Raw genomic sequence first — 68165 nt, 5'->3', positions numbered from 1 at the left:
TATCATTTTAGCAGGCTGACAGAGATGGATCACCCGGCAGGACCCCGCTACTGTCGGCACGGGAGCAAGGAAGGGGGGGCGGAGGCAGGGGGGGAGAGGGAGAAGGTGTTGGCCTGGTGGGCACGATGAGAGAGAGGATAAGGGAAGAAGAAAATGTAGGTGGAATAGAAGAGCACGAAATGAAGGGCAGAAGCGGGGAAATAAATCTGATACTAACATCAGCTGAACAACTTGAACAAATAACCCCCATTATACAGGGAAGGTGTGCGGAGGAATTGTGTGGGCCAGTAGCTCTCTGGGTGTGTAAGGGTGCGCTTGAGCTCATAAATGTGTGTGTACGGCTGATTTTATGTGTGTGTGTGTGTGTGTGTGTGTGTGTGTGTGCAGGGGGAAAGGGCAGGGGAGGGGGAAGGAGGTGTATTAGTGTAACCCAGTGTGAAGCCTGGCGAGGGCCTAACGAGCAGCATGGCTGTGGCTCCATAACTCAGGTCCTGTAAAGCTGTCAGTGGAATTAAGAGGCAGCCATTATAGGTGCCCATACGAGTGCCTCAATGCAAAATACCAGTCTTCTCCCTGGGGCCGGCAGCAGCAGATAATTTTAGCTACTTAGTGAATCATCTTCAAAGCCGGAGCTTTTTCAGCTCTGTGGTTACAGCTTCTCCTCTAAATACACATTCTTAAATTCTCTTCACAGCTTCATTTGTGCCTTTGGAGTTCGAGTTCTTCCCTGTGCCTCTTTCGTCACACACTCCCAGGTCTCCCAGCTAAGAATACCCCGAGATCTCCAGAGTCCCCAGAGGCTGAACCAAAAAACATGCCAAAGAAAAATAGTGATGGATCAATGAAAAATTATTATGAAGCTGTCCAAGCTGAATTATTGTGCTGTCTGTTGATAATCCCTTATTTGTCTCTTCCTGGCATCCAACAAAATCTGTCAGTCCGACGGAAAAAAGCGAGGGACGGTTGATGGAAGATGATGAAGTGAGTGGAAGGGGGGGATGTGGGGGCCCTCGCTTCCCGCCTCTTTTAGGGAAAGAACATACTTGAAGGGAATGCTGCACGCGCTCTCTCTCTCTTTTTCTCTCCCTCTCTCCCTGATATGAAAAATGAAAACTATAAGGGAGACAATAATAAAAATAGCAGAATGAGTGGACAGGCCGGAGCAGTCCATTACTCACAGCTGCTTTGGGCTGCGTGGTAAAAATGTGCTGCTTGCTGCAAAAGCATGCATCACCGCCGGCACAAAACAAATGGGCTGTCTCCAACGTATTTACCTCCAATTGTTCAAGCATTTGTGGGGAGAGCTACGGCCTGTCCAGACAACTCAGGCCTGTCCATCTGAGGGACAAGAGAGTGGGCTGCTGGGAGACATGATGAGAGAGGTGCCGGATGCCATGGATGACAACAACATGGGAGGAGAGCGATTGAGATGAAGGGAAAAAGAGAAAGCAAGGAAAGATCAGAGTGTCTGAAAATCTAAAAATGCTTGGTTTGTACTGGAAATGATAGAGTGGCTGATCATGGCTGAACTGATAGAAGATTAATTGAAAGCAATCCTCATAATTGGTTTTCATTTATCAACCACAAATGCCCAACATTTGGTTCTCGAATAAGATAATTTTCTGCTCTTGTTGGTCCGACAAAACAAACAATTTGAATACTCCATTGTGGACTTGGATGTACTTGATGACAAAGACAAAAACTGATTGAAATGAGGGAAGGATCATAGGCCAGAATTTGAACATCTTATATTTAAGCTGAGAATGAGACAGGAAGTAACCAAAACTGAACAAAATCCATAATTAAGTCGGGTACAATTTTCACTGTTTGTCATTTATCAACCAAAAATACCCAACATTTGCTGATTCCAGCTTCTCAGATTTAATAATTTACTGCTCTTTACTGATAAACGTCTTTGCAGATTGACTTTCTTGGACTGTTGGCCTGAAAAAACAACACACTTGTGGACTCGAATGTGCTTGATGACAAAGATCAGAAAAAACTGACAAGAAACAGAAATGAGGAGAGAGACTGTAAATCTGCAAGAATCTGAAAATGCTAGATTTAAGATGAGAATGAGAAATTAAGTAATCAGACTTTAATTCATCGATGTAGTCAATTGTCATTTATCAAGCAAAACTACCGATAATTCATTAGTTTCAGCCTCTCAAATGTGATATTTGCTGCTTGATATTGTTGAATCGTAGTTGTAGATTGACTGTCTTGGACTGCTGGTCAGACTGTTGGTCCTATTTCCTTTGCCTTTGGCTCTTAAGCTGGTGTAACGATGAATTCCCCCAGTGTGGGATTAATATAGTTTATTTGATCTGATCTTAGACAAAACAAGCAATTAGAAGACTCAAATTAAGTTAGTGACAAAAACAGAGGAAAAAGTACTGACATGAAGGAAAGGCAGGAGGCAAGGAGAGAAAATCTGAAAATTAAAGTAGGTTGAGCCTTAAATGCGGCTTTAAAAGTCCCAAACAGGTTTTAAAATTTGCCTTGTGGTGTGTTTTATTGTGAAAAGTTTGTTAAGGTTTAACAAAACTGTGAATGTATCTCTTGATGGCTTTGAATTATGGAAAGGAGATGATAGTGAATGAGCTTAAAGTGGTTCAACTTATCATTGTGACGTAAATGTTGATTGCACAATTATGACACCACCAACATTTAGACTGGGTCCCTATAAGCCCTGCCTTCGCTATTTAGTTCTGTGCCACTGGGTACGATTTTCCTAGAAAAATTAAGGCTCAATTTAGGGTCAACCCTTGCGCAAACAAAACAGGAAGAGGACAGTGCTTTTATGTTCCCTGGTAGCTATCAGCAGCTATCCCCAGTTACTAAAGAGCATTAATCACCACCAGTAGTGGAAATGGCAAACAATGGAACAGTGAAAGTAACTGTGGAAACTCTGCTCAGCTCCTCGGAAAGTGATCCAGTTGTCTTTGTGACAGCGACGGCAGCTACCACCTGGAAACACTAGATGGGGAAAAGTTGTCTGTTTCCACTTTAAGATAAAACTTTCTTCATACATTTGTCTCAATGGTGAGTTCAATGACCTGGAAAGTGTGTACAGACATGTGTTGAGGATCGTCATTCTCATGATTAGAGGTGTATTTGTCTTTCCTCTGAAACCACTGGTGATTTTGGAACGGGAGACGAGTAGAAAAGGGAGTGTTGTGTATAAACATAGCGGAGGAGACAGAAGGAGCGAGGGAGTGGAACTCACATAAACTACAAATTCAACTCATCTCACCCCCCCTCGTGCTATTGACTGGAGCTCGTGAGCATCCCTTGGAGGCTTTGACTAGAGACCTTCAATAGTGGGTAATAATTTAATTTGGCTGGATGTTTCAGGCACTTATCTTTCTATTCTTCATTTTGGATTTAAAGGGGCGATCAGAACAACACTGAACCTCTGTGGAGCTCGAGGCTTGGGCCTGGGCCGGCTCCACAGCGCAACTTTACAGCTCAACATCTCCCATATCCTGGTGTGATACAGCTGTGCGTAATGACGGAGCCCCACTCTTAAACGGCCCTCCTGATTAAGATGGCTCTCCACATCGCCCCTGTTTATCTCCAGTGCAGTCGTTAGCCGGGATGGGCCCGCTAATGATGAGTAGTTTACAATATGGCACTCTGGCATAATCGGTCCTCCTGTCATCATCTCGTGGCAGAGAGGAACCCGCCCAGCTCCAGCCTGTAGCTCTTTACCCGCCGTCCATCTGAAAGACAACAGATTTAGAGAGCATCGCAGTGATAAACAGGAACGAGTAAACACATTTTCAGTTACGACGATCCGTCCTTAAGTACGTCAAATGTCGCCTGATGATGAGCACATCAAATAATACCCTGGAGGCAAAGTGGTAATGAGTGAAAGGCACCTTTATCGTCTGCATCACATTACAGGAAATATTTGCGATTGAGATGTATGTAACAACTGCATTATTATTATTACTCCCACAGCATCAACGCTGACTGCTGTAGGTTTGATGTGTGTGTTTGCGAGACGAGGTGTAAAATGTACAAAATGCAATAAAACGAATAAAGCTAAGAGGAGTAATGAAAGGGGAGTTGGGGAGCGTGGGGGAGCAGATGAGAGGAAGAAGTGAGAGGCTGAAGAGAGGGAGAGAGAGAGAGAGAGAGAGAGCTGGTTATTTAATTTATGTGGGGAGTGGGAGAGAGTGGCAGTGATACATGGGTTTGTTAGTCAATTGATAAAGGAGAGGAAATTTCTAAAAAACATTCAGCAGCGAGAGATATGGCCACCATACATCACCTATTTGCAAACAACGGGGGCTAATATTTATCCCAGGGAGGGACAGGATGACCCCCTCTCTCTCTCTCTCTCACACACTCACACACACACATACACACACACACACACACACACACACAAACGCAACTCACAGCTCACCATGACCTAATTAAGCCAAGAGAATAGACCTTAATTGGAAAAAGAAAAACTGAATTCTAATGACAACAACAAAACATCTCATCCCTTTATTGTAAAAGAGTGAATGCCTTTATGCTCTTGTTGTTGTGTGTGTGAACATATTGCCTCACATGTGAGCTTTTAGTGCATTTTTAATGTAGTAATGGAAGTGTCTGAGAGAAGAGGCCCAGATAAGGGAAGTGAAGAAGAGTGTGGTGGGCCTCCATGGTTAGTTGAGTGTCCTTACCATCGCCTACATGTCAGGAAAAGACATAGAGTGTGTGTGTGTGTGTGTGTGTGTGTGTGTGTGCGCGCACATAGGCTAAAAACAGTACAACCCTACGCCAACACACACACACACGCACACACGCACGCATGCACGCGTCCCCTCCGTAATGTATTAGATGTTGAATCCTTCTGATACATTGCTGCAGGCGGAATCTTTCATCTTTCCCTCTTTCCTCATTCAGTCGACTACGTGTGGGGAGACTTTTAAATTGTCAAGGCTGAAATTTAATTATTTAATCCCCCGTGATCGATCATTAGTTAAAACGCCTGATCCACAACCCCCCCCCCCCCCCTCTTCATCGCCACCCCTTCCAAACCACCCATTAAGACACAGACAGCATTTCAAGGAGAGCTGCTGGTGGTGGTGGTGGTGGTGGGGGGGTCATGTTTCATTCACAAAAAAAACAAACAATAAATACACTTTCCAATTCCCCCCTAGCAGTTTCCATTTAATTCAACAAACAAACAAACAAATAAATAAATGTGTAAATAAATATGGCTGCTGTGTGGGATGGGAGAATGTGTGGACTTGTGTGTGTGTGTGTGTGTGTGTGTGTTGGGGATGTATTGGGGGCGTCTTTGTTGCGACTCATAGTCCAGATGGATGACTTGTACGGGGGAGTGTATTTATTTTGCGGCGAGGCGACATCAGGAGATTTGTTATTCCCTGGCGTTGCCGAGTTTTTCACATTGCTCCACATCCCTGGGACCATATTTCATCCCCGCACCCCCAATCCCCAAACAGATTTATTTACAGGCTCTCTTCCTGTACATATATACCCCCTTCCAACACATGCATACATACTGCTACAGACACATATACTCATGTATATACGCTATAAACAGCAGACGTGTTCAAGCACTGAGGGCCACAAACACACACACACAGTTTTATCTCTGTAATGCAGTGCTCTCTATTAGTTTCCAATAAGGATATTCAACAATATTGCCATTTTACCATTCTGTTTAGGTCCACAGTCTCTCCATGATGGGGCTATAATTGTTCTCATATATTCCACAAAGCAAGGACTCCTCCTCAACCTGGAAAGAGATAAAATTAGGAACTAAATAAGGGAGCAACTGGAAAAGATTTGCAATAAATCCCAGATGAAATATTATAAATATGCCAAGGAAACTGTGCCAGCTTAAATTTTATGGCTAAATTCTACATTCATACATTCAGCTACTTTACAAGAGTTTCCTTGAGTGTTTCACCTTCACCTAAACTGATCCCACCGTACAAGGTGAGCATGGCAGCACTGATTCTGATGTAGCCTGCCTTGGTTTAGGAGGAGGTTATGCTTTTGGTTTGTTGATTTGTTTGTTTGTCCGTTTGTCAGTAGGGGTGCCAAAAAACTAGCAGCCCACTGTTCATTAAACTGGGTGGAGAGGTGTAGCATGGGCCAAGGAAGAACCTATAGGGAAGCTGTGGCTCAGGAGGCAGAGTGGGTCGTCCACTAATCGGGAGATCAGTGGTTCCATTGAACCCCAAATTGCTCCCGATGGCTGCGCCATTGGTGTGTGAATGTCCAAAAGCTGAGTAGCAGGCGGCACCTTGTACTGTAGCCTCGGCCACCAGTGTGTAAATGTGTGGATGAATGTGAGTTGTAGTGTATGAGCGTTCTGAGTAGTCAGAACGCTAGAAAGGAGCAATAGAGGTCTATTTACCATCAATTTTGGAGTGGATACAAATCACAGGACGTATATACTAATTATTTTTCACTTTCCTCGTAGCAAAATAGGGCACTTGGCCCTGGCGGAGGTCTGCACTCTCCTCGTTTGTAATTATGGTTATTAGAGGGCATCTCGACCAATACAGCCAGACTGAAGTACCAAGGTTCATTGATGTTCCTGGGAACTCTCTAAATGCTCATCATTAGTGTGGATTCTGTCGTGTGCATCAGTGTTGTGAACATTAACGACAACTTCAGTAGCTTGTAGCTGCTGATAATCAATCTTAAAATATTTAAAGTGCGAGTACAAAGACAGTACTGTTGGGTCTCCATCCAAATGTGGCGCAAATTTTCAGCACATTTTCAGCAAATTTTCAGCAAATTTTCCTAGAATTGGCAAAAGAAAATGCAAATTTATGTCCTTTTCCATTCACTACTGTGATACAAATATTGGGAGATGGTCAATCGAGGTAAGCAGTAGGTTGCACTATGAGGTAATTAAAAGAGCACCAGTCAAACCTCAAACGAAGGGAAACAACGGATAATGCAGAGCACACTGAACATTGGAAATAAAGAGATCTGGATGACTGATATTTACAGTTTGTGCTCTTGGAGGAGTTCTGGTAACAGCCCTTTGTGCATACATAAGAGGGCTTGCAGTGGCTTATGCAATAACTGCACATCATCATTTATTTATTTGACAGTTTCCATTGTACTTTTTCTCATTTACCTTTTATCGGTACACCAACTTTTCCACCTCCCCCGAGTATATAAACTCTTTTCCATATTGTAAGATTTTTCTATTTTTGGTGTTTCCTCATTAGGTTTTTTTAAGTGCTAACTGAAAATGTGCATAATACAAGTGGATAGAGACACACCCACTGGAAGTTAGCAGAGATATTTCTTCACCCTTACCTTTGCTCTTGTGAAACAAGTAGCTGTCTGGGGGGGCGGACAGTTTTCCTGGAAAGACAGAGAGAAAAAAGAGAGAACGAGACAGAGAGAGAGGGAGAAAGAGATGGAAATGAAAGATTAAGAGAAATGACGAGAGAACAGGCAAAGAGGAAGGGTGCAAACAAAGAGTATAAGGCCCAATCGAAAACCATCCCTCACTCCCCCTCTCCGAGAAGGAAACCCGGAGCTCCAGTCTCTTAATAAAGGGGGGTGGATGTGGTGAAATGCCAGGCACTCTGCTTAGAAATGAATAACCTGGGGATATGTATGTGTGTGGGGGTGTGTGCGTGTATATGTGTGTGTGTGTGCCTGTGTAGAAAGGAGGAGGATGTTAGGGGTTCCTCGGCCCCGGGTCTCTCCCTATCTTTCTGAGTAATGATTCAGACTGCCAGTGTTGTGGTGTTGCCCCATCTATAACCATTTACACACAGGCGCACATACAAACAAACACACTCACACACATACGCGCACACACACACACGCACACACAAAAGATTAATCAGACAGGAAACAGGGCAGGTGGATGGACATGGCAGCAGGCTGGGTTCATCCATTCAGTCCTAAAACAGGCCGTAAACACACAGGCTGCAGTTTTAGGTGAAAGAAGACGCTGACCGACCAGCAGCCTCGCTGACAGCTTCAAAGACGCTGACCGACCAGCAGCCTCGCTGACAGCTTCACTAACACAACGCAGGAGAACACTGTGTTTTCACATACACACACACAGACAGTACGCGCACACACACACACACACACACACACACACACACACACAGTTTCTTTCACTGCTGCCCCACACGCTTCACCACAGATGAATATTACAGAGATTAAACAGATCCTGTAAGCATGCAACATTAATGACAGAGCAGACTGTGAAATATCTAGAGTACATATTTGAGTTTTAACACAGATCAAAGGTTGAGGGGCTTTAAGGCCTAGACCCTAATAGTCTACATTTCCATTATGTTAAAAGATGCTTAAAGGAATACTTCACCCACGAAATGATAATTTGCATATCAATAACTCATCCTGCCTGACCTTGAATTCATGAAAAAAACATCTCACTTTTCCCCACGGTGAACAAAGAATCCAGAAACAGTGAAATTTTTGATGAAAAGAAGTAAAGGTGTCCACGTTCAACAACAGCAAAACAAAATCAAAACAACTGTTTACAAACTCTAAAAAACTTGAGCACATGACTGGATAAATGAGACTTGGATTATACTGTGCAAGTTGAAATGAAGTTAAATGCGGCCCCCTTTTACTCCATTGGGAATTTTCTCAAGTTTTTGGATTCTTCGTTCACCATTCAGTGTTCTTCATTAATTCTACATAGAAAGAGGTGAGTACTTGATACAGTATTCCTTTAAATGACTTCAGCAAATATCTTGTTGATGTTGATCTTGATGTAAACAGTGAAACAGTCGTTCTAATAACTCCACCTGTGAAGAGATCCCCTCCTATTTCAGCCTGCCGATAAAAGTGATGGAGGAGCAACTCCACAGCCCACAAATTAGTGGATATGTTTTTTCAAAGACACACTCTTTTCAGTACAAAAAATACTTCATTTTTGTTTCCCCAGAGCATTTCTGCCAGTCACACAAAGAGGTAATTTCAACCCAATCACCAGAAAAAATGTTGGCATTGTACATCTGCAAATCACAGATAGGTTACATTTGTACGTTTCATATGTTGCGGCAACTTTACGTCTCAAATGTCAATTGTATGTTGTGACAATGCTGTGGTTAACATGTAGTTGGATTTAGGCACAAAATCAACCTGTGTAGGGTTCGGAAAACATTGTGTTTTGGCTTAAACTACCCGATTAGGTCGCTACAAACACAGCTGGAGATGTTCCAAACTGTCATTAAACACGAGTCTGGTCTCACTCCAAAATCAGGCAATTGGGCAGTGGCTTGCGACATCAGAAACCAACAAAAAAAGGCATCCTTCAACATTGGCATGATACGCGGCTGGTTGGATATAGATTAGATATAGTTTACCGGTGCTCAGCGGAATCAGGGGGAAACGCAGTGGGACAAGGACGAAAGTTAAGGCTGTGAAAGTCCAAATGGGGTGAGTGAGAGGGGTGGTGGATGGATCCAACAAACCTCGACTTTTACAGAGCGGTGTTTGAATCCCGTAAGATTCTAAAGCCAAACGCTGTTCTTTTTGCCTAAACCTAACCACGTGTTTGTTGAAGGAAAAAACATCAATTCACTGCGCGTNCAGGGGGAAACGCAGTGGGACAAGGACGAAAGTTAAGGCGGTGAAAGTCCAAATGGGGTGAGTGAGAGGGGTGGTGGTGGATCCAACAAACCTCGACTTTTACAGAGCGGTGTTTGCATCCCGTAAGATTCTAAAGCCAAACGCTGTTCTTTTTGCCTAAACCTAACCACGTGTTTGTTGAAGGAAAAAACATCAATTCACTGCGCGTTCATTTTGAAAGAGACTGTATGTAAACATTAAATTTTCTGTGAAAACCAAAGTGTATCTTGAAAGAAGAGAACTTGACACAGTGTCCTAGAACTTCAACAACCAACGCACCCAGGGTACCTTGCATGTCGCATGTGGATGTGGAAAGTCCATGACCAAACATCAATATGCGACGGGGTTGGAGTCAGAATGTGTTGGTCTCGAACGGCGGTGTGCTGCTTGTCAGCCATCTCCCCTAGGTGTCACGCCATCCACCTTCCCTCCTTCCTCCTGATAATTACATCATACATATGAAATGTACAAATGAAACCTATTGATGGTTGGCAAAAATGTGCAATGCCAGTGTTTTATTCTGGTGACTGAGCTGGTAATTCTACTAAAATGAGTGGAACCTTGTACTTGTTTTCTTTGAAGCCTCATATTATCTTCATTTGAACTTTTTTGTGCATTTTCTGCACAGAGTGAGGGCTGTATAGTTCGTCACCCATCACTTACACTGGTATCAGGGATCTCTTCATTGCCAGTGTGTACAGGAAATGCAATTACAGCAACTAATAACTCTCTCACTGTACATATCAGCACCTGAACCTATCCTTTAATGCTCTTGTGTTCACAGGCACAAGAAAAGAGTGGAAAGGCTGTGTGAGAAGGGACAGAGAATGTGTATTTAAATCTTATACATGGCAAAATTATTGACTTAACAAACTAAAATTAAACTGTTTGGGTACACATTATTTAACCTTAAAGACCACCCAACTCCTCCTTAAGTTACAGAAAAACTGCTCAGTTTTAAATGCACGTGTTTACAGACTCCAAATGGACAAACGTGCCAGTGTGAGGCTGCTTCTGAATAAAATTCAGCCTGTAAGTAAAACAGCCATTACATTACGTGATGTAAGTGAACACGAGTCCTTCGTAAACAGTGCTTGTCCTGTGGGTTTAGAGTAGGTCGGGGTGTGGTCCAGTGGTCAGGGAAATGGCCGGATGACCTTAGCTGTGCTGAGTCATGTCCCAGGTGAGAGATAGAGCTGCCTCCACTGGGCTCCGGGACGTGCACTTAACCTGCAGTAATTACTGGAAACAACACTGAGAACATGGCAACATGGAAGTCGTGGAAGAGGCTCCAAGATTTCAAATTACACTGAGCCTCTGGAGGCACAGTGCGGGGAAGCCTGCCAGGATTGTAATGTGGATACTCGAGCTTCTTAACATCCTCTGGATTTATCAGGCAGGAGCCCATCACTCTGAAACACACAACTCAAGTAACATATTGAGCAACTATTATTTATATCCTTTGACACAGAGACAATTACTATATAAAAACAGGGCGAGCATTAGTGGCAATTACACTTGTATGGAATGATGACCTCACAAAGTGAAGTACCACTAGTCAACATTGATTGGAGTAACAGTAAAAGGGAGGAGCAGAGGAGTAAACCAGTGAGCGAAAAGTGAGAAATCTGGTAGTAGAAGAAATAGGTTAAAGGAAAAAAAGAGGACAGAATGAGTGGATAAAAGAGGAAAAGGAGCAAAGAGAGAGAAAGAGAGAAGGACCCCGCGAATGAGACCCAAATGGCTGCTAAAAATCATTAATCTTGTGGGGATCTGTGTCAGCGAACGGCGGCGACACAAAGAGCTCTCGGAGCAGCAAGGAGAGCAGCTCAGTGACCCGAGCCCAATTGGCTGAGAAAGGCCCACCAGGCTTTAATAGACTTTTGCTGATCCGACACTTGTTTGCTAGGAGCCACAAAGAGGCGATTGCAGGGGCTGACAGGGGCCTGCAGGCCCAGGGGCTCCCCTCCTGGCCCATGATAAATGACCCAGGGTGGGCAGGGCCAGGGCCAGGGCCAGAGGAGAGGGGTGAGAGAGCCAGGAGGCAGGGAGGTCACCCAGCGAGGGAGGGTGGGTAGAGGAGGAGAAAGGAAGAATAAAAAGCGGGATACGGAAGAGTGGAGAGTAGAGATGTTTGATATAAGCGACGTCTTCTGATCCACGGTGAATGACAACAGGTCCGGAGATTATGACGTGCAGGGACGGAGGTGGGGCAGGAGCATCCCGATCGTCCTGAGTGGAGGAGAAAGAGAAAAAAAGGTGGGGTAAGGAGTGAGAGGAAGAAAAAATGCGGGCTCTTATCTCAGCACCCACCCACCTGCAGATCAATCATGCCCACACGTTCATACACTGGTGATTGCTAGCTAGCAGTGCTCACTGGTGAACAAGTCTTGAACAAACTCTCATCATAAACATTTACACACTTGACAGGAGAGGAAAAAGTCTTCTCAGATATTACACAGAGCCATTTGAAGCTTATTAAAACTCCGTCTTTGCTCTTAGCTTAATAACACAGTGTTCTCTTCTATACGTGACGTGTATTTTCCAGAATATTATATGAAGTGGAAGTTTAACATAAGCCAGAGATTTGGTCTGACAGCTCCATATGCAGATGATTAGAACAACAAAGGATGCTCCACAACACGGACATGTTAATGCCAGATTGAGTTTCAGAGAGCCCAGTGATTCTGTAAAGAAAAGACTGTTTTATAGGCAACATGGGGCGTATCTTAATCATTTTCTGCGAGAAACAGGTGCTCCTCATGAGCAGAAATTACTACAATTGTATATTCAGTGCATCATAAGAATTAAGTAACTTGCATGTTTCTGTAGAGTCGCAGTAGCCAGTTATTGGCTTAGAAAATACAGATGTAAATTGTGGTTATGACCAGAGAATATGGGCTTTAATTATGTTATGCCTGCACTCTGATATTTGGCTCTTGTGGTGTCGCCTACATTCTGTGGTCACACAGCCCCAGTTTATGATAAGACCCAATGTTATGCATAAGCCTCAGCAAAGAGCCAACTGGAGGGACGCCAGACTATTGTACATAGCATTGCAATTTACATTAATGAAATGACCACAGCAAACGGCAGATTTATTGTTCTTTTTCTGCTGGGATTAAGCCAGTACAGTGCGTACTGACATTTATTTGTTGTTATATTTACAGCACGTCAATCAGAGACATCTAATCTCAGAAAAGGCCTACAATTATGCCTTGGCCTCACCATCATATTTTTTATATCCTCTCTGCCTCTCTGTCATTTAAAAAAGAAAGAAACTGAAGTTCTGGAGTTGGAGCTGTCTGCATGGGGTTGGTGCCAAAATAAAGAAGACTGCATGTCACTGATGATACACATCAAACTATTAGCAATGAGTAAATGCGCCACCAGAGGCGCCCTGTCACAAGAAATAAGCTCTAATTTCCCCTGCAAACACAACTACCTCCTCAGCGGGTAAATGGTGAGAGTGTGACTGCTGTGATAACACCGCTGAAGAATTATGACTGTCAAAAGTCAGAGGGGCCTGTGCACGAGGCAGACAGCTTGCAGAGTGATTTTCCTCAAAGATAAACAATTGATGTTCACTGTTAAATCGATGCCTTTTTCATATTAATGAGATTGCCAGATTTTTGCACTTATCTCACCTCTTGCTGTTTTCCTGAAAGACTCCTCGGTCAATTATCCCTGATGGGGATGTTAGCCTTCCTCAGTGGCTGGCCTCTGCCTGTTTACACAGACGACACTTCTTAATAATACATGTTTTCACAGAGATAATCGATCAGTCTGGAGTAAACAAGAATGCCTGAGTGACTGTAAACGGAAGATATTAGATTAATGATGCGAAAACAAAAGCTATGACGGCTACCTCAAGCTCGTCTCCTAAGTCATTTCCTTGCATGCATTATTATTATTTTATGCCAAAACACAGATAATTCATTAATGGAAACACCTGTTTACACACTGTGACTCAGAGCGGGGAGATGGATCATACAGTTGAAGTGATAAAAAATGCGTTTTAGTAAGATGCAGCTATAAAATTTCAGCACATTATTGAAGACGCATCTGCGCAAGGACATTTTTAAATTAAGGCAAATTGACACCGGGACTTTTTCGACAGATTCCCGCAGTTTAATTCTGTAAAACATCATAAATCATATGGCATATTATAGTGAGAGACAATGCGTAAAGTTGAATTTTTTTTAAGTAGTAAAAACTCACTCATAATGCATTTGAAAATGAGTATCTGCTGTATAAATAAAGGCGGTTACGGGTAAAAGTTTTGGGCGCTGGAGCCGCGGCTGCACGAGCTCTGCGCGTCTCTTTCCTTCCCTCCTGCGTCAAAGCTCATCAAAGCAGCACTTCCGAAAGCACCGTCTCTCCATCTCCATCTCCATCCCTCACCCTCCCTGTCACGGGCCTTCCAACTCGGCTACCTCCCGTTTTGTTCTGCAGCATTTCCAGGAATAGTCGTGGGGGACCATTAGAGTTAATCATTACGCACGCCAAACAGCCAAAAGACGAGCAAAATAAAACCAACTGTTTCCCTCAGAGTGAGACACGGAGTCTGATTCTGACTGTTAAAAAAAAAAAGTATTCCTCATAGTCACTGCATCCTCCCATGCAGACGAAGTTTGAGCTCACGCAGATCCAAGCGCTCTTGGCAACGCATCCCGGCCTCCGGACAGCAGGTGCACATGCATGGTTAGGTCCTGGAGCAGAGTACAAATCCATATTTGTGAGGGGGAATCGTGTCTCTTCCTGTAGACAACACCATGGGCCTCCTGTGTGAAACCAGCGGGCCTGTTGCAGGTGTGAGATGTGAGCTGTGGGGAAGCTCTGCAGCCACTGCAGCCTCCATGCGTCAACTGTTAAATGTATCATTTTAAAGGTGATTTTATTTCTGTTATTCATTCCTAAAATCCGTAGGATGGGACTCTCATTAGGGGCGAATAAGCAAGCATCAACACTTTTTTTTCGCTGTCCATAAGCACACGGATCACTTAATAGATCATTAACCACCGATATGCTGCTGACATGGACGCTTTTTTACATCTCGTCTCTCCATTACAGCCCGTTATTACCGAAGGGGGAGAGCCGCCGGCAGGCCTGCCTGGATCTATTAGACGGTGGACTCGGGCTATATTAGAGAGCATTACGACCTAATGGGGCTGCCGTCGGGTCGGCCTCGCTGGGAAGGGGTTTTAAAACAGCTCGGCTTGGCACGGCACGGCACGACTCGCTCAGGGCGCTTTTGAAGTTGGAGAACTGAGAAGCTCGCCTGCAGTTGAAGGGAATAAAAAGAGGATGACTGTAACTTGAACGCTGTCTGCACATTTATGATTGTGCACTTAAAAAAGGGGCTTTAATTTGTATTTGAGTGCATCAGTATGGGGTGATGTCCAGGCGCTCTGAGGCTGGAAAAGGAAAAGCAGAGTGTGTAAACAAACTTGAGATGTTAGGAAGGTTGAGGATAAATCACCATCCTCTCTAGATAAAAATCACGAGGAAGAAATACAATCACACTTTGTAATTATTATATCTGGTGCAAAATAATGATGTAGGCGCGTAAAATCTTATAAGGATAATAAAAATAACAGTAATAATTAATCAGAAAAACAATGAAAATAAAAGACAATGAGAAATAAGTGCGTTTTTAATTAATGCTTCATGAAAAAATGTGTTAATAAAAGTGTTTAATTTCATATATTTTAGGCCTTTTTTTGTTTACCTTCATTACAGTATGCAGCAATTTAGGTCAGACTTTTATCCAAGCTTAAACATCCTTAAAATACCCAAACCTGAATTGCGTTAAAAATAAAATGTAAACTAAACCAAATTAGGACTTAGTAGGTTGTGATTTATGACTGGATTCAGAGTTCATCACTGCTGCACAACTCAAACTGATTAAGAATTTAAACCAAACAAATAAGCCCTTCATTATCGGATCTCATCTTTGGCAGCCTCCTCTTACATCCAGCCTGATCAATACGCGCTGGTCGCGGCTGTACTCAACCGTGGATATGAGGTGGAAACGAAATGATAATCCGATCGATGCCTCAAATTGACTCATTTACAAGCAGTTTCTTTTTGCAGGGAAGCGAGACATTTGCTAACACTACTTCTATTTTCCTTTTTAAGGGGGGGTGAGGGCAATTAAAAAACAGATCAAATCAATTTTACGCGCACACATCCTGGAGGATCTGACCCTGATTTTGGCCAAACTACCTGTTAGAGAGTGTCACAGGATTGAAGACAAGACAATGAGTGTTCATGAGACTCAAATGACAGAGATTAATTGTTGTCAGTCATAACTTCAGGATGTGACCTTTAAAAGGAGCAATTAGCGCGGAGATGATAAAAGAAATCCAAGCGCAAAATAAAAGCAAATCGGTGCAAGCAGCATCTCTGCAGCTCCATCGGTTCACGCGTTGCCCACGCAGGGGCAGCCTTGAGCCTGTTTTCTGGTGAATCCCCCTGTTGTGATGCTGCACGGTGTAAAACAAACTGTCCGAGCCAAGAGGAGCCTGGTGTGGGAATCCGGGAGTAATAACAGGCTCTGGAGTCAAAGTCAACTTTACTTTATACCAGAGAAAACACACTTAACCCGTAATGATTAAAACACAGGGTCATAAAACACACACAGGGGTGCTGTGGTCGCATCATATCTTACATTACTTTACAAATCTGTGAAGTTCAGTGCAGCAAGGTCACAACTGAGGATCACACACACCAAGAATTAGATATTATGATTCAGCACTGTGGGCTTTACTAGAGGAGTCTAAACCTCCAAATCTGACACGATGGAGTCATCTGTCCTTGTTTGCAGGAAAGGTCAAGATTCAACTTTTCAACACTGTTATAAATTGGTGATCACCCCGACCTTTCTGTGCAGGAGAATGCAGCCTTGCTGGTGGTTGGTTACTTTGTGAAACTGCATGCAAACACTGTGTATATTAGGTGTGAAAAGTGATCTGCTAAGCCACATAAGGCCATTTAAAATCAAGTTGTGTGAAGCTTTCTTTCTGCAAATAACAGTGTGGCGAATTAAGGGAGCAATGTGCACTGTGTTTGTTCAGTTACACTGATTTTTCTGGATACATGATACAACTGTTGGTAGAAATGTGCCTATTCTGTGTAATCTGGGATTTTTATCGTGCAACATTTTGTTAAATTGAAGTTTTTCTTGGGGAGTTTGTGCCATTAAAGTGTCATGACAGCACTGCAGCATATAAATCCCTCACATGACTCCCACTGAGCTCCCAAACTGTCCTGAGAGAGGACATGGAGCGGTGCGTTACACCGGAGTCGTGTCCACGAAGTGAAGGCATTTCTCTCTCCTCCACTTTTCCTCCCACCTTCTGCTTTTAGGGAAGTCGGTCAGCTGACTGTCTGTAGCTGTCAAGACTGTATTGTGCGCCCTCCTCTCCTCTGTTTCCCTCCTCCTTCTCTTCCTCTATTTCAGCGCAGAGTCCCGCTCCCATTGGAGAGCTGCGCGCTACGGATCCAGCCTTTCGGCTCGACGTCACGGTGCGCTATAAGGATAAAGCGCTGGCTGGCTCCAAGCGCAGTCTGCTGGATACCACAGAGTGGGAGAGAGGAAGAGAGGCGAGCCTTTAAATCTCTGCGGTGCAGAGCTGGGAAAGCTGCTTCTCAGCGAAAAATCAGACCGCCCTATTTACTCTGCTTATTTGCTCCTATTATTTTCCTGGTGAAAACAAAAGGACTTACAACCAAGAAGTCGCAACGAGGACTGGTGCCCGTGTCAGCGATCAGACGTGGTATTTCCTTTTATTATTGTTATTTATGTTTTTTTTTGTGTGTGTGAATACACTTCTACTGAATGGACTGAGGTTTTTTGCACTGAGAAGCGTTGCTTTCTACCTCCCGCCTGGTCTCTCTGCCAGATTATCCCAGCAGAAGTAGGCTACATGACGCAAACCGAGCGCAGAGCATTAGTGTGAAAGTTTTCCTCCACTACTTTTTTTCATTTTCCTTTTTTTTCTCCACCGATCACTCGGTGGTTCATGCTACAGCAAGTCTGTGCACAGCGGTGGAGGAGCCAAAAGAACTATTGCATGAAACAAGAAAGGAGAGAAGAGACGCTGATTAATAAGTCAGTTTTTGCAACGCTCGCAAGTACCTTTGCATATCTGCACAAGAGTCGCGACAGCAGCATGAGTGCAGAGCTGAGCATGGGCCCGGAGCTGCCCAGCAGCCCTCTGGCTCTGGAATATGTCAACGATTTTGACCTGATGAAGTTTGACGTGAAGAAGGAAGGCCTGGCCGGGCTGGAGCGCAACGGGGTGCGCCAGTGTAACCGTCTCCAACCTCAAGGCTCTGTGTCGTCCACCCCCATCAGTACGCCCTGCAGCTCGGTGCCCTCCTCACCCAGCTTCAGCCCCACAGAGCAGAAAAGCCACCTAGAGGAGCTGTACTGGATGCCGAACAGCGGGTACCACCAGCAGATAGACCCGCAGACGCTAAGCCTGACCCCAGAGGACGCAGTGGAGGCCCTGATCGGAGCCACAGCTCACGGCCACCCTCCGCCTCCGCACGTCCAGCAGCAGCTGCAGCAGCAAGGCGCTTTCGAGGGCTACAGGGGGCCGCACCACCATCACAGCCACCACGGCCACGGCCAGCAGCACCATCACCCATACGCTGGGGGCATCCCGCACCACGCCGATGAACTGTCCGGGCACCCGGGCGGACACAACCACCCACACAGCCAGCACCACCACCACCACAGCCAGGACCCCGACAGCCCGTCCCCGGTGTCCCCAGACTCCCACCAGTCGCTCCATCACCACCGCCACCACCATCACCACCATCCGCACGGCCATCTGAGCCAGTCGGGGGGGCACCACGGCTCCGGGGGCGGACTCAACGTGGAGGACCGCTTCTCCGACGACCAGCTGGTGTCCATGTCGGTGAGGGAGCTCAACAGACACCTACGGGGCTTCACCAAGGACGAGGTCATCCGCCTCAAGCAGAAGCGGAGGACCCTGAAGAACCGGGGCTACGCTCAGTCCTGCCGGTTCAAGCGGGTGCAGCAGAAGCACGTGCTGGAGAACGAGAAGACGCAGCTGATCAACCAGGTGGAGCAGCTGAAGGCGGAGATCAGCCGGCTGGCGAGGGAGAGGGACGCCTACAAACTCAAGTGTGAGAAACTGACGGGGTCAGGGGCCAATAACGGGTTCCGCGAGGCTGGCTCGACCAGTGACAACCCTTCATCACCAGAGTTTTTCATGTGAGTTGTCATAGCCTTTTCTTGTGAACCCCCTCCACAACAAACTCTCCCCTCCACCCCCACCTTTCCTTTCTCCACAAATGACTGACTGGCTGATGAGCAAACAATAATAATCCACACCTCCCATACTGTTTATGATTATACTAATAACGGTAACAATTATATTCATATTAGAAGAATAATCCATCAAATAGTATTCTCATATATAACCATCTCTCCATCCACGTGTCAACTGAGATACAAAGAGCAACGTAGAGTGTCTGATCAGTCGCAGCATCTTTGTAGATTAGTTGCTTGTAGTGAAGAGACTTTTTTCTTTTCTTCTTCAAAGAAGAGGATCGGCTGATGAACTTTTTTCTTTCCTTCCTTTGAGGCTACAGCTTTGAAATAATCTGTAAGTAGTGTGGGGAGGCGTCGGGGCCCGTTGTCTTGTAATTTTGTTCTCCAAAAATGATGACATTGTTATGAAACAACACGAGCAGGCCTGGCCTCGCAGCCTGCAACACACACACACACACACACACACACACACACACACACACACACACACGCGAGACTCACATTCGACAAGTGGGCCCGTAATCTGAGGGAAAAAAAGTCTCCAAAAGCAAGACTCCACTTTATGCAAATTTAACTTCTGTCTACTAACCCGTCACGGGAGGGGGACATTTTATGCAACATCTCATTGATTTATTGCCTGCTTGGTTATATTCGAATATATATTGAAACAAAAAATCTGCATTAAATATTAATCCTGCATGCTGGACATGTACGGTGATAATTTCTATTTTGTACTTTCATCTTCTCGTGTATATTAAGAGCATGTTGTTGATCTGCGCTTCTCCATAGTTTTTTTTGGGGGGGGGGTTAGAGAAATGCAGCGGGGACAGAACAGCAGGACTGCCGGTGCAGTATCATATGGTGTTGGTTTCTTTGGGCTTGTAAATATTATGCAACCGCAAAACTGCACAACAAGATTGAGGAGGCTGGTTTGAACTTCTTTCTTTCTTTGTGTTGTGTTTTTATTTCATTTTGTATGATTTTTTTTTTTATGATTTTCCATCATGTTGGGGGTGTTGATCGAAAGAGGAGTGCATTTTTTCTGTTGCATTTAAATACAACAAAACTTTTTGTGTGTGTGTCAAGTGCACTTTTTTGGATGATGATTTGTTTTTTTTGCAAGTTTTCATTTTGACGTTTGTGCAGACCTCCCTCCAGGAAGACATACTATGATACTATATTGTGAGATTATTCGACAACAGGCCTACGTGCAGAGTTTGAAGAGGGATATTTGGACACATGTCGTGTGAGGCTGAGGAGGCGAACATGTGGCCACGATATTATTGGAGCCAGATTGCACAGAATAGGCGCATTAAGGCGAGGTTACAAGTTTTCTACATGCTGTTTTAGCACACACAATGTGGGTTAATGCTCTCTGTCATTTTAATTCAACGTGGCTTGTGTGCCACTAATTCAGAGACGTGCTGTTCTGCCTCTTATTAACTCTTTAACCAGCCACATCAAACCCAAACAAATGCTCTCATTCCGATTGGCGGCCACCTGTAGCATATTATCACTGGGCCTAATATTAATGATTCATATTTGTAACAATATTTCTTGTCAGGGGGTTTTATGTGGAGTTAATATTTAGATAGCGCGAGCTTTTTAATACAAAGTTTGACTATTAATGTCCTATGTTTTCCTGATTTTTTTTTCTGCCGGTCAGTAAAAAAGGGGATTCAGGTTGTGCAGATTCTCAAAATGAAAACAAATGTTTATGTCATGTAATACGTTTTTATTTTGTGTCTGTTTTTATTATTATTTGATGATTCTGGTTCTGCTGGCCAGATGCATAGTTAAAGTTTTTATTTTAATGATTTAAATTAACAAACTTGTCAGATCATATCGAATAAGCATGGTGCTTGCATTTGAAACTATTGTTGGAAAGTCATGCATTTAACAATCTTTGGTTTGTTACTGATTCAACTGTGTTGAAATCGAACTGAAACTGCAGCAGCGGGTTGTTGTTTTTTTCACCTATTCCATGTACTTTGCGATGATGGGGTCATGGGGATCAATTTTCAATCCTGTTTATATAAATAATAGTTAAAACACTTAAATTTGAACTGTTCCATTCAGGCTGGTTTCTGTTTTGTCTTATTTTTTGGTTGTTTTTGGAAGAAATTGTTTCCTATTTTGCTTATTAAAGTCATTGAAATGGCAATTATTTCCTCTCAGACTTTTTTTCCTGCCCGCTATATAGGAAAGATCTGTGATATAACAAAGTGAGTCATACAAACAGCATATTAGTAATTAATAATCCCACACACTGCAGTGATAGTAGCGCCAGAGCACTTTGTGCCAAAAAAGAAAATAAAGCCACAGCTATAGGAAATATTTATTCTCCAAAAAACTTATTTGCACCGACCTCTAAAAAGCGTGCATGCCATGTGTCCTTGGCCTTTTATTTTATTTTTCAGACTTAAGAATAATGTGGAAACTTTTGGACCAAAGCCCACCGGCTCACTGTGATTAGATCACCGGCTCTGGATGTGTGTGTGTGGCGCTGCAGGGAGATTCCTATACATGCTGCTGGCCTCTGCTGCCATGCTGACTTCTGCAGAAACCCCGCCGTCACCAGAGCGCACGGTAAAAGGAGATCTTTGACCTTGCAACATACCGGGGAGGAGATAAAAACCACACATTTAAATTAAGTGGTAAAATTATTTTGGATTTTTTGGGGGCTGCGTGTCTTTGAATGCACCACAAGGCTCAACCCGGCTTGTTGTTACACAATTTGAGTCTTTAAAAAAAGTCGCGTGATGCGCAGAGCCAGCTTCAAAATAATCCCTTGCGCGCGCCTGCGGGTGTGATATTTTTATGCTTCACATTAATGTAATTTATGATTGCCATGTGTCAACACGCTTGCAGGCGACCGTATTCTCCTGTTTTAATCATTGCTGCATGCAAAGAATGCGCGCAAAATGTAAAGTTCAGGGGTGTCTATTAGATTTGCTTTACATATGGCACATTTTTCCAAACGCAAAAATACCAACATTCTTCCATCTGCATGTCCGGGGTAGTATGACAGTATAGGAGCAGAGAAGTAGAAGAAGCAGAGAGGAGTAAGTGTTGATCTGGTCCCGGTCTAGAGTTTCTGGTGTCAGAACATTATCTGCCCCGTGTCTGCACATTCTCAAGGACAAAACCGCTAGGCAGAGAATCAACCAATGAGACCCAAGGAAGGCGAGTCTAGTTTACATTCTCCTTCCCTCCCTCTCTCCCTCTCTCTCTCTGCCTCTCTCTGGACAGCCACTGCAGCCTGGGGGCATGAGTGCAGCTGGGGTGAACCGGGAAAAAGAGGCCTATATTTACAGTTATGATAATAACCCCCCAAAAATAACAAAAACAACTGCCTTTAGTCGTCTATAGGGGATTGTTTTCACCTTTCCTCCTCAGATTTTATATAAAGCTGCAGTGTGAGCGATTCAACCAGGCTTTGTGTGTTATGTACATTATCATATGGTGTTGTTATGACTTCAGACCTTCACACACGTCAGCTGGATGCACAGGACCCAAAGAGCGAGAGCCTTGAAGAGATCACGAGAAACAACCAAACAATCATGTTTAAAAAGCCGTCTGATTGTGAGCTATGTCACAAGAGAGGCTCAAATCTTAGTCACGCGTCCTTTATGATAAATCTGTAAAAGCAATAAATGAATATCGAACCACTTGGTGAAAAAGTGAATCCAATAATGTATTGACAATCTGATTCATGAATCAATGCACAGGAGGTAATTCATGAAGTGGAATTTGTGTGATATATTGTTGCATTACTGCCTCATCTCTGACCTTTATGAATCATGTGTGCAGAGGTGACAACTATTTTTAAAAGACTCTAACCTGCAGGAGGGATTTTACAAATTTTGTGCAGGTGTTTTTGTTGTGGACCGCTGATGTGTGGAGCTGCGTAGAGGAATGGATAGTGGGGAATTGTAAAAAAGAAAGGGACACAAAGTAAGGGGGGGGAAAGTAGAGGAAAGCATCAGCCTCGGCTCAGCGGAAGAGCCAAGGACACAGTGACCAGGCGTACTGTAATGATTTTAGTCTCCGATCACACATTCACGCCCCCCCACAGAGATCCTATCTGCATTCAGCCTGCTCTGCCAGCCTCCAGCTCCAGCTCCTTGCATCAGCAGCAGCAGCAGCAGTGAAGAGCGCAGGCACGGCAGCCCCCAAAACCTGGCCTGCTTCTGCTCATCGCACTGGACCTTTCTAAGCTCCAGTCACGGCGCCAGCAGGTCAACGGCTTATAGGAACTCTCCAAGCATTAGTTTCAGCCCTGCTGCAGGTATTTCAAAGCCTCTGATGTGCACGTTTCTTACATGCTCTATACACTCAGACCTGAAACACCATGAACTCATTTGCATCTTGCATAATTTGTGAAAGAACGTGAGATGATTTTTCTTTTCTTAGTCTACTGTATTTACTCCATTCACAGGGACGTACGTGATTATTTTAATTACCACCAGCTTCTATATGGTTTGAACTCCGTCTGCGTTATCATGTTGATTTAATTACATTCAGATAAAATTCCACACACTTACATATTCACACACACAAGCAGTCCAGCACACTGCCACACCAGCGGTCCATTGACTTTCATTGGAAGTGACTTCCCTGCTACTCTAAATCACAATGATTTCCCAGGGAATTAAAGCAGGCTTTCCCCAAGGGACGCACACACACTAAAGAACATTAACCAGTTACTGAGAGGGTTTTTCAGAGTGTGTGTGTGTGTGTGTGTGTGTGTGTGTATGTGTGTGTGTGTGTGTGTGTGTGCTAGTGTTCGCCTACCAATGTAAACACAATAGGAATAGGGGATGAAAGAATTATGTTTCTCTAATTAGTCTTTGTCTATTTGTGTTTTACTTCTCAGTGTTGTCAGACTCTTGGCGTTGAAAGCGTATGCTAATGTTTTCCAACTATTCACCATATCTCAGAGGTGTGTGTGCATGTGTTTCACTCTGCCTGTTGGAATCTCACAGTTGTCAGCGCGCTGGACTCGAGTCAATGGCAATCAATCTTCACCATCTTCTCCTCCTCGTCTCTCCCTCATCTCGCGCTCCATCCGTCCCCTCATCTTCCCTCCTTCAATCCTCAGCCGAGCCCGGCCCCTGTCTGGAGTTCAGATCAAGATGGCATCACCGCGTCTGTTATTCATCTTCAGCCAACACAAACACTCAGATTCACACTCCTAAATAATTACACAAGCAATCGGATTTCTTCTTTGACTAACAACACACAGATTGAAACAAACAGGTGAACATGAGTCTATTTTCTTGCAGTACAGTGTGTGGCCATTACACACACACACACACACACACACACACACACACACACACACACACACACACTGACCTGAACTTGAATTTAAAGTTTGCCGTAAAATATAATTTCAGTGTAACAAACGCTTGCCAGTAACTCTTTTTAAAACTGGACATTCATGTAATTCTGAAATTACATCACCGTTAATGATAACATCTCAAAAGGCTCTATTTCCACATGGTTGCAGACGAGAAGTAGCCGCTGCTTTCCGCTGACCTCGTCCACCGCAGCCTCTCTTTGTGATGAATTTGTACCTTCATGGTCACAACCAGTCAATGGTCTGTATGATGGATACCTATGGCCATGGCCGCAGTGAGTCGATGAAAGTGACCCATGTGTACATCTCTGCTTCCGGGATGTGAAACCCAATTCCGGGTGGGATTGATCCATGTCTGGCCGCTGCGAGGATAAGGCCAGAGGGAGAAGATAAGAGCAGACACTGAGCGGTCAATGATACGTTTGAACCATCAACCTCTACTGCAAACAGGACGTTATAATGACCCCCCCCCCCAGACGTTTAAAGGTATACAGACCATATTTCATGAGGACATGTGAAAGGCGTTTGTTGCCATTTAAGCACTGCTGACTTCCACTGAAAATCAGTGGTGAAGGAAGTATTCAGATTCTTTACTTAAGTAAAAGTAGCAATACTGCAGTATAAAAGTACTTAATCAGTTAGTTAGTTCAATTAGTTAGTTCAAGTAAAAGTACTCATAATACTGTGAGTGCTATACTATAGTATGTTATATTATTATGATTTCTGATCAAGCAGCAACCTTCAAGCGGGATTTATAGGCTACTTGTGCGGCAAACCCTACGCACATCGTGAGCATTTATACTTGTGTGGTGGTGTCTCTGTGTCGCTCTGCAGTTACACCTCCAAACACTAGTCAGCGGTGGAGGTCTCTGTGAAGTGCTGTAAAGTTTAGTTGATTCAAAACACACATTAAACACACATTAAACATGGCTTAACAGAGACAATTCCAAACACAAATACACCATTCAGCTTCACTATAACTCGCAGCATTCACAGACAAAGTACTCGTCTTTATCTGGACACATTTTCCGAATACAACATGCTAATGTTATTAGCACAAGCCTATGGCATTTTACATTGTAGCAGCTAGTGATCTTTTCTTCTTCTCATATAAATCCAGGGACAACAGCAACATTTAACAAAGGTAACGGTACATAAATTGGCTCCATTGCAACTCACAAGGTTCACTGACAAAACAACTGTCTTATACTAAACACGTTCTCCAAACAAATACAACATGCTAAAGTTATTAGAACAAGCTGATGGCATTTTACATTGTATAAATTTGCCTAGCAATGAGCAGAGATTTCCTAAACTCATATGAAGCCATCTCAAAGTATAAATTACACACTACTAAAATGTTATTTTTGTGGAGGCTTTTCTGTCTTCACAATTTATTGTTTCTTATCTGTGAAATTAAAGTAAATAAAAGCTTTGTTTCCACTGAGGGAAATGGTTTCAGAGTACAAAAATAGACAGGAGGTCTGTGTTGCTTCAGAGTGTAGTTACATTTCTGGGGAGGTGCACGTCAGGCTACGATGTTGGCTCCATGTCGATGCAGAGCCTACGCTGTAGGTACGGCGTCAGTTCAATGCAGAAGTATAAATTCCGCCTAATGGCCACTTGAAGCTAGCTTTAAAAGCAAGCCAGTCCTCAGAGACAGCCGTGTCAAAATACCCAACTTTAGAGCAGAAATACACGTTTACAGCCTGGTACAAAAAGAGAATTTTAGTCTCTATAGCTAATTTCATTATTCATGTCATCTATAGCCTACAGGGGGTGAATTTTCATATAACTCACCTGTTTAAATGTTATTAAGACTTCAAATTATGTATACAGCATTTTTACACCAGGGGCGTGACGAATAAATGACACAAAGATGCGAAATACTCCCCTGCAAGTATTTTTAATCAAAACTATTTATATCGGATGCTAATCTGCAACAGTTGCAACGCAGCTGTTCAATAAAAGGTTTTGATGCGAACACAGTCACTGGCAGAGATGGGAATTTGAGACAACTACCTGGATCTTATTGACCCAGAACAGTATCTGGCAGTTTGAAATGCTAGCAAAATGTTACACAGTGTTTATGCCTAGGGCTTTTATTGTGAAAGGTAAGATCAGAAGGATTGCCATCTTGGTTCAGACAACAAAGTTTCTCTGTTGTTGTTTTATAATCACTGTAAGTATGGGTGCTGCATGATTGGTTGATGGCTTTATAGGTGGTGCAAAAGCTCCAAAAAAGCCTTGACCTTGTTCCAAAAAAAAAAAAAAAAAGAGGAAAAATTTGACGTTGCTTTTTTGCCATGTACTATTCCTATTCTGTGAGAAAGCACTCACGACTGAAACAACAGTCTGAAAAAATATACTGACAAGTAAATAAATCGCATAGAAAAAACTGTCACGTGAGTAAAAGCTTAAGGGCGTGGCTGCTTTGAGTGACAGGCGGTCTGCGGACAGTCTCCTCAGGGTCTCAGTCAGATCTTTGAGTTTTTGACTGTTGCAATTTGAAAAACGTCACCGTGGATGTTTCAAATATTCCCTGAACACATTGTTTCTGACATTTCATATTAAACAAATAATTGGAAAGAAAACCTCAATCAAACTAACAAATCCAATGATCTCGGTAACATCTATAAACATTACTTTCTATCCACCGACACAGTACAGATGCAAATACCACCAGCCAATTAACTCCACCGAGCACCTGTCTACTGTCCTGCACGAGCACTGTTGGCGTGCTGTATCATCTCCACCCTGTGTACTGTGCTCTGGCCTGTTGTCGCCCTAAGATGTGAAGTAAATAATTGAATGGATCCATTAATAAATAAAGTGCAGGGGGGGAGAGAGGAAGAGGATGGAGGGAGAGGAGAGATGGGAGAGACAGGTCACTCATCTTTACAATCACCGCGCAGGGAGCTGCATGACTGCAAACGTGCTGCCACTTCTCTCCCACTCTCCATAGGAGGTGTCTGGACATAATAAGCATTAGCTGTAGTGAACTCTGACTCTGAGCTCAGAGCAGGATGTGGCATTTCAACACATTTCCTCTCTGATCCACCGGGACAAGGCTACTTCCTGTAAAACAGGTGGAGGGAGGTAACACGGCGCTACCACCACAGAGGCAGGCCAAGTGTACCTTCGACCCAGCCAAACTGTTTTCCAGTAGGCCTTGGTAGATTCCAACTGGTGGGTGTTATTCCTATATGCTGTAGCCTGCTATGTAATATAAAAACCTGCCAAGGGAGCCCTTACTGGAAAAGTGAATATGAAGTTGTGGTTTTGAACCATATAGAATTTTAAGAGGCTTCATTATCAGCTACTGAAAAGTTGCAGTAGCTACAGTAGAAAATGTGTTTCCTGTTACAGTAGGTGCCTTTTTTGGCCACAGATGACTTTATTCTAACTTTATCTTCCTCCTCCAGCTCACAGACATCACACCAGACTTTTGTATTTATCCCTGCCTATATTTGTCTGTTGTTTGGGAAACAAATCAGAGGATGCAGCTCTGGAGTCAAACACCAAAATGAAGAGTTTGAATCCAAGACACAAAAAAAGCTGCCCTCAAATCACATTACTGCTCTCACATGCCCAGAAATTATATATTTTTTTCCCTCTTTACTAATTCTACACTAATGCTCGCTGACTGCTCTCTGCTCTCCCTCTCACTCATTCACCCCATTCTCGCATTTTCTCTCTTGCTTTCCCCTTGTTTTCTCTTTCTCCGGGCCTTCTTTTTTATTTTACAGCCTGATCTCTATTTAGATTTCCTCGTTTGGAGTTGCCACAACGCTCCCCGCTGCCAACATCTGTAAGTGGTTTGGAGGCAAGAGACACTATGGAAAAACATCAAAAAATAAAAAGAGCAGAACGGCGCTCTACTACCAGGGTTAGATAGAACAGAGGCTGTGAAAAGGATACAAACTGCTCTGGGATCAGAGGCAGGCGGCAGCCCGGGCTCCGTCTGACTGAAAGCATACGGTTGGCGGTGGAAGGAGATAAGTGCGTGAGTCGGGGGAGAGACATACAGTGCGTACATTCTGTGCAGCACTCTGCACGGTGCAAAGCATAAACGCAATACCTGCACATACTGTACTAGATGGGTGGGGGCGGCGTGTGGAGTTCTTGGGACCCCACAGTTTGGGGTTTACTGAGGATTGACCTCAATCACGTGTCAGGTTTTAGGCAGATTGGACTTAAGCTGCAGCACTTTTAAAGAGATTATGTTATTGTAAGAGATTAGGGGAAGTAGATACATTGAAGGGAGCTAATGAGGGGTTTCTCCCCTCCCCAGCTGCCAGCCTAATTCAGTGCTCACTGTCCTGTTGATAATACACACTACAATAGTATTACTGTGGCATTAGAGGCTTTACAGTGTTGTGGCAGTGAGAGCCCCTCTGTTGATAGTGTGGTAGAGGTTCAGATGGTTGTTTATTGCATTTACTGTACCATTTTGTGTGAGCATGTGGCTGCTCTTTACACAGAGGGGAGAGAGAACGGAGAGTTTGTGTGTACAGTAGGGTCTCATTAGGTAATGAGGATGATTACGCTGCATTAGGTGGTGGAGAAGAGAGGCAACAGCCACAGGGTGGGAGGGGAGAAGGGAACATGTGTCTGTGATTTGCGGCATAAGCACATACCATTTAATTGACACAAGCTCCCTCCGCCTCCTGATTGGTGCAGAGCTGTCCTCTGCACGTCTGCTTGGCCCTCTCCGTCCTTGACTCGGAGGGCAGAGAGACAGATGTGGTGTGAAAGGGGCGGAGTAGGGGAATACAGAGAGTGCGGAAAGGTACTGGACTGAAAGTCGGCTGCAGTTGGAGGCAGAGAGTGGAATATTGGACGCGTGTAAAAGTGTTTTGTAGGTCAGTCCGCCGCAGCCATGTAAAGCAGAGGAAGAAGATGGAAAGGTTTTGTCTGGGAGTCCCCATGACAGATTGTTAAGTAATGTTATTTGAGTCTTCTAAAGGAGTAGTGGAGAAACTACCAGAGTGTTGCCCAACATAGAGGAGCAGTTGGCTGAATGTGTGAAGACAGGCTTCCCCTTGCATGGAGCTGCCCTCTCTATTCCCCTTCTATAAGTAGGCAGGTATTTTTACCCAGGATAAAGTGCTGACCCAGTCTCAGGTAATTACACCCCTGTTGGGCTTTGGCACAGACATGTCAGGGCGGTGCTGAGTGCACCTTACACCCTAGCTACGGGTAAACCACACTTATCTCACTATTTACAAGCGAGTATAGAGCCTCGCTCCACATGAGACAGAGGGAGGAGGGCATACCTTGGCAAAGCCAGGAAACCTTCCTCCTGGCAGAGGCCCACTGACATCCCATCCCCCATCAAAGAGCATAAAAAAGACACAAATGAAATGAAACCGTATTCCATATTTATGCAGAGGGTGTAATCAAAGTAAGGAAAAAAGCAACATGAATACAACCAAACTGAAGGATTCTGGCGATGCTGTGCCTGTGTGTGGTACATTTTCTGGCATGAATTCAATCCAATAATCCCTAAGAGGGTTAGGCATGTTCTAATCACTCTAACATAATAATGTTGAATGATCATGAATGATGCATATCTTTCTTGGAAGCGGTTCTTCAAAGAAAACAATGGCTCCATTAACGTGTCTGGATGTGTCGATGCCTAAAAATGACTTGACAAGTGTGACACTGACTTCGCTTAAAGAAAGAGTGGTTAATAACATAATAATATAATACCATCATATGATCCTGTCTAAACATACAGTACATGAAGGTATTTACGGGCTGGAGCCTGGCCCAACGCCAACAGGACCTGAGGGCAGTTGCACCGAGTTTGGTTTCATCTTCCGGCTCAACATAAAATATAAATAATACCACTGAGCACGTAATATCACTAATAAATAAAGGTTTTAATAACAAACCTACAATGATAGACTAAATGCAATACACATGGATTGTGTCCTTGTCTTCTCACACACTAGGAGTAACAGCAAATCAACAGGTTGCAACTTGCTCGCTAAGTTTGACGGATAATTGAAGAGAATATTACAAAAATCAAATGGGTAAGGCAGAAGTTTTCCAACGGTTGTCAGGAAAATCTGGTTTGGAGAGCACTTTCGCACTTTCTTTCTGTCTCCATGATTTTGTCACGACAAGGCAAATTGACTTCTGTAAAATACTGTGTTCAGGGATTTTTAGCAGTCGGGCCAGGCTGAGGCTCTGGCCTGAATTAGGCCGGGTCACACTATGGCCAAAAATCCAAGCCAATGCATGCTTTTACTAGCTTTAAAAGGATGGATGGTTCAAATTATGATCACTTTGAATCACTCTGTTTAACAATGATTACTCTCTGTGTAAAGAGTTGACCAAAGCCATAACAATAAAAACATAACCCACTACCACAAGGCAAAGTAATTACATTGGTGTTCCATTTATCATAACCATAGCCTGTATTTAATGTTGCTGTCAGGATGATATTAGCCCCGTTTCAGCCTCAGTGCCATGTATCGTCTTCCACTACATGCCTTTAAGAAAAAAGTCTGCACTAAAGCCACTGAACATGTGTTTTTCTTAGACTTTGTCTGTGAGCAGAGCAGGAAATCTTTAGACCCAGTTGTCTTTACAAGAGACTTTCTCCAGCATCTATATATCTTCTCTCCCATTAAATGCATGTTCTATGGAAACTATGTGCTGTGTGTTGCTAGGCAAAGCCGAGGCGAAGGGAAATGGCTGTGGTCAGACCATAGTCCTTGAAAGAGAGGAGGAGAGGAAAGTAAGAAGACAGAGGAGGAGGAAAGAAAAAACAGTAAAGTGAAACACTTTCTGAGTTGAAATCATTTACCTATGCACACACGTGTGCTCGCACACACACGCACAAAGACACGCGCACGCACAAACACGCGCTAGGACTGTTCCAGCTGAGGTGCCGTGTGTTATAATGCGCTGGTGGGAATGTGCCACTGCACGTTAATTCTCCCTTCACGCTTGCGTTGAGGAACACAGAGCCTCTAATTGATGCTAAACAAACTGCTGACCCAGACTCAGGATGAAGGTCTGTCACTGATGCACACGCAGAAACACACACTGGTACACAAACCATAAAGTGAACTGTTTGCCCCAAATTCACAAAACGTGAACTTCAGCTGAACAAATCCAAGGTTTCCTAAATTGTCACACACTTTTTTTTTTTGTGTGTTCTATAAGAGGCTTATAGGTGCAGAGCTTGAAAGTCATCCACCACATGCACAAGAATGAGACGCCTAGGTGGCAATGTCCTTGGCTTTTTGGAGGTACATTTGGGAGTGTGTGTGTGTGTGTGTGTGTGTGTGTGTGTTAGGAGAACCTTTGGGAGGGTGGGGGGCCTGAGAAGGTAAACTCCTACTCATCCTTGTCACACACAAACACAGGCACACATACACACATGCAGGCCCCTAAAGGAAGCTCCAGGGAGGCACAACGACGCCTTTGTGCGGGGCAGATTTCCCATGTCTCCTTGCTCCAGCACACAGATAGATCATCTCAGTATAGCCTGCTGTATGAAGGGCAAGTGCATGCACGCCGTGCAGAGAGAGAGGGAAAAAAAAAAGAGGGAGGGAGAGAGTCAAAGAGTGGGGAAGAAGTTATAACCCAAACCACTTCTTTCCTTTCTCTTTTCACACTTTCCCCTTGTCTCATGTCTCCCATGTCTTTCCCTCTTTCTCTCCCTCCATACACTCCCCCTTTCCTCTCCCTCTCTCCGCAGAGGAATCCAGTCTCTCCGTTGGGATTGGAGCTCTTTGAAGGTGATCCAGAACTGTACTGCTTGCTGCCTCTGCTCTCCTCCCTCTCCTCCCCTACCTCCACTCTCCCCCTCTACCCTCCACCCTCCGCTCCCACCCCTCAGCCCTCAGGGGGCCTGGATCCCGCTCAACCGAGAGCAGCCGTGCTCCAAATCCAGGCCTGGGCTTAGCACGCCTGCCGCAGGCCTCGCTGGTTGTCCCACTGCACCACAGAGAGACAGAGAGGTGGGAGGCCTGGGAAGAGAGAAGCAAGGGGGGAAATGACAGAGGAAGAAACAAGGGAGGTGTGGGGTGAGAAGTGTGTTTGGTCACATTCACATTTGGCATCTGGGAGATTCGGAGGGAGATGCTGTAAACTCCACCGAGCGAAACTTTCTCCTAAACCCATCTCTCCCCTTCCTCAGCGATCGTCTCTCCCCTTTCCCCTCTCTCCTTCACATAACTGTTTATTTTCCCTTTCATTTCATCCTCACACTCCCTCCCTTTTTCCATCCCACTTCCCCTCTCTTCCCTTCCCCTCTTCCCTCCATCCCAAGGGCAAGCTCCTCGCAGACTCGTCAGACTGGTTTCTTTGGCACACCTCGAACACACAAACACACACTCGGATGCCAACATACACTCAGACACATACCCCTTCACTTTAAAAAGAGGGTCCTTCACTCAATGCCTCAGAGTCGAGCAGGAAAAGACAGAGAATGACAAACAGACAGACGAGGGAGAAAGAAAAAAGAGAAAGGCGCAGATAAAGGGGAGTGAACTGGAGAGATGTGCATTCCTTTGGCTTGCCTGGCTCGGGAGCACAGGAGACGTGTTGCTGGCTGTTCGGTTTATTATCCCCAAGCCATATGGGTTGGCAAGCTTTTGGGGCGTGGTGGGATACATTTGTGTGTGTGTGTGTTTGTGTGTCAGGGTAAGGCAGAGAGTGCGATTATACTAACATTATGTCTTTTATCACCTACAGTACGCTTCTGTGTGTGTGTGTGTTCCAGGCCACAATAACCTGAGAAACCACACTTCCAGATTACGGCTTTCAATAAAAGATAAAGAGCTTCCAGGACCTCTTAGCCTACATACCAGTTCATACCACACATTCATACACAGGCACACACAGGCAAATTTACACAAGCTGGTAATTTCAGCTATTTGTGACATAAATGGTTTAATTGCAACTTAATGGTAATCACATGATGGATGGTACTGTGCAGTTTGGATACTGCTCCATTTAATATTTGAAGATAATTTAGGTTTATTGCAGCTTGGGTGTAATTTTAATAGCAGGGTGGTCATCTCTTATATTGGTTATGGTAACATTGGACTGGCAAAAGTAACTTCTGAGTTGCTGGAATGCGGCAACATAGCCACAACAAAGTCCAATGGGAAAAAACACAAATGGCCAACAATAAAACAAGACGCTGGAAGTTTAGCCAGACTAGCTAAACCACCTCATGTGCAGGTAAAACCCAAAGCGAGTGCACCTGAAAAATATGCAATGCTCCCTTTATAAGTGTGCACAGCTACAGTAACATAGTATATAATCATTGGTCAAAGTTAAAGTTTGTCTGTAAACAATGATGGATGCTCACAATAGACAGTTTGGGAAAATTGTTTACTGTCCACCTTTATTTTCTTCTTCCAACTAGCAAACCATAGAGATTTATTTAAAAACTGTTGTTTGTTCCCTATCCCTGTCTTCTACAAATTACATGTATATACAACTAATTTGCAACAGCAAGATCATTTTGAAGGAAACATAATGCACATTGGATTATGCTTTCTATTCAAGGGAAACTTTGGTATTTTTCAACTTAGACCTTATTCTCTCATGTTTTTGTGTCTAAAGCCTCATTTCCACCAAACACTTTCGGGATGGTACCTTTGGAACCAAGACTACCCCTCAGACATAGTACCTAGACCCTAGCGTTTCTACCACAGACAGTACCCTTAAATGTGGGCGGGGTTGTTGTCACTCACTACTCCGTCCAGCACTCACTGTATTTCCTCATTACAGGAGACACAGAGGGAAGTCTGCACCTCGTTTATCATCCACAGAACGGGGTTGCACGCCGACATTTTCAGAACAAAACAGAACAGGCTGCAGTGAGAGTCTCTCACCATGGGATATTTAAAAATACTGGGTTTGTGCATTTAGTCCTTCTCAGGTAAGCTCGGGGGTTTAGTGTTGCCTGAGCCCACAGGAACAACGCTTCACCATGCTTTTTTTCCCCTCCGAGTGAGGATTAGAATATGCAGTTCACATAACCGTCGTCAACTCAGACAATGTGAATCAAGTAACATTAGAAGTTAACGTTCCACCTTAAAAGTTGCCGGCAGTCGGTCCAGTGAATTGAGTTATTCTTTACTCCAGCTTCTGCGAGAGGCAGCAAAACATCCTTTCATTTTATACTTACAGTAATAAAACTCTCCACAGTATGAACAGTGGTTACATGAGCCTCAAAACCAGCCACAACTCAGCCCTGAGCAGAGTGACCGTCCTCCATTGACCAATCAACAGACTGCAGTGTTCACAGCTCCAACTTTTAGTACCAGATCTGTGTGCTAGGTACCCCAACAGAGGGGGGACCAATAATGGGGACGGTACAGAATGGTTCTATTGGTACCATCCACAACTTTTCACAGTGGAAACGGAAGAAAAAGCGTACCGAACTAAACCGTACTGCTCCGTGGAAACGGGGCTTTAGTCACTAATGGGGACAATTTTTGAAACTGGTCCAGTATTAAGAGAGCGCTGCAAATGACAGCTGGGAAACAGGCTGCAATATAATCCTATTGCACCACCAATGTACGTCTACTAAAAGCATTTGCCACTGACAGGCTCAGATTGTTATTACAAGTGTCTGACAACATTGTGGAAAGGATCCTACAGATAACAAGAACATTTTTTTTACATTTTATTTTATCCAGTCTGTTTAACATTGTGTCTAACCAAATCTCGCTCAAGAAGAAGTGTTGCAGCAAGACATGAAAAAACAGATGGGATCAAATGAATGGTAAAGAAAAACATTTTATTTCTCTGTAGGGTCCTTTCCATAATGTTGTCAGACGCTTATATAACAATCTGAGCCTGTCAGTGGCAAAACCAAGCACTTTTGCCATTTCAGTGCATTGCTCACTGAACCCTTTTCAAAAATTGTTGCTCCCATTTTGTCACTGACAACAGATGATTGCTCATAATGGCTTCAGCATTATTAAACTTGTATGGTTATGTTGAGGCACTGGCAACACTTGGTTAAAGTAGAGAAACAATTGCAGTCTGGTTTGATGCAATAAGATACAACGTGCTTATTAACATTTAACCAAAACCATGATATTTCCTCAACCTTAACCAAAGTGCTTTGTTGCCTAAACCTAACCACAGACAGGGGTCTGGATGCAAACTCTGGTCTCTAGCGTCAAACGATTGTGCTTTACACCCAGATCACCTCCCTGTGACTCATAAATGTTGCGCTCCTTTCACTCAGGACTGAGTACAACTCAGGCAGCAATTACAGTTTTCATTGCAACTTCACTGGGAAAATTGTAGTAAAAATATTAACTGCCAGACAGGAAATCAGCTATTAACATGGTGACTACATTGCTATTTATCCCACTGGGAATGATGGGCTGAAGCTACAAAAATAAAACTCCAGTTGTTATTCGTTCAATCTAATCAGCAGCTCCATAAGCACTTTCTTTATTTTCTGCATTCCTCAGTTATTTCCTCTGTCCACTGAAATTCTTCTGACTCTGTTACTTTCATCTTAATCACCTCTTTCTGGCTTCTCCCCGCTCTGCCCCTGCAACGTCACAAGGGTCAGTAGCGGTGTGTTACGCTCTGAGTGGGACTGCTGCTGAAGGTGTGCGCCTTTTTGTGCGTATGTGTATGTGTGGAAGGAGCAAGCTATCTATAGCCTGTGTATCCCTGGGGATTTGAGTCTTAAACTCCATATTCATGACACATCACTGTGGGGATTAGAAGGGCATCATCAGATAGAGGGGCTTACGTCAGCGGGCGTGCACACACACACACACATACACACGCACACACACACACAAAAAATAACACAGACACACACTCTCAGCAGCAGTCTCACCCTGGAAAGCACAGCATATACACTTTTCCAGGAAGTTCTTCATTTCTACCTTTATTACATGCATGTAATAAAGCGATGAAAGGATAGAGGACGCGTCTTTATGATTACCACTGGTATGTTATGGCAGAGCAGCAGCTTTGTATCACTAACCGGAATAGTTCAGTGTTAATTTGAGCAATGATTATTTGCCTGTTTGAAATTAACAGCCCCCAGCGTTCGTCTAGCACCGCCAATTCAAACACTTTGAGTTGGGCTGGGGAGTGTAAATTGTTGAGATGAGAACAAACCGAAATGTGCGAGGTGGAGGGGGGGATGCGCAGGGGGTTGATTAAGGCCAAACCACGTGGAAGCTGATCTGCAGGGGAGGTGGAGAGGGAGGGGGTGTTAGTGCAGGCAGCGTGGATCTGTGTTGTGATTGTTTGTGCGTTCGGCTGTGTGTGCATCCATGTGTGTGTGTTCTTATCTCCTCTGGTCCACAGCAGCAGGAGCATCAGAGGAAGCACAGCCTTTCCTTCCTGTGCCTTTCACACTGTCACAACACACACGAGCCATAAAACTCTGTGGCTAACATATAGAGAGAGAGAAAGAAGGGGGGGGGGGGGGTTGCTTGTGAGTGCAGAACATGTGTGTGTGATTTGTGGCATACAGCACATACCATTTAATTGACACACACATCTCTGTCTTCTGTTTGGCGCAGAGTTGTTTTCTACTGGGGGAGAAATAGGGAGCAATTGAGGGCGGGGTTCGAGAAACAGCTGAGGTGAGTGGGGAGGAAAAGTGGCCGAGCAGCAGTAGAGGGTACTGGGACAGTGGATGTTTGGTATGGGCTGGTGCCCTCCACGGGGAAGCTGAGGAAGGACACTTCTCTACCCTACATTCTGCACCTGGCGCTGGGATCTGGCAGGCAGCCATTTCCCCCACTTCCCCGATTCACCCTGTGCCATCCATCCACTGCTTCAACTGCACCTCAGCCTCCCTCGGTCGTCCCAGAGTTATCAGCAGCGCTGTCATTCACAGACTGGGTTCCCACAGTCAAGCTGGAGAGGCCCTCTGAAAGATATAATAATTGAGACATGTCGTTAGTGAGTAATTGTCAAATTCTGGTGTGAAATTCATAAAAATGTGTTTGTGTAAATATTCATTTTATGGAAATTATTCTCTGATTCAGTTTGATCCTGTCACTGTTGATCTCTGTCTACATGACAAAGGCAGCGTCATCAAGGAGAAGAAGAAGAGGAAGGAGGAGGAGGAGGAGGAGGAGGAGGAGGTTGCCTTTCAATTACCAGGTGATAAAAGTTGACACAAAGAGGAAAGAGCAGAAAACTTCTTTGTAAAATGTGAGAATGATGTGGATTTTGCATGATTTCAAACTGTCCAGTGTGAACTTTTGAGGATTTGAAGCAGCCTTTACAAATTTTACTCAGCTTCATTGAGCACAGTGTAGCAGAGACAGTCTACACTCCTTTAAATAAAGACTCTTTTTGCCAAAATCAAAGAAATACATCAACATTAACCTTCAAGATAAAAAAACTGTGTCACCTCTGCTTGTAATCTTTACGAACCAGTTCCTTGTTCCTGTTAATGGCAGATGATACTTACATCAGCTCCATTATTAGTCGACATATCACATGCACATGACTTATTTATTCTCGCGCCACGTTCACACTGGACACAGAAGCGCCCCGATTTGTTAATTGTTGCGCAATTGCCCATCAGCAGTCGCCTGGGCGTTCACACCAGAATTGCATTTCTCTGCTCCGGTCAGCGAGAGATTCTGTTCCTCTGCTCTGTCCTAAACAGATATAGAGACCTGTTTCTGTCTGCTAATGTGTTTGTGATTGTGTGTGTGGGTGTGTGTGGCTCTGCTCGTCTCTCTCGATCTCTGTTTATACACAACTTACAAATATGTAGATTATAACGTTTATCGTAATCAGATAATTTATACAATATCTAATATAGCCTTTGTATCGTTTACATTTTCAGTGTGTTTTCCTGCCAGGTTCGCTCGTAGCTCACGGAAAAACATAAACCAGACGCCGAAACTATCGCTTCAAATAGCAAGCCGGCTTGGGCACTTGGCGTAGTAGCTTAACATAGGCACCGAAAACAAGCGGGCAGCGCTCCACAGAAATTCGGCGCACTTCACGGCGCTCCGTGTCCAGTGTGAACCTGGCGTGACAGACTTCACATCCACTAGTACTGCGTGTACATATACAAATGCTATACAAAAAAACTTGGATGTGTCAGTCACCATTCTCAGCTTGACATTCATCAGATGGAAAGTCTCAAAACTATAAAAAGGTAGCTGCTGGCTACTGTGTCATTACTATTTCAGCATTAGTTCGTCATGCACATTAGATCCAAGACAAGTGGTGCTGGATTTATTTGTTTAGGGTAATGACATCATGAAATATGATGACTAAGATTCGAAGCTTCATTCTAAAACCTCTAAAGAAACTTCAAATGTAAAAACAAATGTATATAAAACGGTCTGTACAGAAAAGTCACAATATACTTGTATAACAAATCCAAACACACAGTACTGTATATCAAACTGTAGGAAATGGGAAATAAATGTGTACACAGGTGCTGTTGTGCCTCAGACACACACATGTGCACACGCACATACATACACACTCTCTTTCCATAGAGTACTGAGGTGGGAACGGTGCCAAACCAACACTTCATTTCAATTTCAAATCCGAGGCCTGACTTTGACCTTTCAACACAAAACTAGTTATAGACTCTCTCAGCGCCTCTCCCTCTCTCCACACCTGTTACGCTGCTTGTCAACACACACACACACACACGTCTTTATCTTGCCTAAGATTTCAATCTGATTTTTTTTTTCCTCTTATGTTCTTTTTCATTTCTGCATTTGTGTACACCCGCATACCTCATCCTCTGACAACTTCCTACGTCTCATCATGAGTAACTGTAAGTGACTTGTACAGCTCATCCTTGGGTACTTCCTGTTTCCTGTGGCCTCTGAGCGGCACTTCCTGTCTCTGTGAGGTTCTATGGAATGCCACCTTTCATCATTATGGGACATTGACACATCTGCCGTGGAGAAATGTGAGAGCGGTTCTCTCTGTTGTTAAACTGTCAACGCTGATTGTGTGAAAAAGAGAAAAAAATATGGAGGTAGGAGGGAAAGTGAGAAAAGTGAGAAAAAAGGGTGTGGACAGAGAGATAAGTCTGCAACCAGTAAAGACACGTTTCATTAATATTTGCATACTAGATCTTTTCAACATGCCAAAGATCCCTATAGCACTGTATAGTTATAGATATGAGCACTCATAATGCTTTATAACAATACACATAACATATAAAGCATTTTATAAGGACGTATAATGCCACAGATAAGGCAGAAATTGTAAAAGTATATTATCTATATTATCAATATTGTATCTCAAAGTCTGGACTGAACGGGCAATACGGACCCACCCGATACCTCCTGTCATGAATATAATTTGATATTAAGTGAAATGTTTTCTATTGTGAAATAAACATTCTCTTGATCAATAAATTATTAGTGACGTGAAATATTTAGTGCAGCTGCAGATCATTCTCACTGATATTATCCCCAGATGAATGCAGTTTTAATGTGTCTTAATTCCCTATTGTTGACATTGTTGTCAAGGCGACCTTAAATGCCGGAGATTGTTGTGTTGTTGCTGCTGAGTTCACGCGTTAACATTCCAGCGGAGATTTTGATATCAGCTCTTAAGTAGCCTGCACTATTTTCCACAACTGATGTAAATGTAGCTGTAAGAATAAATCTAAATTCTCTGAGCTGTATATGCCTCCATATCGTGCTGGCCCAATCATAAAATTACAACAACAAGTAGCCTACCGATCGGCAGAGTAGGGCGATCTTTGCAGAATAGTCCATTATTAAAAGTTATAAGTGAGTTGATTGAATGTTAGTTCAGCAATCCTTCTGGACTTCTGACCCTGAATAAAAATCAGATGTGGACCTTTGAGTAATAAGTTTCACAACATGTGAGTAAGACTTTGGGGAAATATGACATCAGCAAAATGTGAAGGTCATCCATTCAGTTGATCAAAAACCTGTGTCTAATTGGAGTCAACTCAATTTCTGTTATGAATCGTTAAATAAATTAATTTCACAATGTTTTTGGTTGTTCCTGTTTAGATTTAATGACTTTTTTTCACTTTACTTAAATCACACATAGACCACTTGTAGCAACCACCTTGTAACAGAGTGCCCCAGTAGTGAGTCCTACAACCCAGAAATGAGTTAGCATTTTACCACTCCTGGTTCCCTAGTTCTCGAAGTCAGTGGGTTTTTTGAATGGGTTTTGGTTAGATGAATTAAGGTCTTTCAAGTTTTGTTCTATGACATAAAATACATCAGTAAAGACCCCACTCGTGAATTTTGAAGCTTTTATGTGTCTTAAGAAAGGCGGTTGCTAAAAGGTGGCTATATGAGACTACAGAATGTCATCATGCTGAACATGGCTTTACAGTTTTGCTGTGGGGGCGATGTTGAGACATGCGACTGTAGTGTAGTTCGTTTATAGCAGGGGTGTCATACTCACTTTAGTTCATGGGCCACATACAGACCAATTTGATCTCAAATGGGCCCGACCGATAAAACCACCACACAATAACCCATAAGTACCATCAGCTCCAATATTTTCCCTTTTTTTGTGTAATGAATTACAAGTACTTTCTGTAGATGTTCATCCCTTTACAAAACAGATGGACAGCCTGAGGTGTCTTAAGAAAAGTAAGTGTAATATAAACAGTATGTCTCAGTTATTCCACATTCAGTCACTCTACTTCTCACTGTCATTACAGATTCTTTTGAATTGAAGCTGCTGATTGTTCAATATCTTTAAATGTGGTCACAGTAAGTTTTCATTGTTACATCAGAGAGCTGTATTCTGGTCAGGGTGGAAAAGCCTCCAACCAGTGGGACGTGCCCTCCAACCGGAGGTGCCCAGGAGGCATCCTGATCAGATGGCTGAACCACTTCAATTGACCCCTTTCGACACAAATGAGCAGCAGCTCTACTCAGAGCTCCCTTCGGATGTCTGAGCTCCTCACCCTATCTCCAAGGCTGAGCCCAGCCACCCAACGGAGGAAACTCATTTTGGCCACTTGTATCTGCAATCTCCAGTAATCTCCGTCTCCAGTAAATCAAAAGTTTCGCCTTCCGGCTCAGCTACCTCTTCACCACGATGGTCCGACCCAGCACTGGCATCACTGCAGAAGCCACACCAAAGATGCTTCTGCGGCAAATGCATTTAGGCTTCAAAAACCATATAAGTGGTGAACAATATCTTGCTGAACAATATGTGTAAGTATCATAAACGTTTGTTTGCCACAGAGCTTATCTCCTGCAATAATCTAAAATCCAATAAAAGCGTTCAAAAGGCTTTTTGATGAGGGAACCAGTGCAACGCTAACTTCCCTATCGGCCTACAGAAAAAACGTCGTCCCTGCAGCACTCTGTGTATTATGTCTGTCTCTACCTCGGGAATGATCACTCAGACTAATTTATAATCCCATTGTGATGCATTCTAACAGTCATTTTAATGTACTACAACTATGAGAATTATAATACACTATGATGAAAAAAGTGTGTGATCAGCAAATATGAAGTATTATGATGCTTGACCCCACAATTATACAGTGCTATAAGCAAATTACAATGCATTATCATTATACAAGGAATCTACAGGTATCAGACATTTAGATTTAAAGCTTTTGAAGACCTTTCCAAGATATTCTTTAAAACAAATTTAAGACTGATTTTTGGACAAATCATCTTTTTCCTATTCAAGCATTGCAAAGGTAGGTTTTCTGAAGGAATATGGTCATTAAAGTGAGTTGGGGTAATCTATATTCTGCCAGCAGGTAAGTGCAAGTATAAATTATTAGGCTGAATGTTAGGTGTACAGACTTGGGACATCAGAAGTGTGGACCTTCACACAGAAGCGCTTGAATCATTTTGACAAAAAGAAATTAAAGTCTTGTTAATGACTCTTAAGGTCTAATATTTATACAATTGAATTTAGGATATTCCAAGACTTTTTAAGGACTCCCCCAGACACCCTGCTGTGTTTATAAATGCATCATAGAAGTGTTACCAAACTTTGTTTATTTCAGGATGTGATAGTGACATAACCAGTGACGTAAGACCATCAGTAGTATCACACAATGAGATTTACAATCACTTCTCACTTGATCTTCCAGTTTTCTGATCACCAAATGGCAGTTACACAACGCCAGTGATGGGGAGGGAGTGTGTTGCTCTAAGCCAGAGGAAGGGCGTGTGAGAGTGTAAAATAACACCAAAAACTACACCAAAGGAAGAGATGGAGAGAAAAAAGGAATGGGAGGAAAGTGGGAGACGGAGAAGGGGAACCCAGGCGGGTGTTCCAGAAACCTGTCAAGGTATTTCCCTCTGAAAACACAAGATTTGTGGGACTGAACAGAGAGAGAGGCGTGCCGACACACACGCATACACAAAATCCGACATATCACGCTAAAAATACACATCAGCAGTCAACAGTACAACTTTGATTTAACACATTCTTTGATTGGGTAGGTCTCAGGCCAACTCCCATTTTCCTGTGCAGCCTTACTGCCACACACAGCTGTGAGTAACACACATACACACACAGTCACACACACTAAGTTAATGAGCCATCCAATACCCCCACAAGCTCCAGACTTTGTAAGCTTCCTCGCCAGTGTCCAAGTCCCCTGGTATCTCATGCCTGTAACACCCCCCACTCCAGATACACTCAGTCATGCAGGCACACACACACACACACACACACACACACACACACACACTTTTCCTTCATTTGGTAAACGTCTCCTCACTCCTAATTCCACCACGCATATGCCTGCATGGTCTCACATAAATATGTACACACCTACGCACACACAGACACACTGGGTCCCACTGCTCTCCTTCTACGCCAGCTGTAGTCCACCCGATGTGTTTACATAGCCTGCTGAACCAAGACTGAGAGAGAGAGACAGAGAGAGACAGAGAGACTATTGGATGGATGGACCAGTGCTGTTTGTCTGAAGGGGCTTTCCTGTTCTCAGAGGAAATGGTAAACGAGGGGGAAACCAGGAGCAGGAGCGGGTAAAGCACGATGAAAATAAACCAGACGACAAACCAAACTGTAGGAGGATGACACCAGGAGAGAGAACGCCAGGCACGAGGAGAAGGAGACAGCAGCGATGGTTTGAGCAAAGAAAAGGTCACGGATGCTCGTGGAAACATCTGTCCCGCTGTTCAGATAAGCCTCAAGACAGCGAGCGCAGGGCTGAAAATCCCAATCTCCTCTTTCACACACTCCCTGCTGCAGGTTAGATCACAGATTAGGCCGTGATGCAAACCTGCAGGGTATTATAACATCGATGTAGCATTCTGCCTCCTGTGGTTGTTGACTCACAGGCTGAAGCTTTAGTGTGGACTGCGGTCCCTTCGTGGCAAATGTCTCGACCTTTCCCACCATTATTTTTTTTAATCAAATCAACACTCGGCTGTGAATGGATGTAAATGATTTACCTACAGTGTTTGTGTGTTTTCCTCTTGCACTGCAATGTTGTCTTGCCACTGTGGTGAGCATGGGTGGGCCTGTGGTGTGTAGTCTGGGCCATCTGGTCATGGATGGGGTTAACACTGTGTCTGTCCTGGCTGGCTGTCTAGACCTGATGAGTAAACAACCATGAGTCACTAAATATTGATTTAAAGCTGCTAATTACTCCTCCGTATCCCCAGGTAAGGACGGCAGGAGTAAGAAAACAAGGAGCTCTCTGATGTTTTCATGCCCTCTTGTTCTCCCTCAGTCTTTGATTACGCCAACAGCTTTCCTCTCCTCCACCCCTCTTTCCTATAATGCAGCATCTTTTAAGGGCTACGCTCCAATGCGTAGCTCTCACTGAATAATTGACAATGGTTCAAACATCTTGTAGTGTTTATGTACAGGCTGTGCATTTACCCATCCTGCATAACACTTAAATGAAGGCCTTATGACGAAACCTGTTCCAGTAAGTCAGCTATTTTTCACATTTCATTCTAGTGGTAAATTTACACTCTTTCCACTCTGACACCTGCACCAGTGTCCTGCGACAGAGCGCAGCCATCTGGTAAAATTATTTGTGTATATTTGATTCATGGGTACAGGTAAAAGTGATTCAGAGAAGGGGGCATATAACAGAAACAGGAAAAAAACTTCAATATCATTTTAGTGATTCAAGCAGTCTACAACTTTAAGTTTTAAAACGGTAATAACTGTGTGTTTAAAGGAACAGTTAAACACTTTGGGTAATAAGCTCATTTTACTATTTTACTTTCATCCTTCCTCCGAACGCTGAGTGTCTTTTTATTTGAAACATCCACTCCAGAAACTAACTATGATTCGCCCTACTCCTGGCTTTTGCTCGGTTGCCACTTCCTTCCAATCTTTATTTCAAGCTGTTGACAATCATACTATCAGAACAAAACATCAAAATCATGCCAGACCAACTATTTCAGTTTGAAAACTATAATAAATGTTTAAAGGAATAGTTTAACACCTTGGGTAATAAGCTCATTCGCTCTCTTGCAGAGAGTTAAATAAAGTATGGATTTAAGTTATGTGCTGGGACTAGTTCTTGTCTGGGCCAGTGAATTTAAGGAGTGTTGTCATTGTGAGGTTGCCAGATAACTAGGTGAGGTTCCACTGAGTAACTGCGCCCACCCAAACAATTGTTTCAACCCATAGCAATGTTTTACACTTCAGATTTTGTACAGATGAAACATAAGAGATGTAAAATGTGAGTTGGCGAGCTTCAGAGGTGCTGTTTGACAGATTTTTTTTTAACTTGTACACAAAGCCGGACTATCTGTTTCCCTCTCGTTATCAGTCTTCATGCTATGCCAAGCTAATCGCCTGCTAGCTTCATATTTAGCGTACAAATATGAGATTCTCATCTCGCTTTGAAAGCATATTTCCCACACTATCTTGTCATGTGCAATTAAACGTCTGGCTAGATTTGTTACGACTTCTGTGGTTGTTGGCTGAGCTCAAGTCACAGATACAACACCTAAAACTGAGACGGAGGGGTGAATTTACAAAGGATGGCCACTGCCACTGATAGCACCATGAATCGCGCATCACTTGCAACTGCTATCTGCCCTGTCTCAAGGTCTGATTCACAAAAGATGCAGCAATTATACTACATCACAAAAGTGCCCATTAAGTTTTGTAGCTGAGTGAAATTTGCCCTTTTTTATGTCTGACCGCAATCATCCAAGTGGCAAAGTATAAATGTTGCCTTTGCACCGCACACAGTGGGAAGAACAATGACGGGGAAAAAAGAAAACTTTCAGACCTGACCGACAGGGTGCAGAGGCATTCCTTAAAACTTCAGGCAAGGAATTCAAACGTGACAGAGTTGGTGCCAAATGTATGCATATTACCTCACTTAGATCGGTGCAAATATTACAGGAGCACTGAGATGCTATTTGTTTGGCAGTGCAGTTAGGGGTGATTAAACCCTATGTGGGTGCTTTGAGAGAACACCGTCTTTGAGAGGATACGGTCTATTGTGAATTCGCCCATGAGACGAATAATGCTACTTTCCATCTACTCTTCTGACCACATGTGTCAAGGGCAAGGACGCAGTCCAGCTGATGGTGGAGGCTGTTTCTGTTCCTCTTGTTTGTGCAGGTTTAGAGGCCGCGAAAGCCGTGAGATCCTTTTGTGAATTCAACGACGAGAGTGTGGTGATAGTATAGTCATGTGTATATTCTAATGTCGGTCACAGGTCCTACATTACAGTACGGGTTGGACCTGAGTAAGTCTCCTCTTTACCTCCACTCCCTGCTATGTGTAGTCATTTCCTTTGTGGTGTTGACGTGAGGGAGCCGGAGGAAAAGAGCTGTCCACCTCTTACTGGAAGGCACACCTTCTCCCTCCTCCTCCTCTCTCCCCCTGTCATACAGTACGACTTCCTCCCTCCTCCAGCTGCCCCTGCTACATTCTTTCATCTGTAACACTTCCATAATATTTTTTTCCTATATAATATTCTGCTCTCTTTCCGTCTGCACCCCCCCCTCGTCTGCCCTTTCTGTTCTCTGTATGTATAGCAGAGTGAAGGGCCTCTCAGCAGCTTGTTTGACCTGTGATAAGGATTGTGTGGGGGGAGACAAATATTGTTGCTCAGCGGAGTCGGGCACACACTGTTCTGTTCTGATCCCTCTCGGAGCAAAAGGTGCAAATGCACAAGACACACACGAAAGAATCAGTAAAAGTCAGAGAGAGTGTGAGAGTGAGAGGTGGCGAGAGAGAGAGAGAGGGATGCGACATATAATTGTGCTCTAATGAAACATAAACAGTGCAGTCTGAGGGAGTGTGTCTGGGCAGGGGCCCCGGCTGGCCTAAAGGCCTAAAGGCTCTGCTCCCCTAGGCTCTTAATTATGACTGAGGAGGTCAGTCACGCCTCCTCTAACCCGTCACCAAATACTCTAAGTATTGTAAATATCGTGTGTGTGTTTGTGTGTTTGCGTACCGCTTTGTGTGTTTATGTGTGCTGTGTGCGTCAGAGAAAAATACAGAGAATGTTGACTATGCGGGAATCGACTGCTCCGAATGTTCTCTCGACCATTTCCACTCCCCACTGTACACCGGCAGATGCCCACCTGTCTTTTTGACACTCAGTGGTGGTCACATTCAGTTTGAGCGCTCTCTTTAAAAACCTTTTCTTTCTCCTCAGTCCTGGTAGGAAATAAGCAGCTGTCACATGCCTTTGTTTCCGGGGTCACACTTGCCACCAAGGAGTGACGGTCCTTTTGTTTTTCTAGCATGTTTTCTGTGCGTCCCGCTCCCTTGGGACCCCTCACCGCCACACAAGACCTTGAAATGATCAAAATAGAAAGGGTTACAACTTAGAAATGCACGTCTCAGTTTGCTCTGTGAGCTTGTTGCGCCGTTGTTTATTTGAAGCAGGTGTGTATCCATACAGTGTGCATGTGTGGGAATGTGACTTGCGGCCAGGCTAGGTTTAACTAACAGAGGGGTATTCCCAGCCAAACAGTCTGGCCACAAAACCCAGACTAACTAACCTCAGTGTCTGGGTGGCTGGTCTGAACCTTGCCGTCAAAGTCCTAATCAGCCAGCACATTACACACTATTATGGTTACAGCAAGGGAGGGAGAGGGAGAGCGCAAGAGAAAGGAAGAGAATTCAGTGGTTGTAATTGTTGCACAGTTTATAGTTTTGCTGCTTTTTGTTCTTGCCATGTTGTATGTCATGTAAATAAAATCCCATCAAACTTCACACAATGAGACAGTGAGGTGAGAGAAAGGAAAAAAGGCAGTGATTTAACACCTGTTTACTTCTGTGTCTTCACTTTCTCGCACTCCTTTTCTCTCCTCTATTTCTGTCATTCCTTTCCCTGTGAACAGACAGGTGAGACAGGAGGCCCTGACCCTTGACCTCTCATCTCTAACCTTGGATCATCAGCTGGGCTGCTCCGGGTGGCCAAATGAGTTGACCTCACCTCAACCCTAACAGTGAACCCAGGTCACTGCCTGTTGTTCTTTGAACAGTACACAACGAGCACGGGAAAGAGACAGAGGAGAGGAGATGTGGAAGAAGTACTCAAGTACAAGTTACTAGTAAAAGTAAAAGTACAAATAAATTAATGTAAAAATTCTCCAATGTTTAAAGGTGGCACGGAGGTACAGTGGTTAGCACTGTCGCCTCACAGCAAGAGGGTTCCTGGTTCCTGGGTTTCAAGCCCTTCTGTGCGGAGTTTGCATGTTCCCCCTGTGACAGCATGGGTTTTCTCCGGGTACTCCAGCTTCCTCCCAGAGGATCATCCCTACAAGCAACCCCTTTAACATATGTTCATTCATTTTCCGTACCTGCTTATCCTGTTGGGGGTGGCAGGGGAGCTGGAGCCTATCCCAGCTGACATTGGCGAGAGACAGGGTACACCCTGGACAGGTCACCAGACTATCACAGGGCTGACACATAGAGACAGACAACCATTCACACTCACATTCACACCTACGGCAAATTTAGAGTCACCAATTAACCTGCATGTCTTTGGACTGTGGGAGGAAGCTGGAGTACCTGGAGACAACCCACGCTGACACGGGGAGAACATGCAAACTCCACACAGAAGGGGACCCCACACTGGGTTTGAGCCAGGACCACTTGCTGTGAGGCGACAATGCTAACCACTGCACCACTGTGCCGCCATTTACATTATTATTAAATTATTAATACTGTTGCATAAATGCAAGCAGCACATTACTGTTGTAGCTGGTTGAGCTGGAGCTAGTTTAACTACTTTATACAAACATAATTCAGTCTAGTGGTTCCCAACCCGGGGTCCAGGCCCCTGTGTAAGGGTCACAAGATAAATCTGGGCTGACATAAGAAAAAACAAATCCCTGCTACACAAATTTATTTTGGACTTTTTGCTAATCTTATATTTTAACCATTAAATGAAACCATTTAGAGTCTAGAAGGTAAATGTTGTTGAATGAAATGCTGGACTCTCTAACATATGTCACAGACATCTGTGACAAGGGTCCCAAAAAGAGTAGTCATGAGTAAAAATGTTTGGGAAGCACTGGTTTATGTTTTTTCATTTTTCAATTTTAACTATGTTGTAACTGCTATATCTGTCAAATGAAAGCAGTGGAGTAAAAGAGATATAATCCCACTGACTTGTGCAGTTCAAGTATAAAGTGGCATAAATTGGAAATACCTGATTCAAGAATATAAACCATGAAAATGTGCTGAACTACAGTGCTTGAGTAAATGAACTTGTTATGTTACTTTCCACCGCTGGGGAGAGGAGAGATAAACAAGCTTCCACAACACACCAGCTGAAAAAGTGTGCAAAATGCCTCCTCTACATCTGTAATTGCATGTTTTCTCCCCACATACCTGTAATTACACTCTGCCTACCACTCATCTCCCTCTCTGAGGCAACGCTTGCGCTAACCATAATGAAGCACGGCTCTAATGATTTACAACTGCTTCGTATTAACACGTACAGTAACAGCTACAGACATTACCGGTGACAGTGAAATTATATCTTTATCAAGCCAATTCAAATTATGCGAGATTAAGAAAAACATATATTCAACGAACTGCCGGTTAGGCAAGACGTTTGCCTTCCACTTAAATGTGTAGAGAGCTCAATATTTTTTCAATATTTGGAGAGTATTAGGCAACAGTGTTATGCCGGCACAGATATAACTGCAAAGGCCTTCTGCAAGCTCTCTTTGAGCTTTACATCAGGCCGACAAATATGTAATGGAAAAGTGTTTGTCCTTTGATTTATTTACATTTGTCCCGACTGACTGACTGCGTGTGCCTCCCAAGGACAGAACTTTCAGGAGAGAAAGTGTGCGTATGTGGACTCATTTGCATAAGTAGGCCATTGGTTCCTAATGGAGGCGTTTTGTTCAGGCGTTAACAAGGTGTCTCACTGGGGCTCTCGTTCATTCTCTCGTTCATTCGTTCCTTCCTGTCGTCCGCTGACTCTGACGTCCAGGCAATCAGTGCTGCATTTGGGCTCTCTCTTTGTGTGATTTACGACCTCCCAGATTCATTTAAAAGCCATTGTTCTCCTCTGACGGATACCACGGCCCCCTCTGCTTCCACACTCTCGCTTGCGGACCGCACACACACACACACACACACACGCACACACACATTTTTACACTGCTGCCGCTTACTTTATCTCTCACTCACTCACCCACTTGCTCAATCACTCAACACATACACACACAGTGCCCATCTATCATGGAGCGATGCAGGGGGAGATTGTTATCCCGGTAACCGTATTAACCCACAGATCCCCAACACTGGCTGATCCGGCAGTGAATTAAGACACAGGACTGAGGGAGAGGAAGAAAGGGGAATGATGGAGAGGAGAGGCGAGAAGAAAAATTAAGAAACAAAGTAAAAGAAAACCAATATGTGATACATTTGTTCTCATTCATATTTTCATTCATATCTGTCACCCGCTGCCTTCGTCCCCACCGTAAAGAAGATAAAAAGACGGCCAAACGTCTCCTGCCTTCTCTGCTCTCTTGTTTTGCTGTGGAAGATTGTCTGTCAGCGAGGCGTCTGTAAATGCATCAAGACACACCTGCGCTTGATTAAGTGTGTTTAGACTGCAGATGGAAGAAGGAGGAGGAGGAGGTGGGGGCAATTTAGAGAGCAGAGGTTTTATGAGAGCAATCATCTCCAATAAGGCTTGCTTGGGAATCTCAAGCCCCCGCCCTGCACACACACTGCGCCTAATGTACGCCACACACACAAACAAAAGCACGCACATATATGCATTTGCACCTTCTAACCCTCTCACACCCGCACACCGAGATCCTTTATGCCTCTGTGTTCATTCTGGGGTTTAATAAGAGCCAACTACATTTTAATCTCATTCCTCATAAGTGGACAACTTGTATTAATTCTGCGAGATGAGGACAAGTTGGCCTCCCACAAAGCAGGCTGTATTGAGTTACAGCCTCCGCTCTGCGTTTGTGTGGGAGATTAACTTCTCTCTCTGAGTTCATATTTTCATCTGGGCCTGACTGCGGCCAGAGGGAGGTTTGGTGAAGGGAAAAAATACAGAGAGGGGGAGGGGGCAGGCTTGGAAAAGACATAACGTTGTTACATCATTTAATGACATTAAGTCATACACACACAAGTGGATAAACACACAGAAAAGTAGAGAATATTACAGGTTCTTCCAACCATTAGGCAACTAACTCACTTTATGTGAAGAGTGAAAGATCAAACAGTTACGTGTTCCAAGCGCACACCTCCATCCTCGGTAATGAAGCAGTGTAAATATGAACAGATGGATGAGGGAAGAAGAGTGTGGAGTCCTACTCTGCTCTTTTACCTTTTCACTGCTACATCACTGGAGAGTGGCAGAAGCTACACTGGAGCAGAGTTTAGTCTGAAAGTTAAGTACCTTGCAGGGCGTTTCCACAGCAGGAAACTTCCCAGTGGACCAAGAACTGTTTGAGGCACTCCTGACATTTACCTGTCTCATGACAGCAGAGATGGGGACTCAATTTAATTACTGTATGAGCTCGACATGAAAGAAAAGTCCCTGCCACACATACATTGGGAGCAACTGCATCTTGTGTACTACCGCAACTGTTACAGCAGAGAAGATTCACTGCCATTCTAGACGGTATGTTCAGGCCTGTAGATAACAGCTAGTCCCTCTCAGGCAAGCTCAGGGGGTTCATGTTGCCCGTAGGAACGACGCTCCATGATGCTGGTTTTTCTTCCCAGAGTGAGTATCAGAATATATGCAGTTCACATAATCCGGCTGAAATTAAGACATATAAACGCTTGAAGATCCACTCATTACTAAAAGTGTATGTCATATAAAAACTAAAGTAATGGTCAAAGTTGTCATATGGAATATTTAAGGTGTGTTGATGGATTCACATCGTCGGCTTGTGCCAAAAATGGGGACGAACCAGAATGGTTCCATTGGTACCATCCACAACTTTTCACAGTGGAAACGGAAAAAAACTGTTCCGTACTGCTTGGTGTAAACGGGGCTTATCTGTATCTGCAACCAACTATCCGTGCCTGTACTGGGCAGGGTTTAAACTGGGAGTGGGTGGGATTTATGATGGAAAAGGGTAGGGCCTAACCAAAAGTGTTTATTTTACAACTGAAACTAATATGGGTTGATCAGAAGTTGCTATATCTGAAAATCAAATCCAGAACAATCTGAGGATAGAGCTTCAGATATTTTTTTGATCACAAGGCTTTGAACACAGCTACCCAAATAAGGTTTTTCCTTTATCACGAGTACAGATATTCACACATTTTACTCATATGACTCGTATTTGTAAAAAGTACACTATTCATACCAGGTACTTGTTTCATCTGAGTATTCAGCTCAACCCTTGTATCTATAATTCAGGGTCAAATTCAGATTGTCTGCACAAGGTTGTCAACATAGAGGTGGCTGAGCTGGTGGCTAGCATCAACGGTGCTAACAGCATGAACAGTGCTGACAGAACAAACTGTGCTAACAACAGCAACAGTGCTGACAGAGCTAATGGTGTTAACATGGGCAGGAAACCGCCATATGAGCGCAGTGCAGCGTGGCGGCAATGAGCTAGCCAATGGTACATGCTTACAGGACTCACATGCACTGACATGGACGTATGGCCGGACCAACTACCACAACAAAAAACAGAGAAGCTTGGCTTGTAACACACACAGAGGGAGCATGACTTCATTCTCTGCTTCGAACGCCATCAATCCACTGTATGTTTACAAAGCAAAATAGTTATTTGCTGTATTAATGCTCTGAATGTCATATAAAGAAACTTTTACATTAAAAACAGCTTTATCTTGTTCGCTTCTTGTTTAAAAAAGAGAAATAATACACGAACACTTGTGGAAGTGGCGATGAGAGTAAATCGGGTGAGTGAAAGAAATAAAACTTAACCACGGCACGTCTCTTTTACATCCACTTAAACATCATAGTCGTGTAACAATAAAAACTGAGAACAAATGACTCTGTGTTGTTTTCTTGTACATTAAAATTGTGTTTCAGACACCGCAGTCATTTTCAAATCCGTCACTGGTTTATTCTCACAGATCTTCACGGTTCTTCTGATGCGATGGAAACTCAAACAGGATATTTAGACACAAGTTTCCCTGGTTCCACAGTTCCAGGAACCATTCGAAAAAGGACTATTAAATTCATGCGTCCTTGTTATCTCCAGTCTGAGTGGTAACAATTTTCTAACAATCTTCTCTCCAAGAATGCTCGGAAAATCTGCAACAAGAACTTCAGCCTATTCTGACTCTGAACGGCCCCAGCTCCACTGACCTAAATGAACTTTCACGAAAACAATGGAGCAAACTCTGTCTTTTACCCTCAGTTACAGTAAAGAGAGGCTGTGTGTGTGACTCCAGGAGCTATAACAGCGTGTGTCAGCTAAAGTGTGTCGGGAAGACTGCCTGCAAAGATCCCGTAAGCGCAGGCCATAGTGGTGCTGGTTTTAGGGTAAGTGGGATGTTGACAGCTTTTTGGACAGCTCGCACTCTGCTCTGACAGGCCAAGAGTTATTATCCAACCTGAGACAGCCCAGTGGCACTGCTCAAACCCTCAAACATGCTCAGTTTCAAGTGTGTGTGCGCTCCTATGTGTGTGTGTTTGAAGGCAGGCAGAGAAGGGCAGAGAGTCATCCAGTAGATTTACTGTGTCAGTAAGCAGCTGTGTTTGTCAGTGTTGGCCCGAGGCTTCTCAATGTTATCCAGTCTGTGTGATTATACGCCATACGCTCCCCTCCTCCCGCTTTTTGCTCTCCTCATCCTCTTCTTCCTCAAAGGCTCACAGAAACTCAGTTGCCTTAAGTGAGACACAGTATCTCTTACACAGAAACAACCATGCACAACACATCCAGTATGTGCCCAGCCACACACCAGCGTCTACACATCACACCACGAGCCGGCCTCACAGAGATCCATGACACACACGCTTGCCAGAACTGATGCTGAGATCTGTGGTTCTTGAAAAGAGACTGAGACCTGACCTGAGAAAACATATAAGCAGTGCTCCATTAGGACTGTCTGTGACGTGCGAACAGCGTTGGATGGCAGCTCAGCCAGAGCACTTGTCATAGTTCTCTCCCTGCAGGTGTTCAGGCTTGGTTTGGTTTGAAAGGATTACAGGGTGGAGGAGCTCTGTTAAGTACAGTTTTCTCTTTGTGTCTGGCTCTCTCTTTCTGTGTGTGTGTGTGTGTGTGTGTGTGTGTGTGTGTGTGTGTGTGGGTCAGAGAGAGTGAGAGAGACAGCATTACAGAGTGAATGTATGCCAAAAATGTGAGCATAGGTGTGTGTCAGGGCAGTCTCTTTTACTTTTTCACTGTTTCTCTCTCTCGTATATTTGTGTGTTGGGCTGAAATGATGGAATAAAATGGCGATCCCACCCCATCAGTCACTCCTCACCTCATACCATCTTAAAGTGAAAACCCATCTCTCTCCCACCTGAATCCCATGGCAGCTCCCTCCTGTCTCCTCAGACTGTCCCTACAGTAACTTCTCTCTTAGCTCTCATTTATTTACAGGCACTATAGAGTCCCTCAACGGCATTCAATGTAACGTTTGGTACATCAGTTGGGGGAGTGATGTCGCCTTGACCCTTTGAAATGTATTGTTCTTTATCAATCTGGTAATTCTTCATTGCAAACGCACACCTCCGCAGGGCAGCTGTGGTGTGGGTTGCTGGTTATGCTGATAGCATAAAACTTACTCCACTGTGGCATCAGCTGCTGTAAATGTCTATTATGCAATGTAAACGTGTTTATGTATGTCTGTTTGCACAGTCTGTATTCACTGCTATACATCCCAATCAATCCATTTATCTTTTAACTTGGTATCTTTTTTAAAATAAGAATAGAAAATGACAATGTGAAACTTACAGGGAATTATCACTTGACTCTGCAGCTCCCCTCGACTTTATGGAGCTTTATAGCGAGTGTCAGCTCATTGTTTAGCTGTCTGGCCTGCAACTTTAATGTTTTGGCTCAATTTATCTGCTCTCACAGCGTCATATTCAGCCGCATAAGACAGCTGTTTCAAACGAAAAATCCACTGTACACTACCTGTTCAACACCACTCAGCAGATAGACAGTGATGGTATGTGTCCGCAGGGGTGTTTTTAGACGTGAGGAGACACTGCTTCCAAGCACTGGACGCTTGATGGGCATGTAACTAGTCATGTGGGCTATCTGTACTCGGATTTTAAACTGGACCAACGCGGCGTCTTGTTTGGCAACTTTCTCTTACATGTTTCTGAGAACATTTGAGGCGAGAAATAATTCATGCAGTTTCTGAATCTGTCTTCATTTTTGACCCTAAACAGTTAGTTTAAAAGTTTTTCAGGAGTATCCAGAGGTGGCGAGTCACGTCATGACGCCTGTCATTCGCATAAAGTAGCCTAGAATAGCGGAGGAGGAGCAGACGCCTCGTCTCTCGAAAGGCAACACAGCGCCACCACCATTGCACGGCTGCTGACATGCACAACAAATGGAAAGCATGGAAATGATGCATCCTGTGAACATGTACCTTGAGCAATGAAATGGTGAACATAACGGCGCATATAGCAGCTAACTGTTTGCTAACAAGTTTGCCATATCAACCTAGAAAGTAATGATGTGTGATTGTTGTGTGCACAGCTCTCCACTGCCCCCAAGCTGCCAAACAATCAGATTTTGCAGGTTTAAATAAATCAGACATAAATACATTTAAAGCACTCAGGTGACATCGGGGCTTTATAAAACGTTAGCGACTAGGTGCCAGACTGTAAGCAGCAAGCGTCCAAGAGACACAGCCTTGACAAACGCAAATGTAGCGAGGTGAAACGCAAAAACAAGAGTGAATCTGAAGTTGGATTTTACTTTCACAATTAGCGAAAATTCTGCACAGTGTACCTTTAATCATTTCAGCTGACGTCAAAGCAAACCAGCTTTAATTCTCACATTACTCTCATTGGCATCACTTTCATGTTGCCAGTGCGCTAATAAGAACTTATCGAGATTCATTTGTATGAAACACATGAGAAGCAAACACGCACAGGAAAATAAATGGCATTAGCTCACTGCAGTGACAAATGTTTTTCTTGCTTCAGACAGAATTCAGTGAATATGAAACTTTCTACGGTTGACATTTGTGTGTATGTGTGTGTACAACGCAGTCGTCCTAAAAACCATGCCTCCCCCCTCTGCTCACCCAGCTTGGCCTCCCCTCCCCCAGGCTAATAGTTAAATAAACAGCCTGGTGTCTGCCCTGCTGTGGGAACAGTCAGAGGGATCTGGGAGTGTGTGTGTTGCTCTGCACACCTCTGCACTAATGCTGGTCAGAGTGTCACGGCCTGCGAGCTGCATGACTCCTTTGTGGGCTGACAGACACAGACAGACAGGGAGAGACAGACAGCAAAGGAGAGGAGAGGGTGAGACAGATCATTTGCTCAACGTTGTGAAAGTCGTTAACTGTTTCTCGCCTGGTTTCCCTTTCTTCACCATCCTGCAGATGATGGAGGAACAATGATATATACTACTAACAGAGTTTACAATCTCTGCTTTTTTCCTTTTGTTATCACCATTTTGTCATCCCACATCTCTAGAGTGTTTTTATTCTTCTCACCTTCCTACAGTATATAAATTTACATGTGACCGAAACACCCGCATCGTGCTGCACTGTGAGCAACTGTTATCAGAGCCCGTGATGTGGGAATGGTACAAGATGTTTTACATATGTCAGCATGGAAAAAGGTGTTACCCTCCTTGATGATGTGTTTGAGTTTAACTGAAACACCTGTTGCTTGCAACTGTAGCTGCTTTTTCTTTTACCACTGCAACATTTAAAACTGACCAGCTGACAAAAACAAACGTCTGAAAATATCGATCATTTGCTATACAGAGCAATTTTTAATTCAACAAGCAATCGGTCACAAATCCTGATGACAAATGAAGCTGCACTTCCTGTAGCTGCTTGACAATAAAAGCCTTCAAATGGTTCACCACTGGAAAGCTGTTCATCTGAAGCATCTTCAAGCAAGGAATTTAAACCTGACAGAGAGAAACTGTATTTGGGATATTAAATCCTAGTCAGTCAGCGCTCTTACACCCAGTTTCTACTGAGCAATACAGTACGATTCGGTTCAGTTCAGTTCGCTTTTTTCCCATTTCTACTGTGAAAAGTTGTGGATGGTACCAATGGAACGTTCCGTACCATCCCCATTTTTGGTCCCCCGTCTGTTGGGGTACCTAGCACACAGATCTGGTACTAAAAGGTGGAGCTGTGAACACTGCAGTCTGTTGATTGGTCAATAGAGGACGGTGACTCTGCTCAGGGCTGAGTTGTGGCTGGTTTTGAGGCTCATGTAACCACTGTTCATACTGTGGAGAGTTTTATTAGTAGACTGTAACTATAAAATGAAAGGATGGTTTGCTGCCTCGCAGCAAAATAATTTAATTCACTGGGCCGACTGCTGGCGACTTTTAAGGTAATGTTACTTAATGCATGAGTCGATGGTGTTAATCCACCAGCACCTTAAATTTCACTGTGAGAAACTTTGACCATCACTTTAGTTTTTATATGACATACACTGAGTAATGAGTGGCTCTTCAGGGGTTTATATGTATTAATTTCGACCAGGTTTTGGTTACCAAAACTGAAAATGTGGTTGCCATTTTAAGTAACCTTATATTTTGTTAACATACATGTACATACATACATACATACATAACATACTATGTAGTTATATGGGTTCAAAGCTGTGTCATAAAAGAATCTTTAAAAGCTTTATTACACCGAACAAAATTGTAGTTTGTGTTTTATCTGATACTTTTGAATTTGAATCTTAACTGGCATCTGTTAACGTGTCCACCCTCAAGACGATATGATTTAAAGACAAAAGGAAAAATGTCAGTTTTTAAATAGCGCATCAAGTACCACCAACTCATACACGCTAATAATTTCACTGTTACTGCACGTGGCTACCAGCACTGATCTTTGTGAATCGGACTGCTTTTGCAATGAGACTCTTTTGCATAGAAAGGGGCTAATTTTGCACCAAATGTTTGCATATACCTGATTTAAACATGAGAAAATAGCACAGGAGCACACTGGTTGCTTGGCAGCACAGTTAGGGGTGCATTGCACCTTTTGCGGGTGCTTTAAGATTTCCACAGTTTCTTTTTGTCTTTTTGATGCAGGTTTAGTGGCCACAAACGCTGCTCAATCCTTTTGTTACTTCACCCATGAGACTTTAAATAATGCTACTTTCTCTCCAGTCTTCTGACCACATCAGTTAAGTCAACAACTCGGCCCAGTTGAGGGTGGAGACTGTCTTGCTCCCAAGCAGAACCATAATATTGCAGGTCAGCTGGGTTATCCCCTGCTGTGGGGGTGCAGTGGAAATGCATATGATTACAGCGTGGCCCTGCTACAGTGTGCTATACTGGGCCAGTGGAGGATGGCTATAATAGTCCAGAGAGCTCCCGGTATTTAAATGTGACGAGTGTCTGCACTAATAGCTTTGCAACTTACAGACGAGTCTTGCAAGACATGATACGGCATGTTACTTAAAAATTGGAGAAAACATTTAAACAAGGAGCACCTTTGTTGAGACAGACCTGTTCATCAGAGGAGTGAGAGTGTCTTGCTGTTGTCTTTTTTTTTTTTTTTTTGAAAGGTTTGCCCACTTACATGGGTCACACAGACGACAAAGTCAGGTCAGGGAAACTTTACCGCTGCCTTAATAAATGTACAGCAGGCTGATACCACTGTGTAAAGTACGTCTTTTTCTGTTTGCAGAAGACTGAAAGAGAAAGAGAGACAGACAGAGAGAGAGAGACAGAGAGCAAGATAAGTAGGCCATGACTCTGAATGGTGGCAGTGTCATGTCTTTGATGTCAGTTTGTGTCCATATCCCACACGCCTGATTGGTCAGTTCCAAACAAACCGGCAGGAGCCCAGTTCAACACTTTGAGCACGCAAAGACAGAGAAAACCTCGCGGACACAAGTTGGAGCACTTCATAATTCATTGTAAATCAGCTGAACAGATCTCACTGCTCTGAAGTGATTTACAGTCTCCCTGCTCTAAAAGTGTCTGAGTTGATCTCTAGCAGCACATTAAAATATATAGTGTTGATTTAAATGATTACAAGTGATCAATAAACCTTTTAAGACCAATTAAGTGTTATTCCAAACACTCATCTTGCAGGTCTCAGAGGAGCTTTAATGATGTTTCCTCTTTTCCGCATAAAATCACTTATGATATTTTCAATAAAAATTTCTAAACATTTAGCTCGAAGGCTGTCAGAAGACACGCTATTTCTCTTCAATGCATGAACATACATTACTTGTATATGTTGTTAAAGAGGAAAAACAAACTGAGTGAAATAACCTCTTGAGATTTTTTGTTCAAACACATGCGCACACACACACACACACACACACACACACACACACACACACACACGATACAAGCCTCTCCAGGCATGATGTTTACAAATGTAGCTCCCCAGTGACTGGGCTAGCTGGGGTAATAAGACGTAAACAAAACAGTAGTCTACAGGGATGTTTCACATGCGTACACGTATACGCCAACATGCATACATGTATATAAGGCACAATATGAAGGCATGCCGCATAAATGAACTGTGTGGATGTTTCAGAAAACACACAGCCTCACTCCACGCAGTTTAAACACAACTCCAGCAGGGTGCATATTTGTAGTCTCTCGGGATCACACATGAAGTTGTAACAAATTCACTAAATTGGGGAACGGATGAAGACACAAATGGAGGAATTAAGAGACAGATGGAGGAGAGAGTATAAAATCAGAAAATGGAGGAAAAAGAAAAGACAGTAACCTGGATTTAAGACTATTAATTACTCATCTTTATTTTTATCAGTGTTTGCACTTTAACAATGCAACAACTGGGATTTTGAAGAGGAGGACGAGCAGTGTTTGAGGAGGCGGCTTTGGTGTTAAGACACCAGTATGCGTCAGAAGTTGAGCAATTTCTGTAACTTTACAAAATCTAACGTTCACGTGCACTTCATGCAGAGAGAGGCCGTGTTGAGGTGAAGTCAGAAGGTTTTGAACTTCTCCTTTAAAGCCTGAATAGGCAGTTTTATTTTGGCGTCATTGGGGGAAAAAAATCCAAAATAAACTTTGAGCATTTTGTAATTCAAGTGAGAGAACACCAGACTTCTGCACCTCATCTTGGCTCTGTTTTCAGGCTTTAGAAAGTCTAGCCTGCGACAGGAGACTTTGGCCAATCACAGGTCATTTCAGAGAGAGAGGTGGTTCCTATTGGCTGTTCTGCAACTGCAAATGCAAATGCAAATGTGTGGGCACATACTTTGGTGAAAGCCTGATTCAATGTGGGAGAGTCCTGCAGAGAAAGTTGCTATTCCAACATTGGCAACAACAACCTGCACTGCAAAACAACCCAAAAAGGAAGATGACTTTATCAGTATGAGACTCTCAAAGAGAATCTGACAATTAAAAAAAATGAAACATGCTTCAATATTTAAGACGTGCTTCATAGATGGGGAGAAAATGTTTCCTTCTTCAGCTAACCGGAGCCAAAGACTCACGGCTGCAGCTATAAGTTCACGCTAATGTGGCTAACGTTAGCTGGAGCCTCGAATCCGTTTGTTCCCTGCCGCTACAGGACACCTCACCAGGAGGAAAGCAGGTAGCAGCTCTGGAAATGGACCCCCATTCAGTGGCCGCAGCAACCTGAATCCAGCCAGCGCAAACCCCAGGTCTGGGGTACCTGACCACCCCGACTCCCCACTGGATAAGCAACAATTTTTTGGGTTACTGTATCAAGCGAGTGAGGGTCGAATGGAGCATGAGATGGACTGGCGGTCTGGTGCAGCTTCTGCAGTGATGCGGGCACTGAGCCAGAAGGCGAAGCTTTCAATGTACTGGTCTATCTACTGTATGTCCCAACCCTCACCTATGGTCATGAACTCTTGGTAGTGATCGAAAGAATGTAATGGCGGATACAAGCAGCCAAAATGAGTTTCCTCTGTTGGGTGGCTGGGCTCAGCCTTAGAGATAGGGTAAGGAGCTCAGACATCTGGAGGGAGCTCGGAGTAGAGCCGCTCCTCCTTCGCGTCGAAAGGGGTCAGTTGAGGTGGTTCAGGGATCTGATCAGGATGCCTCCTGCTGGGGGTGTTTCGGGCACGTCCCACTGGTAGAAGGCCCTGGGGCAGACCCAGAACACACTGGAGGGATTACATATCTCATCTGGCCTGGGAACACCTTGGGGTCCCCCAGGAGGAGCTGGAAAGTGTTGCTTGGGAGATGGACGTCTGGGGTGCTTTGCTGCCCCCGCCACCTGGTCCTGGATAAGCGGGTGAAAATGGATGGATGGATATGCCCATGGTTGTCTGGTAGGAGGGGTTTGGGACAGAGAAGGGAGAGCTGCAGGAGGAGGGCATATTTTAAAATTATCTGCCTACTTGTTTGTCTGTTTTTCATTTTTTACACAACTATTTCTGCCACTATTTGTGTGTACAAACACGTGTGAAAATGTGCAGGTCCCCATAACAGATCATTGTGTTTCCCCTCGCCGGCGTTTCACCAAGCCTTCAAGTGTGACCGTTCGGAACAGCTATAAACACTTTTGCCACGTTGTACAGACCTGCGAGTGCACACCAGCCTTAAGGGGCATCCAGCACTTAACAAGGCTGGAAGTTTTGGAGGCTTTGTTTTACACAAACTTTCAACAGCAACACTCAGTTATGAACGAAGGTTGAATCTTTGGCAAATCATCCCTGAGAGACGGTTGTGTCAGGCCGATGAAATACTAAACACACAGTTAAACACCTGGTCACATGGATTAACAATCCAGTTACTGGGAACTGGACCAAACTATGGTCAAAGAGGACATAACACACAAATGTGTAATTCCTCGATCTCTGTCACTGCAACACATAAACGCACACATGCATACACACTCTGCCCAAATCAATACTTAATGCACTCTATGTTTTTTTTTGTGCTGAGGCCAGAAGACATGATGTATAAAAGGCAAAGTTACCCCTGTGGTGTTGATTGAAATCACAACTAGGGGGGATGTGTGTGTGTGTGTGTGTGTGTGTGTGTGTGTGTGTGTGTGTGTGTGTGTGTGTGTGTGTGTGGGTGTGTGTGCAGTACATGCGTGTCCCTGTGTATGTGTGCTTGTATGTAATTGACATGAGCACACAGGTACACGTGGGAGCAGCGTGCCGACTACACGAGTGCTATTTAGGGAGAGTGCTTAGGCAGCACAGCGCAGCACATTCTCCGTGTCAGTCGTCCTGGTGAAATAAGGTTTATGGAGGGGTGTGGTACAACAAGGTGAGGCCCAGAACAATGATTGTTTGTTTGTTGTTGGTTTATTGGCAGTGATAATTGCTCCCCCTCCCCTAAAGGATGCCTCCAGATACACAAGCAAGCATGCCGGCACACACATGCACACACTTACATACCCACAGGAATGCATCCACACTCCTACAGGCATGTGCGCATTCACACACAGAAACACATGCATCCCTGTTTAACGAAAATTTCCACGTGTGCAGTTCGAGAGCTTCATGATTCTTTCCAGAAGAAACTGTGACAGACTATGAAGGGAGGACGTGGAGTTCTGCTTAAAAAGATGATTTTTCAGATTATGGGCGACGCAGAACTGATGCTGCCATCTTGATTTTTATGTACTTACATACCTAAATACTGTCGCTGTGTGTCAATTCGGATACTTCTGTTTAAAAATCTACATGTATCACACTGCGTACGCTATATACTTACTTGCATAGCGTGCAAATGTTGAGAGGGTAGCATTGCCTTAAATCAAACACAGCAATGCGCACTTAATAGAAATGACAATTACAAGATCTGCTCTGCGAGTTGCAACCAGGTGGCACAGTCACCAACATCTAATAAATGATTGTCACTCGCTAAAATATACGCTTTCGTTACCTGCTTGGTTTCTCAGTTGGTGTCTTTTATATTTATTTATTTATTTACTGTATTAATAATTAACATGCTTTCACTGCACTCTATGAATACCCCTGGCTGATACCGGCTGGCTCTTTCACCAGCTGATGTGTCGAGTTAATGACAGCTGCCGTATTTTGCATAGATTTACAACTTGTCAAGGATCTGACCATAAATCTAATACTTAAATCTCCTACTGTCAAGATGATAATTTAAGATGCATTAGCACAACACATAACTTACGCCCAAAGAACGCCACAACACATATAGCGTCAGTGCCTGATGATAAAATGTGCTGCTGTTAGCTAAATAGCAAACCAACGTTCACGCTATCTTTTGTGGTACCAAATTAATGCAGACTTAACCCCATAAACAAACTGATGGATTATATTCAACAACAGCACAGTGGTAGTGAAAAATTTATATTTGCACAATGCTTCGATGCTCACTGCGGTCGTCGACAGACATTTCACAAGTTGGAAATGTGTTTGTGGTCCTGCCCTCTCTGCTACATAAGCAACAATGGTGACCACTGAGAGAGAGAAGTGTCCAACGTTAAACATTAAATTTTCTGACCGTTATGAGAGCACCATCCGGGTTGTCATAGTGCACTGCATTTTGATGTACTTCTCAATGTGAATGCACTAATGCACTCAAAATAGCAAGTATAAGAAGGGCTGCACGATTATGATTATTTTTCACATTGATTCATTGTTTGTAGGGACAAAATATTTTTATTGCATTTTCACATTCAAATAAACAGAGCATTGCTTTCACTTTAGCGTTGTGCTACATTTCTGCTAATGTACAAACGTCTGGTCCTTAGGTGCATCTCCTAAAAATAAAAGACAAATAAAATTGTAGCAAAAGTTTTACCCAAAATTAAATCAACAGAGCACTGCTCTCTGTGCCACATTCCTGTTATTTAACAAATCTTAGCAACAAAATAGGATTTAAAACAAGGTTCTTCTTGCCTTGAATTCAGCCCATCTTCCATGGATCCCAATCTGCTGCATGTATGTCTATATTTTTTCTACAGGGGTCACAGTACTGGGACGAGCTGCAGAGCTGCTGTTACAAATGTGTGAGTTGATGCTGGAGAAAGACGGGGATTAACAGTAACAGTAAAGTAACAAGTTATTCTTCTCGACCTTCATGCATTTATCGTACTGTAGAAAGTGACTTCAACAAGTTAGTTGCAGCACAGACACAAGTCTCATGCTCTCTTAGCATATGATTTGTTCTCTCCTATGTTCAAACAACAGATGATGATGGCTGATGACAGATGATTTTCATTTTGTTCCTGCAGTTGTGCAGTTGCAACATTCAGGAAAGTTTCTCACAGGCTGCTGCTGCAGAGTGCACAAGTGACGGCAGGACGACTCTTCAAAAATGGAGGCTGGCTGTTACTTTAGGATGCATTTGATATGCAGCAGATTTTTCTCCGTATTTTTCCTGTCAATATCGCGGTCTATCATGTTCATTTAATTGTGGGAGGCCAAAATCATGATTGTGATTGTGATCTGAGTGTAACTACAGAGGTATCAAGTGTGTATACTGCACTGCCACGTTATTTTATTTTCCGGGAAACTATGACAGCACGTTTCGTGCCATGCTGTATCCAATGACTAAATCAACATAAACTTTCTAAAATTTCATACAGTCCTATAGGAAAAAAAAAATGTTTGTACTGAAACAAAACAGCAGGAGCCACTGCAATCACGGGGTGTTCTGATTTGAGATGAAGCCCCAACTCACAAGAACGCTCGTGTCCTTAAAACCGCATTGTGATCTCTTCATTACTCGCATTCTCGGCACACAAACATTGACACAAATACACAGAGGCTAGGAGTGTTTTCCTATGAGGCATAGGTAAAGACAGGCAGGCTCCAGAGCATAATTGAACATGTAGCTACACCACCACAGGGAGTTGGCAGCGCCTGGGGAGAAGACTTGGCTCCCCCAGAGAGGCCTGGAGCCTAACCAGGCCAAGCTGTGCCAGGCACTGAAACAGACACACAGCGCCCCCTTCTCTGCTATCCAGCTCCTTCAAACAGCACCCCTCTGCTCTGTTTTCCTCTCCTTTCACGCTTAACTTTTCAGATCGTGTCTCTACTACAAGCCCTTTGACTGTTTTCACCTTGCTTCTACCCTAGCTTCCTCTGAAAGTCGGGGTCAATAGGTCGACACACGTTGCACAAATGTTGAGACGCGTTCTCAAAAGTTCCCCAAGAAATTTCCTTTGGCCCTGAGCCAGATCCCAGTCAGTTAGTCAGGTGTGTGTGAGTAAGTGTGAGAGCCATGTTCTGTCTTGTCTGATCAGCAGTGTTGTCAAACCTTCTCTTTCACCGCCACATGACACCGTTGGCTGCTTTAAAAATGGTTGCGAGTAAAATATTAAATTAAAAGACTTACGAAAACATTTATTCTGTATCCAGCAATAAAGTTTACACGTGTATGGCTGCGTAGAAATACACTCATGCATGTTCGCATATAAACCAACATGCACACAGGGGCAGATATGCAAACATACATATACACGGAGAGCAGCGGCAGGCTTTTCCTGTCAAGCCGTGGTCAGCAGGGAGAAAAAGGAGGGTAAGTCTAATTTGGGATACAGTCCCTAACCATAACAGCAAGTCAAACAACATCACATCTACACCAGAACACTCTGGGTTTCTAGGAATCTAGGATTCATGGCTGAGTTTTTTGAGGCTGATTGCAACTTTAACCATTCAAACTGCCAGAGGTCTTTGTGCTGTTTGTCTGTTTGTTAAGATCTGTGAAACACATATGTGTATTTGTAAGATTTTGCACAACTCATACGTAATTGACGTACAGTGCAGGCATATGTTATGCCAACATCAGGCTGGTATTTACACTTCCCTTCCCTTGTATAGTGTGTTCTTTCACTGGCCCTCTTTGAAGAGTCTTACGTAAACAGGCTCCTTTGGCACGGACCCAAACTTACCCAACCCTGACCACACCAGAGGCCATGGGTCGAAAGGGAAAGCGGAGTCTAAGTGAGTGATGGTGATGTTTTTTGGGAAAATGCATGGAGCTACATATTTCAATGTGTGATGACATGAGCATCAGCCAATGGCGATTCTTCTTTATACTGGAAAAAAACAGACGGAAGAGAAGCAAAGAGATGCCAGGGTTTGAACCCATAACACTGCCAGGCCAGGACAGGACATGGCTTGTACCCTGCTCCACTGTGACACCTGGACACTCCCCTCACAGACAAGTTAAATCAACACCTGCCATCTAAATGTTGTCCTTCCTTGCATCTCCGCTTCCCCTCTTTGTTTTGATTGGTCTAGTATTTCTCCCTCTGTTCTGCGAGGCTGTGTAATGAGGCCCAGACTGTAATTGGGCCAGTCGTGTTATTTTAGGGTTGGAGCGCAAAGTAATTACCCACCCTCTGCTGTACTGTACTCTCAGAAAGACAGAGAGAGAAAGTGAGACAAGAAGACTGATTTATTGAAAAGGAGAGGAGGAGGAGGGTCCATATTTTTGAGACTATAATCAACTATTAAGGGACCAGTGTGTAGGATTTAGGGAGACATATTGGTGGAAATGGAACATAATACAGTAAATTTGTTTCCTTTAGTGTATAATCACCTTAAAATAAGAAACATGTTTTTGTTACCTTAGAATGAGCCGTTTCTATCTACATAGAGAGCAGGTCCTTGTCTATGGAGTCCGCCATGTTGCACCACCATGTTTCTACAGTAAACCAGAACAGACAAACCAAATACTGGCTCTAGATAGGGCCATTTGCATTTTCATATTTTTGCGTCATAGAGCGACAGAGGAACTTGGGCTCTCATATTCTGGTCAGCTGGTCTATTGGTTGGTCAACATGCTCTTGTCTGACCAAATTCTCATTTGTCAGGCAACTGCTGGTGGCACTACGCCTTACTGATGAGGAGTGTGTTACTGAAATAAAATTTCAGTAATAATATTACAATTACTCCAAAACCAAAGAACTCATTACAACGTTACTTTTGCTATCACGTCACTGCTGACTTGAACAACTTGACAACAGTCACATCAGCGGACTCATTTTTGTAATCGTCGCGCTGCACAGGCACATCACAAAGCTGCAAGCTACCTGGAACGGCTTACCTTAGCAGCTGGTAATATTCCCACTACTTTGGTTTTGTCAGGAGGAAAGGTGACAAGGACACTGATGCTGCAGGCAGTTAGACTACAACTCTTTCCACTGCAAAAAACACATCCTCAAACCTCCCGTCTGAAACACCTCAGCTATTACGACTGACAACACAAAAAGCTACAGGAAATACACCCCCCCAAAGGTGAGCCCTCCTTGGCCGCCCTGCACTGGCTAAACAACCAAAATTGGATTTTACTCATGGACAGCTGCAGCTACAAAGAAGTGATGAAGCTTGTGGCTGGTATGTGGTGGATGAAATGCTGCATCTTGGGAAAATACTGGTCACAGGCAACAGAAAACACTCTGCCTGTAAGCTATCTAGCCTAAAGCCCTGTACATACTCCACAAGAACAGAGAAATTTGTTCTTTTTCTTGAGGTGGCAAGAACAACAACGAGTTCTTTCTGGCCAGGACATTTCATACTTCATGAGAAACTCAAGTGCAGAACTCCTGGAAAGTCCTCATAGGCCCCTCCCACTACTGCATAGGTAACACGCGCTTTTGTGCATTAACCCGCCCACTTCAAATTTCTGACCAATCACACAATAGTTCTTGGACACCACACGAGAAAAAAAGTTCTGCCCAGATGTGTTGAGAACAAGCTGCAAGAACTCCCAAACCAGGGCTGCGAGAATAAAATGACATCATTCTTTTCTTGCAGCCCTGCGAGAGAGAACAAATTTCTCTGTTCTTGCAGAGTATGTTAAGGCCTTAAGCTACACTTAACTGCGATTACCCTGACATTCACACAGAGGAACACATCTCAATTTTGGGGAGATACGCAATTACCAATTTTATGGGGTCTAACAGAAAAGTAATATAACGAGTAGTGTTACTAATTACTGTTGGCAGGGAGTACTAAGTTGAGTAATAATGTTACTTTTGAAAAAAATAACAAGTAAATTATTACATTTTTCCCGCCCCTTCTCCGCTGTGACTGGATGGCTGGTGACAGTAACGAGTGCAGTTTTTTACCCAAAGTTAGACTTTTTATTTATTTATTTTTTTTTTAACTCTCACTAATAATCAGAAAGTGGATAAATAATCAGAGAAGATATTCAGTGTCGGGTTTATCACATTGGACACATTTCAAGGCTGGATTTCAAAGGAAAGGAAAGGAATCCATGTGACATCGGTGAGTGGGCTCTACACTTCAGCAACAACGCCATGGGTGGGGATGGCGGTATCAACGGTAACTGCCGTGTGAGCGCAGTGCAGAGCAGCAGCAATCAGATAGCCAGTGGAACACAATCATAGGGGCTCGCATGCACGGACAGA

The 68165-nt window shown here is 43.8% G+C and overlaps 1 protein-coding gene and 1 long non-coding RNA gene across 2 annotated transcripts; one reads left to right on the top strand and one right to left on the bottom strand.

Moving 5' to 3' along the window:
• Nucleotides 1–10478: 10478 nt before the first annotated feature.
• Nucleotides 10479–14464, bottom strand: LOC126403043 (uncharacterized). The gene is made up of 3 exons (XR_007571280.1): nt 13840–14464; nt 13266–13345; nt 10479–11850 (listed from the first exon to the last, which is right to left on the bottom strand). It is a non-coding gene; the product is annotated as an uncharacterized LOC126403043 (long non-coding RNA).
• Nucleotides 14465–17179: 2715 nt separating this feature from the next.
• Nucleotides 17180–21092, top strand: mafba (v-maf avian musculoaponeurotic fibrosarcoma oncogene homolog Ba). The gene has a single exon (XM_050064960.1). It carries the CDS (start codon nt 17646–17648, stop codon nt 18870–18872), a length of 1227 nt encoding a protein of 408 aa, XP_049920917.1. The 5' UTR covers nt 17180–17645; the 3' UTR covers nt 18873–21092.
• The last annotated feature ends 47073 nt before the right edge of the window (nt 21093–68165 follow it).

The sequence above is a fragment of the Epinephelus moara genome, chromosome 16 (genome assembly GCF_006386435.1).
Source record: "Epinephelus moara isolate mb chromosome 16, YSFRI_EMoa_1.0, whole genome shotgun sequence".
NCBI classification, from domain to species: Eukaryota; Metazoa; Chordata; class Actinopteri; order Perciformes; family Serranidae; genus Epinephelus; species Epinephelus moara.
The sequence above is the reverse complement of the archived record's forward strand: the minus strand, read 5'-3'. Positions and strand labels throughout refer to the sequence as shown.

Excerpts from the sequence above, each read along its gene's own strand:
- mafba (XM_050064960.1), top strand. The coding sequence starts at position 17,646 with ATGCTACAGCAAGTCTGTGCACAGCGGTGGAGGAGCCAAAAGAACTAT.